This window comes from Hyalella azteca, unplaced genomic scaffold (assembly GCF_000764305.2).
Source record: "Hyalella azteca isolate HAZT.00-mixed unplaced genomic scaffold, Hazt_2.0.2 contig10071, whole genome shotgun sequence".
Taxonomy (NCBI): domain Eukaryota; kingdom Metazoa; phylum Arthropoda; class Malacostraca; order Amphipoda; family Hyalellidae; genus Hyalella; species Hyalella azteca.
Genome location: NW_025940120.1, coordinates 28,478 through 100,566, shown reverse-complemented (window position 1 = coordinate 100,566; position 72,089 = coordinate 28,478). Strand labels below are relative to the sequence as shown.

Below are 72,089 nucleotides of genomic sequence, written 5' to 3'. Positions count from 1 at the left end.
GCGATCCCTGTACGTGAATTTTTACTTACATGACGGCTCTTTAAAGAGGGCGGGTGGGGGAGTTCCTTCACTAATTAGATACAAGGTAATTAGCTGCTGAGCATTTTAAATATAGTTTCTACTTGAGTTGTGCTGCAGTTACGTGCTTAGTTTCATCTTTCCTTCTTAGCCGTTAAATGAAGCACCCGCAGTTAAATAAGGCTCCTTCATAGCCGTTAAATGAAGCACCCGCAGTTGAATAAGGCTCCTTCACAGCAGTTAAGTGAAGCGCCCGCAGTTAAATAAGGCTCCTGCTTAGCCGTTATATGAAGCACCCGCAGTTAAATAAGGCTCCTTTTTAGCCGTTAAATGAAGCACCCGCAGTTAAATAAGGCTTTTTCAGAGCCGTCAAATGCGACCCGAAGCCCTGGCGCCTTGCGTCCTGCCGATGCCAGACCGAGCTATCAGGATTATTTTGCTATCGGCAGAGCTTTTGATGACTAGCCTTTTAGAACAGAACAGTTGAATGGAAGCAAATCTTGTTTGCCTTATCTCTTTAAAGAACTGGCTGGTTTACAAACTGAATTGGTTTCAGCAGGTATTACTTTGAGCTATCAATGCCCCCATGAAGTCAACTCTGAATTTTAAAGAAGATTTTTTTTCGATTTCAAGTAGGGTTCGATTCACTCAATACAGGTTGTGTTTTTCGTACTAGGATCAAAAGACTCGAGGCTCCCAAAGCTTCTAGGCAAGAGATCTTCCAGATAATTCTTAGTCCGCCGAAGATACAAGACGCGTTTCTAGAATTTCATCCCTAAATTATTAGCCGGAGCGCCAAGCACTAGATTTTAGGAAACCTCTGAACGCTTAGGTTCAAAATTAGTTTAAATCTTTAGGACAGTACAACAAAAAATACACCAAATTAAGGGTTTTTACAACATTACAAACATATTTGAAACCTTATGATGAACTTAGCAGTATTAAAAAAGTATTAATTCTCATAAATGAACAGAAATTTATTTGCGGAGATTAAAAATATTTTAGGGGGCTGAAGTATTCCTAAAATAGGCCTAATGACGTTGCTGGTCTTCAGCAAATACACTCGCTTTTTCGATGGCACTGAAAGAGTATTTTGCAGACTGGTTTTTTGAGTCGCTCGGACAATATTTTGAGTAATTTTTCCCATATACGTAGCAATAACATTAATTCTACCCATAAGATGCTCATGCTGTGTCTTCAAGATCTTAAGTTTATTGTCTACAATATTTCATCTCACTTTCTTAATCTCACTTATTGATAAATACTTCAATTTAATCAGGAATTCATAGTAGAATTTTTAATGAATTTATCAGAACCGAACATTATGTCTTCGTGGCGGATTTAACACGTTTTATGCGGCACGACACACCAGCGCTGGCAGATGGCTTGAAAAAAAGGCCAAGTCCGCGGATCAAAAGTTCTAAAATTCAAAAATATACTACTAAATTTGTAGTTTCCGGTAAAAATTAAACTTTCCTCTTTTCCATACTTTTTGAAATTTAATGAGGTAGTACTGCCATGATAAATTTTTGTCGAAAGACGCAATAGAAAAAAAAACCTAAATCGCGGAATTTGTCCGGAAAAAAGACCCCGTAACCTAACGGTAGGTTACGGACTCAATACTGGACTCAACGTAATAAACACGATTAATAATAATAATTATAATAGCGTTTTCAGCGTCTATCAGGCCGTAGGCCTGTCGTCGATTCTTAACATCACAGAACATCCACAGCATTTTGCGGTCTCTAACTCGCAACTCACTGCTACGATTCTACTGCGCTTAACCGCCCGGCCTCCTCGCCGATTCTGACCAGAAACTGGCGCACAGAGCTGGGATCGAACCCGTGCCTCTCTGCTCCAATCTTGGTACTCTGAACTGTAACCACTTGTCCGTGTCACATGTTACCTGTAACCACTGGGCCATGCATGAACATGTAACCACGCAAGATACCGTGCAAATTTCACCGTCATGAAACAAATGAAGTAATAAGGTACGTGATCGTTCACGTCTCACAAACCCTGTACTCGAAACTCATCACATGAGATTTTAACAGATTTTTTGACTAATTTCATCAGTGAAAACTTTCTGGAATCTAAACTTTTTTTCACTTAGGCGATTCCATACAGTTCTAGGTGTAATTCGAGCCAAAACAGTCAAGTCATTAAAAATCATAGTAAATGAATGACAATTATTAATCACATCAAAAATTAGCTATAGATAAATTACAATATAAATTAAAAGTTTTGACATCAGCATAGAAGTTCTACGGAAATATCATAAGGTGCCCGGTTTCCTTATGTATTTTTTATCGCTACCGTGCAGTGCTTCGCCTGGACCTTTCAATACGGGCCTGTGCCGTACTATCAAAACTCGTTAAGTACACGTAGCAGCCTAAGTACACGTAGCAGCCTAAGTACACGTAGCAGCGTAAGTACACGTAGCAGCCTAAGTACACGTAGCAGCCTAAGTACACGTAGCAGCGTAAGTACACGTAGCGGCCTACGTACACGTAGCGGCCTAAGTACACGTAGCGTCTAATTTCTCGTCTGTGAATTAGTGGGTTTAGTTTTAAAAACCGCCATGATTTTCTGACGGATTAACGAACTCGCGAAGATTTTTAATAGCAAAGCTCGTAATACCAGCTCAGGAATTCTATTCCAAGGGCGTAATAGATATATCTATACTCAAAATTATTTCCCCTCTCTCCCAACCCTCAGCCATCAATTACTGAGTGCGAGGGCAGCATGAGATTGGGTTACCCTCTTTTTGTGGTTGCTTTGAGTGCTAGAGTGGCCAGCGCATGAGGGTGAGACCCTCATTAACCCTCGGGGCACGGCACCAATACGAGGGAATCTCCCCTCCAGCATTGATAGATCAAAGCTATGGTAGAGCATTTAACATTTATATGGACAAACTCTTACCCGTAAAAATAATATATTTCCCGATTCAAGTATATGCTGTTCAATGGGCCTGGGACAAATGTAAAAAAAACTTTAATTTCCCTTATATCATTCAAAATTTCAAACGAGTTGAATCTCAAATGGCTGGACTGCTTCATTTTTCTATCAATTGTGCAACATTTCAGTCCGAAATTTAACTAAAATTACTATCACGTTCTAATAAATGGCCAAGTAAAGCGCGAATTAAACGTTGAGCGTTTAACTCTATCTCTTTAGAGAGCAGATCTGATGCGTTTTCGTCTCTCCTCAAATAAAGTCTATAATCCCAAGCTCGTGATTGTCAGGCGAAACAAATTAGAAAAGCTCCCACAACAGCGTTGAAATGTAATCACGAATGTTTTCTTAATATGCTATGAGATTATACATTTTAAAATTGTTCTTTGTTGCAAACACCCGGTCCAGAAATACATGACAGGTTTAACGACGGGAACTAAACCCATGGAAGATATAAAGACGGGCACTAAACCCATGGCAGGTATATCGACGGGCACTAAACCCATGGCAGGTATATCGACGGGCACTAAACCCATGGCAGGTATATCGACGGGCACTAAACCCATGGTAGGTATATCGACGGGCACTAAACCCATGGCAGGTATATCGACGGGCACTAAACAAATGGCAGGTATATAGACGGGCACTAGACCCATGCAGGTATATAGACGGACAGTAAACCCATGGCAGGTATAACGACGGGCACTAAACCCATGGCAGGTATATAAACGGTCACTAAACCCATGGCAGGTATATAGACTGTCTCTTATANAAACCCATGACAGGTATATCGGCGGGCACTAAACCCATGACAGGTATAACGACGGGTACTAAACGCATGGCAGGTATAACGACTGACATTAAACCCATGGTAGGTATATCGACGGGTACTAAACCCATGACAGGTATATCGGCGGGCACTAAACCCATGGCAGGTATAACGACGGGTACTAAACCCATGACAGGTATATCGGCGGGTACTAAACCCATGGCAGGTATAACGATGGGCACTAAACCCATAGCAGGTATATCGACGGGTACTAAACCCATGACAGGTACATATATCGACGGGCACTAAACCCATGGCAGGTATTTCGACGGGCACCAAACCCATGACAGGTATATCGACGGGCAATAAGCCCATAGCAGGTATAACGACGGGCACTAAATCCAAGGCAGGTATATCGACGGGCACTAAACCCATGGCAGGTATATCGACGGGCACCAAACCCATGACAGGTATATCGACGGGAAATAAGCCCATAGCAGGTATAACGACGGGTACTAAACCCAAGGCAGGTATATCGACGGGCACTAAACCCATGGCAGGTATATCGACGGGTACTAAACCCATGGCAGGTATATCGACGGGCAATAAGCCCATAGCAGGTATAACGACGGGCACTAAACCCAAGGCAGGTATATCGACGGGTACTAAACCCATGGCAGGTATATCGACGGGCAATAATTAAGCCCATAGCAGGTATAACGACGGGTACTAAACCCATGGCAGGTATAACGATGGGCACTAAACCCATGGCAGGTCAACTTGAGTAAACGAAGAAATGAAAATTTCGCCGTTGAGTTCAACATAGATGAATAGTCAACAGAAAATTCTCACTGCATAGTAACAACGCAGACTTGCTGCCCAGACACACTCCCTGTTGTTTCAGCGCAGCGTATAAATTCTGCTGGAACTCGGAGTTAATTAAACTGATTCAGATCTTCCGCATGTTTATATAGCACCGTACACAAGTACTGAGCACTGCACACAACTAAACTGTACCACATATGTACTGAGTGAAACATATATGATACATTCATGGGACCAATTAATGTTACGTGCAAACAACTATAAGTAGATTATCTCGTATACTTCCATGATAAATTCTATTAAAAGTCAGTTTGTTCAAATTTACTAGAGCAGCGGACTTGATTTAATGAACCAAAACAATATCTCTTTAGAATTGTATTCCATTTTTTTTAATTAGCATGCTAATTCACACAATCTTTTTTTAAGACTAATTCCCTCTTGAGATCAAGTTCAGGCTGGTGGTAGATACGTTTAATGGATCAGGATCTGATGGTAGAGCATTAAAACTCACGCAAATACTTCAACTTTAACTTAATATTAGATAAAAAATTCTCGAATAATTAAAGCATTCATCATGTTTACTTCCGTTTCAGAATTATTATCTAAACTTGAACCTCATTCAGTAACTCACTGCATAGGGCAACGAAAACATGCAATAAAAGATAAAACTCAAGAATTTGCTCTGAAAATAACTTTGGCAAAGGCAAATTGCTTATCAAATTGTTAAGATTAATTATAAAATTAAGTAAATATACATTGAATTTTGAGCTGGAGGATAAGTTTACAGATGCAACAAGCAGCATCCGTCTTCTTTCAGAACCAATCTAGCAAGACGTTCTTGTTCAAACTTGTCTGCTTGCTCAGTTCCACTCAAGACTTTGCTTCCGAGAGCCAATAACAGAATTGTAAATATACTGACTCACAACGTATACTTTCATCGTATCCTAATGGAACATGTATTCTTTCATCGTATACGGACACCGCATCGTTTTCTCTCATCGTATCCTGATCCCATATCGTAATATTCCATCGTGTTTGGGGCCGACAACGTATTATTATATTGTATCCTAGTACCGCATCGTATTCTATTATCGTATTCTGGTCCAATATCGTAATCTTTTGTCGCATTCTTGCCGTACGTGTTCTTCATACACAGCGTATCATCGTACGCATCGTATTCTTTCACCGCATCTTAGTACCGCATCGTATTCCATTATCGTATTCTGGTCCAACATCGTAATCTTTTGTCATATTCTTGCCGTACGTGTTCTTCATTCACAGCGTATAATCGTACGCATAGTATTCTTTCATCGTATCCTGGCCCTAAACTCGATAAGAAAGAAATTTGTTACAGTGATCAAACGAGAGCCTATAAATAGCGACTGTCAACTTGGTCCTAACATGGCAGGTAAAGAACTTACGACATTTATAATTTAAAAGAAAAAAAAATGCATGCAAATTCTCCACATATTCACCATTTATTTGCTCTTAAAATTTCGATGAATTACAAATAAAACAGACTAGCGATATCATTATTTAGCCACAATTTCGACTTAGACAGATGCGGAAATCAATATGCGAAAAATAATAAAACGAATGCACCCATTCAAGTTTTATACATGTCATAGGTAGTAATTCAAAATTTCTGTGTTCGTCAAACTATTTAAGAGCACTGATTATGAAACATTTAAATCAAGAATTTTCTTACATAATGACTAAATGACCAAACCAGGTTAGTCTTTTTTCAGTTTTCACTGTTATTTTCACACCCATTTTCTTAGTTTTTAAATAATTATTCATCATTTAATTTATTAATTAACCGCTAATCATGAAAAATTATGAATGAGATGTTAATTTTTTCGAATTTCTTCATTCTCTCTCAATATCATGAAATATATCTCTAAATTTCCCTTGATGCTCAGTCAATCTATAACTTTTTTTCACATCTTGCATATTGTACAGTTCCATTCTTTAACAAAACAGGGAATTTCACCGCCTCAAAATACTTCAAAAGCTTTCTGGTGACCAGAAATTCCCCGTCACCCACCTTTTTCCATCATGCATCATGTTCGCTTGCAACGCTGGCCTGTTATAGTGCACCAAATTTTACGGCAAGCGCGGGACTTCGATATCAAAATGCACGATCAGTAAACGTGAAGCAGGAGAGCTAGCCTGGGTTCTACGTACAATAGCGACCATGAACCTGTGGCGTCAAAACTCACCCTGAGAGCTTCGGTACAAGAGAATATAGAACTGGTTTTGAACCCTTCAAATTCACTCGGGTTAAAATCCTTCATAATCACTCGGTCTAAAACCCTTCATATTCACTCGGGCAAAAATCCTTCATATTCACTCGGGCTAAAATCTTTCATACTCATTCGAGCTAAAATCCATCATATTTATTAGGGCTAAAACCCTTCATATTCACTCGGGCTAAAACCCTTCATATTCCCTCGGGATAAAATCCTTATATTACACCTCAGCCAAACATACACAATTAGTATTTCGGCATATCGTGAACAATGTGGCACAGGATCATCATGAAAATTGAGGTAAAGAAGAGAATAAAAAAACATCAGATAAAAAGACTACTACAATTACCAATATCAAACCACATCATTTTATTCAACATAAAACGAATTTTTCCGAAAATTCATAAATATATAGCAAAACATTACGCACGAACGTTGAAGAATCATCAGAAATATAAGAAAAATAAGTTGTAAGCGCAGCGTGAGGAAGTAATGTATTTACCTAACTTACTCCACTTAAATATTAATACGTCTTCATATATTTTCTACATGAGCTGGCAAATATTTTAGTGAAATGGAATTTTCATCTATCAACCAATATTTTATAATTTCATGAGGCGAAAATCCAGAAAAAAATTTACAGTGCTCATATAGCTCGCGATACACATTCAAACCCAATCATTAAAGATGTTTCAAGATGAAGTCAGAGTATAATGTATTTAGGATCTAATGTTCTAAGTTTCAAGCTATAAACTTTCCTGAAAATAAAAATACGAAAACTATTCAATCGAATTCTAGAATAATTGACGGATAACTAACAATGATAAGATATATAAAATGAATTCATATTATAACCGTAAATAAATCGAACCTATTCTCAATAGTATATACGAGGTACAGATAATGGTCACACATTAACAGCCTACTCATAAAACACAGGACAAGTTCCTCCGTCACGACTCCGCACCAGACAAAAACTAATTTATTGTATTCCTACTGTGCGGACGTGAACGATTAGTCCATTCAGTCTAAGCTAAAAATAACGGAATTAAAATGTATCTTATCACAACCCTAACAACAGAAATTCATCAGGCTTACACAGTCAGAATTCAGAAATTTTTTCGCTAAGATTCTCTCAGGTTAACACAACCAAAATTCAACAAATTTTTCGCTAAAATTCTTTCAGGTTAATACAACCAGAATTCAATAATTTAATCTCTGGAAACCCATCAAGCTGACACGGACGAAATCTAATTCGAAGATTGACGCAAGTTCTGGCATTCAACCGTAAACTCATCCGTGATGACGGTAGTTAAGGTGGTGGCATTCAATCATAAACTCACTCGTGATGACGGCGGTGAAAATGGAAGCATTCAGCCGTAAACTCACCCGGGATGATGGTGGTGAAGGTGGTGGCTTTCAACCATAAACTCACCCGTGATGACGGTTGCTGAGGTTGAGATGGCGGTGCCGGCGCGGTTGGACGCCCGGCACTTGTAGGAGGCGCGGGAGCCGCCGGCGTGGCTGATGGCGACTATAATGGTCACACATTAACAGCCTACTCATAAAACACAGGAAAGTTCCTCCGTCACGACTCCGCACCAGACAAAAACTAATTTATTGTATTCCTATTGTGCGGACCTGAACGATTAGTCGATTCAGTCTAAACTAAAAATAACGGAATTAAAATGCATCTTATGGCAACCCTAACAATAGAAATTCATCAGGCTTACACTGCCAGAATTCAGAATTTTTTCGCTGAAATTCTTTCAAGTTAACACAACCAAAGGTAAACAGAATTTTCACTAAAATTCTTTCAAGTTAATCCAAGCAGAATTCAATAATTTCTTCTTTGGAAATTCATCAAGCTGGCACGGACAAAATCTAATTCGAAGCTTGATGCAAGTCTTGGAGCCAGTTTACTGAGACCTCTAATTCTAAAAGCCAATATAACGCCAAATAAATTCGCTTGATTTACATCACTACTACATCCTTTTTTCTCGACCATCAATTTATTTGGCAATTCCATGTTTATAACACTTCGTCTACGGATACATTAACCATCTTAATAACTAGGTTTAACTGGGGCCGTGAGGTCCCTTCAGTATAGAAATTAAAGGTTAAAGTGTAGTTGATATAGCGATTAAAGCTAACTAAAGATAAAACTTATTCCGAGGCACCATCTGACGTTGGCAATAGCACGGCTCTATTGCATTGAATTTCAACTCAATTAATTATGCAATAAGTGAGATGACACAAGCCAAACTTCCACGCCGCTAACCCCAACTAAAACCATCACTCGCTGAGAAGTCTTATCTCTGATACACCCTTAGTCATGCAAAACTGGGCCTGAATGACCAATGTAAAGACGATAAGTACATTATAATTTGGACGAAGTCTGGTTTATTTGAGTGTGACGGGTAAACGGGGGCTGAAAGATCGCTGACAAGTGCTCAGTTCTCAATTTAGTTTTGTTACAAATATTCCACTCGAAATTCCGTGAACGAAGAAAATTTTTTCAAAAATCAAAAGGCTTTACATACGATAACTTATTATCTGAAATAATTTGAAATTAGCACTTAACGTCATGAAAGACAAAACATTCTTCAATATAGACATGGCACGTGATCGATGGCGGCACTGCACCATAAACTCACCGGTGATGTCGGTAGTAAAGGTGGCAGCATCCAACCATAAACTTACCCGTGATGACGGCGGCGAAGGTGGTGACATTCAACCGTGAACTCACCTGTCATGATGGTGGTGGCTTTTAACCGCAAAATCTCCCGTGATGATGGTGGTGAAAATGGAAGCATTCAACCATGAACTCACCCGTTATGACGGTTGCTGAGGTTGAGATGGCTGTGCCGGCGCGGTTGGACGCCCGGCACTTGTAGGAGGCGCGGGAGCCGCCGGCGTGGCTGATGGCGACTTATCAAAAATGAAATTCATGATTGAAAAAGAAAATAGAGCGTCGCTTAGGGTGCGAGAAACTTTTGGTCGAGTATAGACATTGAAAAAAGTTGTATGTGCATTTGAAATTGTCAGTATAGTTTAATTCATTAGTGAAAATTTTTCCAAATAAAGATTTTCCTGACATTCCAGAATTATTTATATTTTCATAATAAAAAAACAGGCATAAATAACGAAAAATGTTCTGTTAGATCGTTGACTGAAAAACAAAGAAAAAATTAATATGTTGACCGTCGCCCCAAGTTTTTAACTCGCAAAGTAATTTTCATATTTCGAATGGGAAAAATTTGACAATAGTTATGAAGTTCCTCAACACAAGATTTCTTAGTTATTTTTATAATCAATTTAGATTCAGACAATTTCTAAGTGATAGGTTAAAAGGCTGACACTCAAGCAACCGAGTCTTTTGGGGTCACGAGACAACACTTTTGAATTAATTCAAACTTCATGGGTTGAAACCAAAGGATTAATTCACATTATGACGTGTAACTCGCTGTTTGTTAATAAAGAGTAAAAATAATACATCTCAAAATTAGATAAAATATTATTAAGAGAGAGGACATGCGTGCAGTCAAATGAAATTCCAATTGAAAATATTCCAAACTTGAATACAAATGTTAGGGTCCCAATCATTGATAAATGTGAGTCTTGAGTGAGGTTGGCTACCTAAAAAATAAACTACTAATAAATTCCAAAACTATTCTTTTCAAACAATTCACGTGATTATTAGTTATTCAATCACACATGAATGATATGCTACCATATTTACTCCAGCATCCCCCATTACAGCCAAGAATTAATAATTAAAGACTGTTTATAGGCGGCCGACGAATGACCGGCCATTAGCTGGCGCTAGTGCTGCTTTAATTTCCAATCGTGAATTGTTCGTAATCTGCTTCTCGTAGACGAAGGCTGAGAGCCTTACATCTGACCATTAAATAAATTGATAGTACAGGTGGCTTGTCATCAGTGATAGCAATGACCTGAGTAACACTCGAGGGTAGGGTGGAACTATAGGGGTGGATAAACTGACCTGGTACAGTGCTATCAAAACTTGCTTTGGTACACGTAGCGGCCTGAGTACACGGAGCGGCCTGACTACACGTAGCGGCATTAGTACACGTAGCGGCCTAAGCACGCGTAGCGGCCTAAGTACGCGTAGCGGCCTAAGTACACGTAGCGGCCTAAGCACATGTAGTGGCCTAAATAAACGTAGCAGCCTAAGTACCCTTACCAGTCTAAGAACACGTAGCGGTGTAAGTATAAGTAATGGCCCTAGTGCACGTAGCGACCTAAAAATTAAGTAAACACAGCGGCTTAAGTACACGGAGTGGCAATAACGTTAAAACAATATTCAACAGCAGGCAAATAACGTTGAAAAACATTTAAATTGACGTAAATTTGCCGTAAAAATGTTAGGATCAACATTGATTTATCGTCAGATGCCAGGTGGACAGGAGCTTCCGGAGTGCTTTTAGCAACTCAATCGAGTTTTCACTGGCAATTTAGTGACGATGAAATCCGCGAATAAAAAGAAACAAAACGTGAATACTGTTGGCTGGTCGCTTCTGGGATTAACAGTAATCCCTTTTAACAAATTCATTCTTTTTGAAACTCTCGACTTCTCGACACTCGAGTAAGAAATACAAATTCTGTATTCAGTTTCCAAAGTTGTTTTCAACAATCATAAACGTTGGCGCAAGGCGTCAATTACATATAAATTTAATATTTCAGCAACCATTGTCGCAACGTAGAGTGGCGTGGAGGATTCAATGGAAAAGATTAAATCGTCAAGAAAAGTAAATTTAAAAAATAAATCGGGATAACCGAGCTCATGAAAAATCATAACAGCGTCCAGTTTCCTGAGTCGCAGAAAGAGGGGAATTCGTAATTGGAGCTAAGCTCACGTATATTTGAGTGTCAACGATAAGCGCAGAAAATGCCATCTGTGTGAGCAATTCAATATAAAGGCTGAGCCGGCATACATAACACAGTCATTATTACACAGGGACGCATCATGAAGAGGTTGGTGCAAGTAAGGTACACTTTCAGCTTCATATTTCGATTATTATTTCGATTTGTACAGTGCTCTTTCAATGCTGATTTATCTTTCATTATTTTTACATGGCATTTTTGAAGTAATTTAAATAAGTTGTGCGTTTTTTTGCGTGTTAAGGATGGGCGTCTCATATTTAAGCAATATGACACATATATCAGGGTTTCCACTAAAATCAACCGGTGTGACTAGACTGAAAAATTTTCCAACAAGCGTTTTAACCTGAAAAAATTAATTGACAAGTATTAATTCCACTACACTGCATAAGAGATTAATGATGAACTAGCAATATTTGCCGTTTCTGGCCAATCTTGATGATGCGAGTAGATTTTTCTGGCATTACACTAGATCATATGCAATTACTTGCTATATCATATGCAATAATTTATGCAAGGGTAAGAGAACGTCTCTCCGGAATGAGCAACCTTCTCAATCCAGGCAATTATTCGAGATGTGCTATTTCATCTAGTCCAATTATAAAATTTTCGTTTTGTAGGGGAAGAATATTTATCATGCATTGAGATAACATTGCAAAATGCATAATACCAGCAGCAATGGCCGCTCAGTAGCGCAGGCCTGTCAAATATATTAAAGCATGAAACAACTTATTAAAATCTGAATTACGTATTAAAATGTGTAAATGAATGAATAACGTACTATAGCATGAAATACGGATGGGAATTAGAATGTCAATGCCTACACTGTCAGCTTAACTGAACGAACATTAAAAAGGTAAAATCAGACAACTTGAAGACGATAAGCCGAACAAAAACTAAAAAAAAATAAAAAATGCTTAGCACATTGCAACATGACAGATTACTAAATGGTTTGTCATCCAAGGGTTCCAAAAGAAAACGGCTAAATTAACTCACAAAGAAGGCCAGAGCAAATTCGTTTTTAAATTCATTAGTAAATTTACTATTCACAGTTAAATTTTATTGTGTTTTGTTTTCGAACCTTAAAAATTACATTAGGTTTAAAGCTTTCATATTTTATCCCGCTAACTCAATTGTAAAAATGACCAAATCAAATAATTTGGCCGGAAAAGGCACATCTGACAACAGACACTGAAAAAAAGCACACACTGCTACCCAGACCAGAGAGTTTTTATCTGGTAGGCTGAAGTAGGAACGATCAAATGAGACTAATTAGCCCTTAGCCTAATGAGATTAACTGAAATTAATCAATCTGCCTACCGGGAAGGAATAACTTAAGTTATTAGTTTTAAAATATTAATAACATTGAGAACAGTTGATGTAGCCATAGATGAGGGGGTACAGTTACTGCAGCTGTGCTGTACTACCGTCACTGAGTACCGTGTTTTGTTCAGGTTCACGCGTTGCATTCGCTACTGTTATTTTAACGCTCAGCGTTCGGTATGATCACTGAAGTTCAATACTGTGATCTTATTTGGAGTTGCTAAAGTGTATCTGAGAATCAGTATTTAACTAAATTTGTTGTACGTCATGGTCAACTTATCCGTGGTTGTTCATGCATTATCGCAAAGTTATTTTTCGTTGATCTCGCTGAAGTGGCAGGTGGAGCTGGGCAGCTGATTTATTTGTCCAGGTTTTGGAGATATTGCTGGAGCCAGGATTTGACGGGGAAAATTGTCATCAATAACGAGTGACACCTACATTTCGTAGATCGCTGGCTAAGCTCCCCGAAATTGCCTGAATCTCGACTCTAATGTAATGATGCAGATCACGAGTGTGGAATTCATCTAACGATAGTCGTTATGGTTTAGGACGGAATCCTGTTTTCATTTACTGGAATTTTAGTATGAAACGCTGATATTCCATTTTGTATTCTGTTTGTAATAGGTTTTGAGTTGGCTTAGTTAGATTTGGCTGTGAAGTAATTGCCTTTATTGGTAGGGGGCTAATCTTTACGTTTTCTCGGGGTAGATTATTAGCTTTTCTGACAAAACCCAGTGGCCTTGATTTGTCAATTTTTATTGACTTTAACAAACTTTGTGAATTTCTCACTATCTCACTATCCAGTTTTGTGAATTTTTCACTTTCCATCGGGATAAACTACATATGTTGGAAGCTCTCCCACTGGAAACTAGGTTGGATCTTGGTTAACAGTAATTATACGGTGAACTACAATAATTTGGTTAACAGTAATTATACGGTGAACTATAATAATTTGGTTAACAGTAATTATACGGTGCACTATAATAATTTGGCGAGCAGTAATTACTACGGTGCACTATAATAATTTGGTCAGCAGTAATTATGCGGCGCACTATAATAATAATCTGGTTAACAGTAATTTTACGGTGCATTATTATAATTTGATTAACAGTAATTATACGGTGCACTACAATAATTTGGTTAACAGTAATTATACGGTGCACTACAATAATTATAGTAATTATACGGTGCACAGTATCTCGGCCGGTGGTATGAGATCGAGAAGTTCCCCGGCAGTCTGGAGGCGGGACTGTCATGCAGCACTGCGGACTACGGCCAACTGCGTGAGTGTTGGTGTATGAGTAGCTGCTATTCATTATTTATTCATATTTTAATCACGTTAATGTAAATTTGAACTGCATTTTTCAAGTTCTCAAGCTCATTATATAAATTTTAATTTCGATTTCTGGATTTGAATCATTCTATTTTGGTTTAAAATTAAGCTTATTTTTCAACATTGCGCAAGAAACTACCTACAACACGTGATGCATAATTCTTGGGAATTTCTCTCAGTTCACTTGGCCATTGAGGATGAAAATTTTCAGTATAAAATAAGTGAGCTTACATAATTTATTTCATTCATTTAAAATATTAAATACTGGGTCACTCTTTTTGCTTTCCTGGTACGTTTTTAGAGAAAATTTTTTATAAATTTTTTTAGAAATAAAATTAGGGCATCGATAGACTAATTGAACATTTGAAATTCATTTCTCCAAGCAAGAATATTTGAACAATGAAATAAGGGGAAGAAAATCAATAAGTTACATCGCTGAACTAATTCAACGTTCAACAAGTTGGAAGGAGAGCAACTCTCGACCAGCGCGTCCGGAAATTGTTCGTTCGTTACGATAATTCAAAATTTATTATTTTTTATGACGCATGTTTTTTAAAAACGAATGTATTATTGCTAGTGACCGCATGTAAGTGACAGTTATGGCCATGAAATCGGCCAGCGTGTGGGTATCATACGCGTATCCTACGCATCCTTGGTAAGCGTTTCGGACGCAGCAGTCCCAGGCCAGTAAGGAACACCACCTTAGTACCCCTAGGCAGGCAGGCCGTCTTCGCCGCCCTGGTCCTGGGGCCATACTTTCAAAATTCGTTAAGCGAACGTAAGTACTTATTGAGATTGAAATTTGACTCGCGATTGAAATTTGACCAAAATTGTGTTACTTAATGGGGATATCCTGCACAAACTCTCCTTGCACTCCTTGTGGCCTTATACAATCCTGTAGGCATGTCTAAATAACTGTAAGAGTGGTGTTTTACAATTTAAGAAAAATCCCTGTTAAACGGTCTCACCGGCGTTCTATGGCCGGCCGATACGTGAAAAGTAACACATTACTGCCGTTTTTATTCAAACTTAACACTAGAAACCCATAAAAACCATCAGAAAAAAACAGTTAACAGTTTATTTTCACATGTCGACCGGCCACTTGAACGCCGGTGAGACAGTTCTTTTCCGTTTTTAGTGATTTATCATTTATGGAAAAAAGGCGCTATTGTGCTCGTCATGTCCGTCCTTCCGTGACGTGAAGTCACGGACGGACGAGAAAATGCGCTCTCTGTCACTCACTGCAATGAGTACTGATCTAATTTTTTTCGAACAGTGTACGCTTCTAACTCAAACTTATGTTCACATGGCAGCTAACGGCAACATCAGCATCGTTAACAGTGGTCTGACCGCCAATGGTTCGGTGGTGTCATCGGAGTGGGAGGGAATAGAGACCGCAACTCCTGGCCACTTTGTGGTCATAGCGCCGCCGGTGGGCCTCGGCGTCTACAACGTCATAGGCATCGACTACGACGCCTACTACTGCGCATACTCTTGCGATCAGGTGACCCATTTAACAACTTTGGTGACCATATTTACAGGAGTAAACTGAAACAGACATCTGCAACTAAATCTGTTACAAATTTGCAAATAAATTCATGTGTAAAAATTTGCAAGTAAATTGGATACAAAGATCACATTGGATACAAAAATGCACACTAACGCGATAGTTTTTTTTGTTTAATTCAAATATAAAAGTGGAAGTTACACTCAGAGAAATGAGTGAGACTTGAAAGCATAGAACGATGCGCTCATGAGATTTTTTTATCAGTATTTCCAGAATCCACGGTTCGTTTGTAATATTATTCCTTTGTCAGATGACAATGGTTTTGACCTGAGGCATTAATTTCCTCATTTGAATCATCTCCTTGATTCCGGACTATTCATAACACTTCCTTGTGTTAGTCATTTCATTGTTTATCCCGGTAGCGACTCACGTTCTTAGTTACGTCAAATAGCGAACCTTTATAGGTCTCTGACATAACCAGGAAGTCAGTCAGAACCGAGAACAACAGCATATACGTTCGACTCGCTCCCCTTCGAGTCGTGAGCCTTAGTCAGAAAGTGTCAACCTCAAACTCCAATCTATATTCCCATAAACTGTAAGCTTTCTATACTCCATAGATCGACAAGTATCCCGTTAATCTTCACTTTGTGCCTCATTAATCCTGGTCATTACAACTTGCCGAGCTAACCTGAGGTCATATATTAAAATATTATGAAAGGGGGTTCGTCAGAAAGAAACACCCCCGCACATTTCTATAACAGTGGGAATCCAAATCACGGAAAAATGTTAATTTGATCTTAACTCTGAAGAATAACATTTTTAACCTCCTTATGCTTATTTCTCTAACTTCTTATCGATTGTACAATTGACTATCGAAATTTAACGACTGATTTTTTCAGCTCGGCGAGTTTCGTGATCAGTTTGCCTGGGTTTTTTCCCGCACTCCCACACTGTCTCCCGATGTCCTGGTAAGTAGAGTAACTTTTGAGCAAATATATTTATAAATTTATTTTTTCCGATGCATGTTTTGAAAGAATTAGAATAACGGTCATATTAAACTATTATATACTTTAGCAGAGTAAATTTGAAAAACGGTCAAAGTAAACATGTAACAGAGTGAAAAAAGTATCCCTTGAAGCAATAAAGGTTCCATTAGTCTAGTCAGCGATAGAAAAATTGTGCCTTAAACTATGAAAACCGTATTAAAAAAATGTGGCACAAAGAAATCAGATGAAATTTTTATCATCATTATATACACTTTAGAACATTTAGAATCGTTTTTCCACAGAAATATAACGAAGGGTAATGAATATAATGTTCAGTAATATACAAAAATTACTAGCCGCAATTGAATAAGAGGAATAAAAACTATGGTGATCAGACTTACATGAGTATAAACTGAAACAGACAACTGCAACTAAATCTGTTACAAATATACTAGTAAAATAATTGAAAATTTTTCGAAAGTAAATCGGATACAAAGAACAAGAAGGAACTGCCCTAACACTTCATTTAGCTAAGCTGGTCGGAGGTAGAGCTCTTGTCTTGACACATCGGTGAACGAGACGAGAGCGTAATTTCTCTGAACACTTTACTAGTCGCTTTTTATGCAATCAACTCCACTCATGAAATTAAATAAAAATATATTAAAAAAGTGCTACAAAATTCAATTAAATAATTTTAATTATTCCAAAAAGTCACTTCCATAAATAAATTCAAGTTCCATCAACTTGTGATGCAGCTAGAAGTAATAATAAAACAATCTTTATTACCGATTGAATAAATATGATTCGTGTATAAGTCTCTGATTAATAGCTTCAACGAATGACATAATTACGCACTGCTGATTGTCATTACTGCTAATGATCATTATTACTATTTATCATAACTGGTAATTATCATTACCTGCAATCATCGTTGCTTGCAGTAATCAATCATTACTTGCAATTGTTATTACCTGCAATCATCATTACTTGCAATTATCATTACTGGCAAATATCATCACTGGAAATTATCATTACCAGTAATCATAATTGTTTGCAATAATCAATCATTGCTTGCAATTATAATTACTGGCAATTATCAGTACCTGTAATTATCATTACCTGCAATCATAATTGTTTGCAATAATCAATCATTACTTACGATTATAATTACCGGCAATTATCAATCATTACTGGCAATTATCATCACTGACAATCATCACCACCACAGGCAGCAGCAGAGGCGGTGTTCACCACCAACAACATCGACGTCAACATATTCGAGCCAACGCACCAGGGCGACGATTGCGTCTACCCTCCACTGCCTCGTCACTGAACATTGTAGTTTAATTATGGTTCAATTATGGTCAATTACAGTTCAATTCAATCATGGTCCCAATATGTTCTAATTATGAATAAATACGGCAAAATTATGGTCCAGTTTTAGTGAAATTGTAGTCCAATTATGGTTCAACATCGGTAAAGTTGTGATTTAATCATGTCCCAATTGTGCTCCAATATTGGGCCAATCATCCTACCATAATAGAATTAATTCACCAGCAAATTCATTCCCCTATTTCTCAACTACGTCTGCCGGTTTCTGTTGCTTCAAATTCTAAACAGAATGAGAATATAGCAGGAAATAGTTTGCTCCAAATGCCTGGTTTACTGTCATTAATATTTTAAAAAATATATTATACAATGTATTAGTCAAATAGAACGTAGAGCTTTCTCTATACCTACTGCACACGGCCATTTAATTCGGGTAATTCGACTATCTATTCAAATAAAGTGGATATTTTCAAGTGAACGAGTAGGGTTATTCTGTATGTTTTTTTTCTGTTATTCTTTAGAAGAACGCTTATATTCTTTGCTGCTATCACCATCTCGGACTATATTATAAATAGCTCAGCCCATTTTTAAAAGCACTTTAGGTTCCTAAAATTGAACCAAAAGGACTTCAAGTGTGAAATGTATTCATTTAAAAATCACTGTCACAGCATCGTTTTTTTTAATCGGTCGGTCGGAACTGAAAGTAGTCGGTCTTGCTAGAGACGGAATATTTATCCAATTGGGTCGAGATTGTAGTCCAATAGTGTCGAGATTGTAGTCCAATAGTGGGTCGAGATTGTTGTCTAATAGTGGGTCGAGATTGTAGTCCAATAGTGGGTCGAGATTGTAGTCCAATAGTGGGTCGAGATTGTAGTCCAATAGTGGGTCGAGATTGTAGTCCAATAGTGGGTCAAGATTGTAGTCCAATAGAGGGTCAAGATTGTAGTCCAATAGTGGATCAAGATTGTAGTCCAATAGTGGGTCAAGATTGTAGTCCAATAGTGGTCGAGAACGTAGTCTAATAGTGTCGATATTGTAGTCCAATATAGTAGGTCGAGATTGTAGTCCAATAGTTGTCGAGATTGTAATCCAAAATAGTGGGTCGAGATTCTAGTCCAATAGTGGTCGGAACGGTAGCCAAAATAGTGGTCGAGGTCATAGCCCAATGGTGGCTAAATTGCCAAACTAAACTGCAGCGTCAGCAAACATCCGCCTCTTCATTTTGCAGGGTCACGAAATTCGGTCGCATGGACCACGGCGCACAGTGGCCGCGGAATTAGCGCTGATTCATGGTAGCTTCCTTCAAATGTGTCATAAATTACGATATATACGAGGTTTGACTGTAACATTTTACCGCAAACCTAAGTCGAATTTTTGGTAAGTAAGAATACAGAATTTTTCATTACAAATAATTCACAAGCAAACCGCTATTGAATGATTACGAATTAGACTCTAATTTGAATATGTGTAATTTCTCGTTTGACTTGATGTTATATGTAACAATATAAGCAAATATTCTATTATAATTATGTACGTCCATTCGCTTTTTTTATGTTGAAATTAGGGAAGCCATTACGATAACTAAATGCAATAACCTAATTTACATCTCCAAAACTGAGCAGCCACTTAGCCAGAGCTAGCCTGCGTCAGGCATACATACGAAAATTACTTTCTTGTCTCGTATTATAATAGCTCTTTGCGCAGAGCATCTGAGCCAAGTAGCCACGGCAATTCCAAATTTCATTTATTCAATCTGAACAAAGCATTGCGACAATAAATCGGATGAAAAGTGTCGCCTGCAATTTAAATTAACGACTAATAACAAGTAGGCCCAGGTAATGGTGGAAGTGACAACAAAATAACATAAATTAAGTAAAAAAAATACAAACGCAAGTCAATCATTACATTAGTTAACATCTACCTACCCTAGATGAAAGAAATTGAATTTCAGGCACGATCAAACTAAAATTAAAAAAAAATAATAATAAAATTTAAAAAAAAATCGTAAATAAAATTTTAAAAAGTAAAATAAAATAAATAAATAAAAATAAAACAAACTCTTTAGAAGCACTTCCTGGCTGGTGAACTAAATGCTAGGAATCTTTGAGCTTTAGAGCATCAGTTTTAACAGATCTTGTCAAGAGACCAGTTATATGACTCCTGTAAGAAGGCTAATAACAAGCAAGAATCGTCTAATAATCGAAACAGAAGTTGTCATCTTGTACTTCACCTTGCAAAACTAAGCTGAATTAAGATGAACTTAGCTAAACTAAGCTAAAGTAAGATAAACTATACAAAAGAAAAATGAACAAAACAGAACTATGCCGCCCCAGCCGGCGCGTTCAGCATCACATTCAAGCCGCCCCAGCCGACGTGTTCAGCATCACATTCAAGCCGCCGCAGCCGATGCGTTCAGCATCACATTCAAACCACTCCAGCTGACACGTTCAGCATCACATTTAAGCCGCCGCAGCCGACGCGTTCAGCATCACATTCAAGCCGCCGCAGACGACACGTTCAGCATCACATTCAAGTCACTCCAGCAAACTCAATATCGCTGGTTTAGCAGAAGCAGTTCTACTCGCCTGATGCAAATCCATCAATGGAAGGCCCTTCGCCAGCCTCAAGTTTGTAGCATGGCAAACCTTCAGGCACCAGGCCGTTACAAGAAAGCTTAATCGCTCAGGAACTAAAAATCCTTTTATGTCTACACAGGGCAAATGGCTCAATAGCCATCCGACCATTTAACTTGGTAGCCATCTGCTGATGTAGCTGAATAGCCATCTGCCAATTTAGCTCAATATACATCTGCCAATTTAGCTTAATAGCCATCTGCCACTTTAGCTCATCAGCCATATGCCAATTTAGCTCAATAGCCATCTACCATTTTAGCTCACAAGCCATCTGACCATTTAGCTCATTAGCCATATGCCAACTTAGCTCAATAGCCATCTACCATTTTAGTTCATAAGCTATCTGCCCATTCAGCTCAATAGCCATCTGCCAATTTAGCTCAATAGACATCTGCCAATTTAGCTCAATAGACATCTGCCAATTTAGCTCAATAACCATCTACCAATTCAGCTCATTAGCCATCTGCCACTTTAGCTCATTATGTAGCTATCTGCCATTTTAGGTCATTAGTAATCTTTTAATTAATCTCAACTGCTATCTGTCAATTCAGCTGAACATGAATAGCAATATGAAGAGCAACTAGACAAGTCGAAATTAAACCAATCAAAAGTATCAAACTAAAAACAGTCCCATAAAAAGAAGACATAATTCTCTGTGAATTTTTATTTTCTATACGCGTTTATAACAAACCAATCAGCGCTTGCATGGTCTTTGACGTAGTTAGCTTCAAGCATCAAAGTCAGGCTCAGCAATCAATTAATTGTCCCACCTGATCCTTTACGAAGACCTACATACAATCAAATTCTTTATAAATAATTCATAGAATGACCCGGATACGCCAGACTAGCTGAAAGGCCTTGATTTCAAGGCTCCAGATGCACATGTGGAAGACTAATTAGTGCCTGTCCTTTCACTCCATCATTATCCATATTCTCCACTGTGTCATTCCATTTCACTAGTGACTCCTCTCCTATTGCTGAACTTCTTTCAATCATTTTTATTTTTTCAGTTACAAGTTCTTATTTTACCGTCAAGTTTCAATGTGATTTGTTTATTGTAACATATTTTTTGTACATCGTTATATTTATTCAATAATTTCTTGCAATAATTTAGGGTTTTCCTCATTTGTGGGCGAGAACTATACGCACATAAAAAAATTACACAAGCCTGAAAGCCGACATCTCCCGAGCAAATTCAGCAAATCTACAGCAATATAAGTGTTAATTCACTTTCAGCTCAAAGCTTTTTTTTTAAATTCGAATAATAAGTTGAATTTTATTTTAATTTGTATATTTTCATGGCATTAGCGAACTGGCAAATGTGGTAAAAAGTGACTCATTGTTTGGGTTAGTTGGTAAGATGGTCCTAAGAATTCAATCTTTTCTTACTAGGACCTCAATTGCGCAGCGCATCGAAAATCAATCTCTAAAACAATAAAAGCAAAGCCATTCCTAGAAATTCATACATTATGTGATCATAGCTTTATAAGCTTTATTAGATTACATTTTTCAGCTGAGATTTGCGAGATTAGATATATTCATAGATGAAAATTTTATCCCCTTGACGGTGAAGAGATATGAATATTTATTTGATAAGACGTACAATTACTCACAAAAGATGTTGCCACTTCAATTATTTCCAAACTTTCGAAATTTTATGGAAAAGTTGTCTACAGAATTTATAAGCAGCTAAGCATGATCCATCAATCTAGTAAAAAACTCTGGAATAATTTGACACTTACATTTAACACTGATTTTTAAAGCCATTTCCAACGATGCGGGCAAATTTTTGAATAGGAAAATGTTTTTCAAGTTTGTTGCGATCGAGAGTCTTCCGTTGCACGAGTCTTGTGTTGCACGAGTCTTCCGTTGCAAGAGTCTTCCTTTGCACGAGTCTTCCTTTGCACGAGTCTTCCTTTGCACGAGTCTTCCTTTGCACGAGTCTTGCTTTGCACGAGTCTTCCTTTGCACGAGTCTTCCGTTGTGCGAGTCTTCCGTTGTACGAGTCTTCCGTTGTGCGAGTCTTCCGTTGTGCGAGTCTTCCGTTGTGCGAGTCTTCCGTTGTGCGAGTCTTCCGTTGTGCGAGTCTTCCATTGTGCGAGTCTTCCGTGTGCTAGTCTTCCGTTGAGCGAGTCTTCCGTTGTGCGAGTCTTCCATTGTGCTAGTCTTCAGTTGTGCGAGTCTTACGTTGTGCGAGTCTTCCATTGTGCGAGTCTTCCGTTGTGCTAGTCTTCCGTTGAGCGAGTCTTCCGTTGTGCGAGTCTTCCATTGTGCTAGTCTTCCATTGTGCTAGTCTTCCATTGTGCTAGTCTTCCGATGTTTTTTCGTTGTAAAAGTCTTCCTCAAAAAATCGACCGAGCTGTCGAAGTTTCTGAGGGTTTCTCGGTTGTACCCTCAAGTTCTGGATTTTTTATGCGTTTCCACCGAGACAAGGCCAGGAGTCAGACATGTTCATGTCAAGACACTGCTGCCCTAGTATAATTCTCGAGTGGCCTGTACCGAATGAGAGGGCCAATGTTCGGCTGGAAAACACACAGCCTACAAACTTAGAGGTTTTGCTGCCTTCTGAAGGCTATTCCTTGATATTTGTGTCATACCGCAGTTAGATAAACTGTTATACCAATTTGAATTCGTGATAGTTAATTGCTAGGGATTTTTTTCGATCTGCTGCACTGTTAGAAAAACGGTGAAAAAACGGTCCCACCGGCATCCTAGTGGCCGGTCGCTCCGTGAAAATAAACTGTTTCGCCGTTTTTATCAGATGTTTTACGGATTTCTGGTGTTAAATTGGAATAAAAACGGTGTAACGGTGTTTCTTTTCACGTGCCGACCGGCCACTGAAACGCCGGTATTACCGTTAACGGTCATTTTTCTAACAGTGTGGAAATCCTGAATTCGTGGGGGTGATGTCTTCAACTTGTGAAGTTGTCTTGGAAATAAGAATTTCAACGTTTTCGCAGGCTACGGAATGACATGATTGTATTCTTCGACAAAATTACGCATTCAAACACTTGAATACACAAAAATGCAAACACATTTTCCAGGACTTTGCTCCGATTTTCCGTCTGTGGCCATGCATAAGTGAACCTTTCATCGTTTTGAGTGAGAAAATCGAATTTATTTTTCACAAGTCCTTTCGACAACTTCAAACAACTATAAATCATTCAATAAATCTACGATGACTACACCCAACATTCTAATATCTCTTGATAACCGAATCTTTTTTCACTAATCAACCTTTAACTAAAAAAAGTTACCAGGAGTGGAAGTTACCAGGAACGAACTGTCTCAAGAAAATTTTCAGGGTAATTAGTAGAATCGTTATAACCAGAGTAGAATTTTCGATCAAACTTAGAAAACAAATTCAAATTTGAAGTGAACAAAGCTAAATAAAAGCTAATTTTTCGACTAAAATAAAAGGTGCTAAGTTAATTCCTAAAATAATTTATATATTTGGGATCATCCTTAATGAGCAATTGATCATGCCATCATATACGTCGTCATATAAGATAGTTTACGGCCCAATCTTGTATGTAAGTAATGTTATCTAGCCAAGTTAACTTTTCAATCAATTATATTGTATGAATAATTAGTAATCATATTAATAATTGTTAATTATATTGACAACGCTGATGAAATAAAAACAGCTGTTCTATACTACAAGTCAAAATTAAAGCAAGATCTAACCCTTAACTATTAATTTCTGTCCGATTATAAATTAAAGTTGCTGCCAGCTAACTAATGCATTAGGCTTGCCAGAAAATAATTCATAACTTTTGAGTTGAATGATTCCCCCTGAAGACATCAGAACCTGGGGCCATACTTTCAAAACTGGCTAAGTGAACGTAAGTACTTACGCTCTATTTTCTTGTCTATGATTGGTTGATTTTGCTTGAAAGGCCGTCAATGATTGGCTGATAAACTTACTATCTCATAACTTTTTTTGAAGCTATCGGCCATGGGCGACAATTACGCTGAAAACGACGCGTAAAATGCGTACACTCACACTGAGCGAAAAGCCACTAACTACAGTGCGATTTTCTGGTTTGCTTAGCACATGGAAATGAGGCGACAATGATCTCAATGGTTTTTAAACCATTGTGTGGATTGTTTTTTAAATGCGTTTGAAATAAAAATATTGAACTCGGTTCAAGGCGCCGTATTTTATATCAATTTTACATAGGTTCTAAGGTACGCGTAAAAAGCCACAACAAAGTTTACTTTAATTCGAAAGGAGCAGGTGCTGCTGAAAACATTCAATCAATTCTCAATCTGGCTTTGAAAGGTAATTAGTGCATAAAAAACTACTAGCATCGGAAATACACAGCAGGGTCGGCCAAATCTCATGTACAAACTAAAATAAAGGTGTAATCAACGCTAAACAAGTCCATCAAGTCCACTAACACAATTTAAATGGATTAATTAGTGCATAAAAAACTACTCGCATCGGAAATACACACCAGTTTCGGTCAAATCACAAGTACAAACTAGAACAAAGTTCTCATCAACGCTAAACAAGTCCATCAAGTCCACTAACACAACTTAAATTGATTGAGCTCAGATTGGACTCGGTCTGGGAAAAAATCGTCTCAATTATGGGACCGAATGAATGGCACTTAATCAGTGGTGGAATTGAAGGCGGTGAATCGGGGTAATCTCGAGGGAAGCCATTGGGGTGTTGCGAAAATAAATGAGAAAAATATTTATGGGTAATTCGTTATACGATTACGATTGTAATGAGGACACATGCCCAAATAATGTCTTTGAAAGGATTTTATAATCGAGCAACTTTTTTAATTTATGCTATGATGTGAAAAAGTTTAGAAATAGAACAGAGCTATTTGACATTTATGTTTAATTTTCGAGAATTAGCGCAGATTGTTGAGTTGATTCTCTAGAGAAAATGTAAATTTTAATCATAACTTTCATGCTTTCAAGAAATGTTCCAGCTGTTCAGACAAGATGGCATCATCATTTGAAGAAGCTCCTTTCAACCACAAACAATCATTAATGAAATTTAATTATAAAGGATACCTAAACCAAGGGAGAAAGTTCAATGCACTTATTTGTACACATCATGATCAGAATCAATGTTTCTGATATCAAAGTCTCATTTGAAAGAAAAAGCGGCAAAGGACTTTGGAAAGGAAAAGGAGCGGCAGAAAAAAGAAGCCGCTCCTTCTCTTTAACTTTCGAATTATCTTTCAATTTAATTGTTCGCTTGAAGTGAAAGACAATTGAGTTTAGTTGATTAGAAGGATTAAAAGTTGCAACGACTCTAGCGACTGTATTCACCGCAAGCCGGTATAGTGTACGACCAAATTTCCTAAGGCGACTGTGAAGGATTTCAAGTAATTTCAAGTCGCGTGAAGGATTTCAAATAATTTCAAATCGCGTGAAGGATTTCAAGTAATATCAAGTCGCGTGAAGGATTTCAAGTAATATCAAGTCGCGTGAAGGATTTCAAAATTATTTAAGTCGCATGGAGGATTTCAAATAATTTAAAATCGCGTGAAGGATTTCAAATAATTTCATCGGGATTGCAAATCTTTCACATGATCGCTAATGTGCGTCCAAACAAATCCTGCCAAACACAAGTCTAACAGAGGGGAAAAATTGTGTGAAGTTATACTTTTTGAAAACCTGTAATGTTAAAGATAACTTTCAAGGATAAACCCAAGAACCTACATAGTGACAGTCTCATTGTTCTCTTATCAATGTCATACGACTGATAAGCTCCATCACGTACAATAAAATACTGCTGTGAAGCCGATAGAATGCTCTGGTTTAAGGTCATCACAGCGGATGATTACAAATGATTAACATTCAACTGATGACAAAACGAGGCATAAATTAATCTTATTTTGTATGAGAAAAATGTCCGGGCAGACATAAAAAGGCGTCTCTTGTTTCTTAAGTAACGACATTTAAATAAATGTGGATAACATTCATGCTACATAGAAAAAGAAACATTGAGAAATTTCCGCTAGCAAGGAATTATTATACAAGAAGAATTCATGCGTAATTTTCACCTTTTTCCAGCAAGGAAGACTTAGTGAAATGGTTTCCTATGCGGTAGAGAATAAAAAACATAATGCGTTGAAAATTCAAGTAGACAACTCGTACAGTAAATTTCAAAGCATAGGTTAGTGGGTTACTCAATATTATGATCGATAATGTCAACACCGACGGTTCAAAAATATTTTTTTCGAAACGGAAGAGACACCTGGAAAAATCAATATTTTCCCGTACTAAACGTAACACTCGGAGAGTTCACCATTATGTTGCAGTATGAAATGGGAGACTAAGCTTGGTTATCCGGTCTTGAAGCAACAGCAAGAATATTAATTGAAAATTCATAGACAGAAACGAATCAAAGAAAAATATAATTAAGTGGTAACTCCGTCAAATTTTCAACTAAGATATGACACGAAAAGAAATAAATCAGACGTATATACATCATATTATTTGCTTGTAAAATGTGGATGAATTGGTCAGCTTTTATCAAATGATTCATTGTTAAAGACTTATAATAAGTAGCTTGCTGAAATCGCAAAATAAAGATGCGATTGAAAAAGAAAATGCCGGGGAAATTAATGGCGAGTCAAAATTATAGAAGTAAACATTTTTTTAACCTAAAAATTATCCAATTTTTGTAGCCTCCCTAGTCACCGTAGTATGTACAGTAGTAAACCATGTAAAACGCATCCCTAGCTGCAGTAATTTATCCATCGAGGCAAAATTAGTCAAGATATAAGGCGTGAATTGAGGAAGTTTTAAAGAAGAGTTGGTTTGCATATACCTCATTCTAATTTTTTACTTACGATTATTAACAAACCATTTGTTCCTATTTGAACATCGGAGAAAAATAACAAATTTCAAATACAAAATTCAATAATCAAAATAAATTAAATTTAATGAATTTAATTAATTTTCCTGTTCGAACATCGAAGAAGAAATAATAAATTTCACATATGAAATTCCATATTTATGCAATATAATGCAATATAATTCATTATATATATGCAATATAATGAATTTAATTAATTAAGCTAAATTTCACCTTATTTAGCTGAAATTCTGAGAGATGGTATACGTGCTACAGGGCGCCAAGGAACGGCAGTGAAGATAACGCCTACTTACGTAACATAGAAACACCTTCTTACGTAACATCAAATTGCCAGCTTCAGACTATAAAATTTTCTAGAGTTTCGTAAATTTTGAGGGGATGATAACCTGGGTTTCTGTGTATACGTCGAGTATGAATAGTTATATAGTTTAATTCTGCGCTAAGACTAACCGTAATGTAAAGATGGCTTAACTATGATGACGTAAGTATGTTCGAGAATCTGTCAAAAAAATAAGAATTTCGTAAAAAATGACGGTAATTTGCTGTATTAGAACTGAAGTTGGATGTTAAGCAAAATTAATCAGGACTTTGAGGAACACGATTAGAAAAAGCATAGTTTACAATTGTTGAATAATCTGTTAATTATTATATGACTCTTATCCCACTATTAAAAGCGGACATGAGGATGCCTTAACACTACTAAATGTGTTAAAAGATAAATAAATACTATTCATCGAACAAGCTACATATTTTTTTTCGAATTAGTGGCATTGCAATTCAGGCAATCATGCTCTCAATATCCGTCAAAACGCTTTTCTTCACAAGTTATGATTCATAAACGAAATTTTTTTAATTAAAAATTAACTACTTAAATATATACCCATGTTAATTTTAATGTAATGAATAGCTGTATACTGACATTTATACTAATACAATACTACGTTGCATAGTTTTTATTAATAGTTCATTGCATAAGCTCGAGTGTTTTTATATCTGCAGACGTCATACACAAATACTTCCTACATCAAAATAACGCCACAGAAGCATGACTTTTCCATGTTTCAGCATGCATAATTTTTGCTATAAACGAACGAAGAACGAACGGTGCTATACCACCGATCACTTAGAATATTTAAATTCGAGTATTTAACCTTGAGTATCTACACATTCCTTGATTATTCAATTAATGCATGACTGACATGATACTCATTTCGAGTACAATTTTTCATTCTTGGAAACTCTAATCAAGATATCCTTGATCGGATTTTCAATCAATTAATCAGACCGATCAATGCTATAAAAAATTTCAGTTTTTTTATTAAATTTTGTTCTCGTTTTCTATTTTTAGTGAAGTCCGTGAATATCCCGGAAAAATTCACAAAGAATATAAATAGATTAGTAAAGCAAATGTGGAAAAACGTTATTAGTAAATTCATATAAATTAAAATAAAACACAGACCCTTGATTGGAGCGTGAGAACACAACACTTGACACTGCCACCAACACTAAAAGTATTGCAACGTGAAGGACAAATCGCAGTTATCGTCCACCTACGACGGACTCCATCACAAACATGAACGGGTGAGAGTTATTATAGATATATTATACGATGAATATCAAAATGAGTCGTGCAGGAACCTTGCGACAAGTGAAAACTTGCAACATAACATAACATAACATAACATAAGTTAACATAACATAACATAACATAACATAACATAACATAACATAACATAACATAACATAACATAACATAACATAACATAACATAACATATATTCAATATCAAAGTCTCCGTTTTCTGAACTACTTGCGACAGAGTTCATCTCACAATACTCAAGTCCTATAGAAACATCAAGCAATGGACGATGTACTGAATATTTTGTGCCGAATATTGAATAAATCCAGCCTATAAACTTGAAATTGAATACCAAATAGGAGAGTTCGATAAATGAAATAGGAGAGTTCGATAAATGAGTTCGATAAAATCACCGAGGTGGATGGAGAATAAAATAGTAGATCATATATAATTTTAGAACACATGTTTTCTTCATTGCGGAGACATAATTGATCAATCACATTACACAATAATTAATGAGTGGTCAGAGTCAGCTTTGGCCGAATAACAATACGGGTTGACGTATTGACGGTAATTTACGGTAAAATGACGGTGGCAAAAAATTTTTGCTGGGTTGAAAAGGACGCATAATGAGAACCGCTTTTTTTGGAGCTGGAAAGTGACCTATGAGCAACAGCGAAGTTCGCCAACTACAATTATTTGGGAATCCAGCTATTATGGATTGCGCAATGCAATCCATAATAGCTTCAATTCATAAATCAGAGATTATTTCTCTTGCAGTCCCGAAAAAAGAAGATCAATTCACGCTCGCTGCTTGCCGGATTTTATATAAGCATAATAAATGAAAAACACACTAACAGTCGTCGATACTGTCTAATTGCTGTCATTGGATAAAACTTTAGTTCATGCCAAGAGGCGACCGTGAACATTCCATCGTATTTTTAAGCACAACTTCAAGTCCAAGTTGCCTGCCATCGGCCGCGTAGCCTTACAGACCTCAAACGACCCGCATAAAGATTCCATATAATCCCTCATAGACAACCTTGAAAAAACCGTCACAGAGATCCATCCTTACAGAGACACCTACAGAGATCCAAAGATGCCTCCACACCCACATAGAGATCCTCACCGAAGCCCTCATTTTGATCCCGATACAAACCCCATAAATATCAATCTACAAAAACTAACACAAAATCCCCAAAGAAAATCTAATCAAGACCTCTAATGAAGCCCTCAGAAAATACCCAATAGACTCCTATTGAAACCCTTATAAAGGACCTCATAGATAATTTACACCTACTGACAGCAATCACTCACTTAATTTGCTCAAGAATTATCGGGAAGTCCGTATAGACAAACAAGTTATCGAATAATGTTTTGCCAAATATATTCCACATCGCATTCAAAACAAAGTAGACCATAATAATCAACGGAGATATTCCATGTTATCATATGATGGCGACGTGTAAAACATTTTACGTGTGGCCAAAACGAGAACATTTTTCTTGTGCCTCGCGCAGGTTCTCCGCTGTACTCCTGCTGGCCGTGGCCGGTCTGACGAACGCTTACCTCGACCAGGGAGTTTGTCCAGACTTCCAGAACATCGCTGAGTTCGAAATTCCTCCGGTGAGCATTTTAAAGGCACAACTCAAAACTAATCCTCGAAGCATTCTAGTGTTCCGTTCCGTCATTCTTGTTTTGCAAACCTCTCTTTTCAAGACCAAAAAGTCAACCAATGGCATTTCAAATAAAAAAAGGCAAGGTCATTTAACACTTAACTTTCATGCTGCACATTTGATCTGCTAAGAATTAATTTCGAATACATGGTGTTCACTTCTACGTTTAAATTTGAGTCTTATATTCTCCAATGTAAAACTTGAATTCAAAATTAAATTAAATATGGTCTTAATTCTACCTGGTCCAGCTTTCAATGCAGTTGATGAAATTCTATTAGCATTCAAGTGTGCATAATTTGTCAATAATATCAGTCACATTCCAACAAACATATGTATATGTTAAACGATTAATGAATCGTAATTTTAACTCAAATTTCAGTAATTTCCCGATTTTACTCAACTCTTAATGAGCTTAGATGTTAGCCTTCATCTGGAACAAGTATTTCTTCTACTCATCAATAATTTGAATTAGACGACCAGATTAGTTTCATGGTTGCCGAATTAATTCCATGATTTCGCAAATTCCCTAAATCTTAGTCCGCACTAAACACAAGAAAAATTTCGCATCACGGAAAACGTTTTCGTTCCTGGATATCATTGGTAACGAAGTAGCAGTTCGAAGCAACGCTGGAGAGCCCCCTGAAGTTCAGTGGTTCCTTATTGAACTAACGTGTCAACCGGTTTATAAATGCTACATTACATTTGCACTGCCCCATCATCTAATCACTTAATAAAAATGCAAACGTACAAGGATACGAAAACCTTCGGAGAATTCAAGGAATGTAATTTTCAAATCTATAAGAATGAAGCGACGCAATGTATAAGAATGAGCAATGTAATATATAAGAATGACATTTAATGAAACGTAGAAGCACAAATAATGCCATGAAAGTTCGGTTCATTTAATCGGCTCCAACGCTAATGTTGAGTATTCATTGTTTGAACAATATTCTCAAATCTTGATAAGCAATAACTACAAGTGGTATTTCAATTTACAGTACCTGGGCCGTTGGTTTGAAACCCACAGATACCCGAACGGTTTCGAGACTGGCAGCAAGTGCGAGACGGCAGACTACGGCGCTATCAGTGAGTAAACGTCATCTGTCACAATGAAATGGTCACATGAATCCGAATTGGTCACATGATCCGAAAGCGACATTTTTCGCACGAGATACGGAGACTCCATGTATTTTGTAGAGCCAAACTGAGTCAGGCTGACTAACACATTTTCAAAAATTTCATTGCTATTTGGGCTAAATCTTTCCATTTCTCTAAGTGATGATATGTTCAGCCCTTAAACTTGGTGGTAAGATCAAAATCACAATAATGTATTTTGATAGATTTCGCTACTGGATTACTTTAAAGCAAACCTCTACTGAGCTATCACTTAATTAGTATAATTGCAGCAATTATTTCTTTTGTAATAGCTATCAGTTTGAACATTTTTCGTTAGTAAAGTTCAGATTTTTATTTTAATATTGGAAAAAATTGCAGACGACACGACAGTCTCTGTCGTGAACACCGCCAACCTCGCCGACGGGTCCCTGTACGTCATCAGCGGCACGGGCACCGCCACGGACGTCCCCGGTCAGCTCATCGTCCAGTTCCCTGGGGAGTCTGTCGGCTTCTACAACGTCCTGGCCACTGACTACGAGACCTACAGCTGCGTCTACACCTGCGCCCAGGTCAGTTTAGCGTCTGCAGCTGCGTCTACAACTGCGAACAAATTAAGTCATTGTAGCGTCAGTAGCTGCTTCTACAGCTGAGCGTAGGTCAGTGTAGCGTCAGCAGCTGCGTCTACACCTGCGCTCAGGTCAGTTTAGCGTCAGCAGCTGCAGCTACAACTGCGAACAAATTAAGTTCGTGTAGCGTCAGCAGCTGCTTCTACAGCTGCGAACAGGTCCGTGTATTCGTAGTATTCATAAAGGTACAGAAGTTGATAGATCAACGATCCGTACATGGACATCGCGATAAATTGAATTAACCTTTTTAAGACCACATTTTTTAAATCACATGAAATTTTTTTGTTATTTTTAGTGATTACGGTCACCAAGTAGTGTATAGATGAGTATGGAAAATTGTATATTGAAAAAAATGTACGGCGACATTTCAGTCCACTTGGTCTTACGAGACTCCAACATTAAACGGGACCATATGATCCATTTATTCTTTTGAGCACAAAATATAGATGATATTATGCAGCTGGCATAGTTAATTATCATTTTATAAATTCCTTTTGCTAGCAACAATAAGAAGTCCGAGAAACTGGCAAGAAATAATAATTCCTGTTTTTTCAACATCCTTGATGTTGGAAAAACATCAAGGATGTTGGGCCAAAAACGCCAGGGCCAAGGTTGTAAGGCCAATGTCCAGGCGGAGGGTTCAGAGTCCAGGTTAAGAGGCCAAGGTTAAGGCTGAGAGGCCCGAGTCCAGGTATAGAGATGAGGGTCCAGGCTGACAGGCGAGGTCCATTTTGAGGGGCTAGGGTGGAGGCTGAGAGACCAATGTTCAGGTCGGGAAGCAAGGGCCTAGGTTGAGGGGCCAGGGTTCAAACTGAGAGACCATGGGTCCAGGTTAAGAGGCCAGGGTGGAGGCTGAGAGACCAAAGTCCAGGTTGAGAAGCCAGGGTGGAGATTGAGAGGCCAGGGTCCAGGTTGAGAGGCCAGGGTCCAGGTTGAGAGGCCAGAATCCGGGTTGAGAGGCCAGGTTCTCAACTTCCATGCTGTTAATTTCAATCATGATTGATTCATTTTCTTCTTCAAATTTGCCAACAGAACTGGTTTCAGGTTTTTTGGTGAAACCAATATCGCATACAATATGTCCTCTTCATACACAGAGTCTTCTTTAGATTCACTTGAGAATAAAGTAGCAAGATGCTGTTCACATAAACTGGGACGTTTTCTTGGAGAATAAAAAATTTTATGCTATATTGTAGAAAGGCGCTAAATTATAGAATAGTAATGAAAACCATTATTTTATATCGTAATTCTCTACTTGCTTGGTCGTAAGACCAACGTGACTCAACGGTCGCGTTTCAAACAATGCAGTGTAATTCCGACTGTACTGAACGATCGCCTTTAGAAATACAGTGTGAAATATGCTTTTAATTTTATTTTATGTTCAAATTTTGCATGTGCACTCACCATTGTACTAGAAACAATGAAGAACCATTTCAATGCTGTAACTTATCTGACTTTCCCACCATAGTCCAATAAAGATTGAAAAAGTTCAACAAGTGAATGTCACCACGGATTCCCAACAAGATCAGCGCTGTACTGTGTAGTTGGCGGCAAAGAGTAGAGTTGCACCACCGAAACAAAGCAGGGACGCTTACCAAATACTTTCAAAGCAACTAGCGCCAATTCCTATCATCACAATAATATTACAGAGCATGTTTGAAAGACGACCATACGGTACACCTGGTCGTTAAAAGTTTAAGCGGACATAGCCATATATTGAATTAAACGGACATCGCGATAAATTGCCATTAACGAACATCGCGATTAAGTGATAAAAGTTGTCTCTTTATAATCAACGATATTATTCCACCGGATGATGTAATGGATGAAGTAGCATCTACAAAACTCATCGTCGAAACGAGTGTCAGTGGCTTGACAGGATCCATCTGAGTTGTTGTTGTTGTTGATGTTCCCCGAGCCCCGGTTCCCCGTCTGAGTTGTTACTTTTGAAAAAAATATAAACCTACAAGCTACGAATGACATCATGCCTGATTAAACTGGGTCAGTATGACCCACTTGAGGGCAGAAAAATAGGCTGTTAATGCAACTTCCGCGTGTCTAGCTTATATGCTCTCAAGCTTGCTCGATCGATGTTATATTGAAAACACAAAAAAAAATATTTACACAACGAAGATTTTCAGTAATTGGAGCTTGCAAGCCTGGTCTGTAAGCAGCATGGGCATCATATAAGATTATAACGTTTTCACTGTCCGAATTGAGCAATTAAGGACAAGTAATTGACCGTTACATTTTGCTTCTCGTGGTGATTGCAGGGATTGCACAAATTTATCCTAACGAGTGCAACTTTATCACAAGGAGAAAAAAATTAACATTCCCATTGTGACTTATCATGTTTGATTCACGGTATATTCCAGTCTAGGATACCAAATAGATTCCTACCTAATGATTGCGTTAACCTGAACCGGTAAATTCCTGGATTAAATTGATTATACATTCGATGGCACAACATACGAGATAAAAAATACTACATCATGGCGATCGCAGTTAAAAACTTGTTTTCCTGATAAATCACTGATTTTTGGGAGCGAGAACTCAATAGTGTGAGATTTATTGTCCTGATGTTGATTTATTCCAATGCAGATTGGGGACTTACGTGACCAGTACGCGTGGGTGATATCCCGCACCTGGGAACTGGATGACGCCACACTCGTGAGTGAAAACATACAGAGTCGTTACGAAATAAATCTTCTGAATATATGCTTAATTTAGTGTGATTGAAGTCTGGTACCGCAATAGGAGTTTTTGGAGCGCGTATCAAGGATACTTATCGTGTCGGGGTATTGTATATAGGGGCTGTTGTGGGGCACGTATTCAGGATACTTATCGTGTCGGGATATTGTATATAGGGGCTGTTGGGGCGCGTATCCAGGATACTTATCGTGTCGGGATATTGTATATAGGGGCTGTTGGGGCGCGTATCCAGGATACTTATCGTGTCGGGGTATTGTTATAGGGGCTGTTGGGGCGCGTATCCAGTAATAAAGTTGAGGGACTCATTGAAGCAACCAAAAATGACTACTTGTTTGATAACATCCAAAAAAACATGACTATTGTGATAAGGGCATCCAAGGTTATTTTGATTTACTGCTATTATAATTTTCAGTATATTCATTTCTCTATCGTTGGATGCCAAGTTCAAAATAATCATTAATACGGCAAAATTTTCAATCGTTGAAATGGGTTTCCAACCCGATCGATCTGAACTCAAATTCACCTTTATTTGAAAAAAACGCTGCTTGCCGTGTTGAAATTCGTTAAACAATTTATAATGCTGTTCAAACTTCACATAAATCTCGGGAATACATAATCGTATACTTCATCGCTCATGTTAAGTTAATACGTGCTTGACAACATACTCTTTATTTAAATTAATCAGTCTCCGGGAGATTGACGCCAGATTTATCCTATGCAATTCACATTCACGGAAATTTCAAGTAAAAAAATTATTTATGTTTTGAATGAGATTCTTCATGAACCCAGGTAGTAAATGATGGACACAAACATCCTGGGAACCATACTTTCAAAACTCGCTAAGTCAATGCTCTATTTTCTTGTCTATGATTGGTGGATTTTGCTTGAAAGGCCGCCAATGATTGATTTTTTTGAAAGTATGGATTGAATGATTGAATTTTGATTGATTGAACTTTTTTTGAAAGTATGACCCCAGAAAGTTCTAAATTTCGGGAATTTCAACGTGGATTTTCACGCAGGCGGTGGTGCTTGACGTGTTCGAGTCGAACGGCATCGACACGGCCGTGTTGCAGCCTACGCCGCAAGGGGGAGACTGCATCTACACTCCTGCCCCTTAATGCAGCAAAAATCGGGAACATTGTCACGGAAATTCAGGATTCGAAATGAATGCAATTTACTTAGGAAAGTCTACCTGCATTTTTTTGTTAGGCTGAATGTATGGCTGTCGTACATGGTTAAAATAGTGCCAGTAGCATTCATCAAATTCTCAGGAGAAATGTTTCAGGTAAAAATACTAACTGTTGGTCAATGAGGCATCATTTAATTAATCATCGCGATTTTTCCGAAAACTGGAAAATGTAATAATCAGTGATAGAAAATTGTCTTCATTTGTGTCGAACTGATCGATACCTTGAATATTTTAATTTTTAATACAAGTGTTTCTGTCGCATTTTTAATCAATAAATTTTCAAACGTTTTTTATATAATTGCCTGCCTTAAACTAAATATCACAATGCCTCTAATCACTGGCATTCCATGTTAACTGAAGGTTTCATCACATAATCAGGTTGCACCAATGTAATATAATAGTTACCTGACAATTAAATACTAATTTCTAGACCCTGCATGGAAAATCGAATGTGCATCGATTGAAGCCACTGATAGTTGACATCTTACAAGATTTCTATTCCAAGGATTAAAATTATTTCATGGCGCATGTTCATCAACCAGAATCGTAATCTTCACCTCCCCAGGAAGTATTTCTGTCTTCATATAACCATTAGCCATTTTTCCATGCCCAAAAATGGCATCTGAATATTAAATAAAACAAAATAAGAAATAATGAAAATCTTACGTATATACACTATTATATGACTATTTGGTCCTTGGAGTAGGCAACCAATCACCACATGAACTCAACAAATTGGGAAAGATAAATCTCATTGCATCCCATCGTATAATGTAATGGTCCGCCGGCACACACATCGACACCAGATATTGAACGTTAAATGTTTATAGGATGCTCGAAATAGAAGAAATATGGATAAGATGGAAATGCCTCCCTTCCCCGGCCAGCATCAGAGCAAAAATATCCGCATATCCGAGGTTGAGAAACCTGTGCCTGTACCTTCAAAAAAGGTTAAGTGGTCGTAGATTCATCAGCAATCATTGACGGCCTTTCAAGCAAAATCCACTAATTATAGTTAAGAAAATAGAGCGTAAGTACTTAGGTTCACTTAGCCAGTTTTGAAAGTGGCCCCTGATCAGCTGCTCATTTGCTCACTATGCATGTTCAGTCCGGCGAACTTATGAGTATCGAAAAAGGTTGCAAAGTATCTTGCAAATTCACATCTGACTCACTTCCTGTTGCTGAGTGTGGTGAGCCTATTCTATCCCTAAACGGCACCAAAATTAAAATTGGAAAAACAAAACAAAGGTCACCTTTCCGTTTAGTAAAAATAAATAAACTAAAAGGATGAAAGGAGAGATAGGATTGATCAAAAGATAGTAGTAACTTGATCACATGACAGTAAGAAGCCTGCTGCGAATAATTCAATTATTGCAATATTCATTCACAGCAAACAATATTCATTCATGGTCAGCAATATTCACTTTCGTCGGCAATAGTCTTGCCTGAGGACACTATACACGCCATTGAGAAGAGGCAATTTCTCTCTCTACGAATCACGCGATCAAATGCCATTCGGACTCTTAAGAGGCATTCGGAAAAGCAAATTTTCGGACTTGAAGGTGCAGTCAATTTTTTCCGTTATGATTAGTATGTTTTATAAAAGCAGCATCGAGAGTCCGTCATGATGGGTGCTTAGATATTGACGCAAAAAAAACCATTATTAACCAACTATTAGCACCTACTGTATGACTTGAGGTCAAATTTAAAGGAGGGCGCAGCAGATGCCTGTGTAACGAGGGAGAGGGCTTCCCTCAGAGGTCACGTACGTGGGCTACATTCGTAGTCTTCTATCATGGGCTACATTCAAGGGACAAATTTTAGTGCTGAATTCGCAGACCACATTCCACATCATACAAGTGCCGGCAACCCATCACACCGGCAAACCCAGTGCCCAAAAAATCGGCATCGGCATACACGGCACCGACGAAATGGTACCTGCAAAATTAGCACTAGCAAATTTGAACGCGGATAACCCGGCACCGGCATACCTGACAACGGCAAACCCGGTACCGACAAACATTCAACCTTCAAACCACCGGCTTCGTCAGAACTTTGAGATTGTTTTCCGAGTAGTTTTTTGCGCTTGTAAAATCTTCCTGTAGTATCACATTAACGAAATTTTAGCATTATTCGAATGGTATCCAATTTACTTGATTTCGTTCATATGTCAACCCAAATTTTGTTACTCTATGCGTCTTTAACTTGACAATGAATGTTGTACATTCGAAACGTCATTCAATATTAAAAATGTCTATCGGTAATTTAATTTTCAATCTTCCAACACCTACGAAGAATTTAGTACGACATATTGAAAAAACTAACAAGAAGCTAATAAATAAAACTAATTCTCTGGTCTTTAACAAAGCTTACCCGCAAAAATGTAGGTAAGAGTAAATGCAGGAACACACTTGCCCAGTAATTCAACAATGATATGTTTGACAATAATGATGATGAATGGATTGGATTACCCTATCCCTTGGGCGATTATTATGGTGCAAATTTCAATTTTTATTTGCTGTAAGGAGTGCAATGAAACCGCAGTAGAAGGCACTATTGAAAGATCAAATAAGATTTGGCTTTTTTCTCCAACTCTCTTGCGTAAAATATAACAAAGAACACTTATGTGGACGAATCGAATCAAAACTCTAAACTATTATAACTGATCAAATTAGTTTCAAAATTTCCTACTCGAATCACATGCGCTGGACCGGAAAATTATCGCTTTATCGCTCCATGAACAGGTCAGCATGAATAAATTGATAACAAATCTTTTTTAAATTCACCCCAATTTAGCGCGCGAGTGGACTTGAGTGAGATGAGAAAGCTCATAATTGGTTTATTCATCAATAAATTTGCTATGTCAGAAAAATTCTTTTACAAGAAAAATTTCGTCACAATTGTGGACCCTAAGGAAACCTAATTTGAGCTCTCCAGTGATTAAACACTAGATTTCGGTGAAACGGCAGTGATTTTGTCCGAGTTGCCAGTAACAGCGACGAATTAAAGCGCCAACGCTGCCACATACAGCCATCGGCGAAAGCTTTATAGTACTGCCGGCCACAGCGGTGAAGGGAAGTATCCGTTAACGACATGGCTTTGACTATTCCACAAAATTTCAATATTTTATTACCCTTTCCCATTGACAAGAGTTTTAAAAGGAGTTTTATTACAGACTACGAACGATGAAATGTTTATAAAAAACTTCATGAAGTTAAATTTTAAACCAAGATTAAAAATACATTAGCTAGATGAATTTATAAACTTGGTTGAAATGTTTCTTATATAGCTGAAAATCACTGTTGAGGTTCACTATTCACTGTATTTTTAATTTTTCTGAATCGTTTATCTAGAATCCTTTATACTTCTGCTAATTCGTTCATATTCGAGGCTATATTTCCTTAAACAACATCAATATATACTTTTAATTCAACCTGAATTCCCTCTATTGATGATACTTTTCTGTCGAAGGATATCAAATTATTCTTTTGTTTTTGCAATTTCGATTTTACTTCAGTCACTTCCTGAGTTTATTTTTGTGGTAAGATTTTCTAATTCTTTCAGTTACTGAGTTACTTCTCCATCAATAGTTTCCACTATTGATTTTACTGCAGGCAATTCTTTCTCGAGAAGATTGATATGCTTCATGATGCCCTCTCTAATATATCTTTTTTTTAATGGTGTTGAATTCCATTCCAATCTCTTCCACAAAAACTGATCGACACCTTTTATAATGTCGGTTTATAAAATGAAAGCTTATGCACCATATAAAATAATTGATACACAAAATATTTACAATTAACTCTACTTAGTGCATTTACGGTTTGGTTTAGAAAACTAATTTCATCTAGTCAAGTTTGAAGATCCCTTAAAAAATATTCGAAAATACAGATTTATGACGGAAGTATATTAATTAAAGTTGATAGAGGGTTGTTCATTTACACGCCATTGTCATGCGAGGCAGCCTGTGAGCAGAAAAAAAACTTGATGAAAGTCCCTAAAAAAATAGAAGAGGCAATAACAGATGTCCAAAGAGAGGTGATGTTCAATTAAGGAAATATTAATCAGTTGCAGATTGTTGTTGATAATATCTGCGATGATTTACACCATCTCTCCACCAAAATAAATAAGGTTATAATTCAAGCGAACATATTAGATCAATCATTGAAAAAGATTTTAGAAATACGACTTTGAAAAATGCTCTAGAAGCGGAAATACGATAATAAAAACAAACTGAAGAATCAGTTTGTATTTCCTTCTCAAAGTTTGAGGTGTCTCATAATTAAGAAATCGAACCGCGGAAAAACTTCACTACTACGGAAGTTGCTTACAGAGAATTTTATTGATTTCAACAATCTTCTCCTGCATAGTAAGTCAACTCATCAGCCTGAATAGAAGTTGTTTAAAAATGCTTTCGATAAGGGATTTCCTAAATCTGAAATCATTGATTTATTTTCGAACGGCAATGAAAATATTGACGAATATCTTGAAAATTCCCCTATAAGACGTCAATAAAAATGTGCAATCGAATACTCAGAGAATACTGCTTCGGTACCTGATCGAAGTGGCATAGATCACGAAAAGAAAAATTTGTACATTTTTGATGATATTGCTACCGATTCAATTTATTTATCCAAAACTATCACATATTACCAATACAATCCATCAGAACGAAATCAAGTCTATTAATTCTATTCGAGTTACATTTCATTGATATGAAGAATATTCACAGTGACTACATTTCTTGCATATGCCCTTTGCAGAGTTTCGAAAACTGTGTAGTAAAATGTATAAAGAACCTAATAGATTTGTGCTGATTAATAAAGATGAGCACATGGGTTCTGGAAAGTACTTCAAAAAGTTAATGCTGCTGCCGTGACGTCAGACGGACTTTGCCTTCATTCCCGCGGCCTGGAACTGACGTCATTTGGCCGGCGGTGCACCACGTGGCCGACGGTGCAAACGATATAAGGAGTGCGCGGTCACGTCTAAATCGCAGTTATCGTCCAACATCGTCTGACTTCATCGCAAGCATGAACGGGTGAGCAAGGCATTGAATATTTATACACATTTCGCGATCATCACAAAAAGTAGAATTAGTTTTAATAAAACAAAAAATTATTTACCGTAATACAATATTGAGATAATTCCAAGACATTTTTCTTTCTAACTTTTCTAGCATGAACTGCTTATGCAAACTAAAAAGATATAACACCTATGAAAGGCATCAATCGAGCAATCGAGTTAGGTTAATATACATTTACAACTTTATTACGACAATTTTCCACGTCTTCACATTTTATTATGAGTTTTAGTGGACGCCACGAATATTCGTAGAAGAAAGTGCTTCATGTTACTGTTAATATCAATAATCAGAGCTGGGCAGCGCTACTTTGAAATGGAGCGGCCGCTACCGCTACATGCTCTAAATGTAGCGGGCGCTACCGCTACCGCTACACCCACTAGATTGTAGCGAGCGCTACCGCTACCGCTACAGTAAAATGTAGCGCCGCTACATTAGCCGCTACAATGGCCCAAATTATTGGAAATCTCTAAATATTTATTGTTCTGCTTTTGGGATTTACTCATAAACATTGAATGATAATAAAACATTTTCTAAACATATCTATGCCACTTTATTGCAATTAACCTAACAGAACTAGTACGGGTTAGATACAGTAAATAAAAGTTAAATTTATTTTCATGTTTTACCTTCCCTACATGGATGTCTACTCTAATCTATCAATCTCAAAAATAATGTGGCGCGCTGCTGCCCACCTCTATAAATAATTACGACGTAACTCCAAGAAATAAATTTGATGCTAATTAGCACCAGCTACAAATTAATCGCATCGGCGAACTAAGTGTTGCTTTTCTCAACAACCCTGATGACGTGATGACTAATTTATTGTACACTTAATTTTGTTGCTATAATGCTGAGCATTTTCATATTTTATACAAAATTATGTTGGAATTACGATGTGATATTTTTTCAATGTCAATTTGTTTGCTCTAATGATGTGATACCCATGATATTTTATACACAATTTTATTATCTTTGACGCAGGTTCTCCGCTGTACTCCTGCTGGCCGTGGCTGGTCTGACGAACGCTTACCTCGACCAGGGCAATTGTCCTTCAATCAAAAACGTCGACGAGTTCGACCTTCCTTCTGTGAGTCTATTGATGATATAAACGAAAATTACACAGCAGAGCATTTATAGTTTGAAATCCAGCTTATCAATCCAATATTACGAAAGTCCATCTAGAACAAAACTTATCAGAAATATCATTTCAACTAATTCCGAAAAAGCACCAAACGTGCAAAAAGATGATCGCATGCATGAATGTCACAAGCAAGAAATCCAAAAAGTAAAAACTTTTCTAATTTTTTAAGTTATTTTTGCAAATATCTTCCTACTGCCAACTCGTGGACAAGTATCCAAGTTGCATTGAAATGCCTGCAGGTCTTCTGAAAAATTTTGTTGAGAGGTGACAACAGACTAGCTGCTGAATGGAAATCTGGTTAGAATAATCAAGCTCCGTGTCAAATTTCATGGTCATCATTATCTCGTTACATGTAATGTTATTGAAAAGTATGGTTTTTTTAACAAAGCGTTTTTCGTCGAAGCGTAATTGTTTTCCGACAATTGTACATTTATACTCAATATGCCAGTTTCGTGATACCCTAGTCATGTTTTCTGAAGTAAGGTCTAACTGGATTTGTTATTTGGAGGGCCTCAACTCACTTTCGTCGCATATATTTTTTCTGCAGCATTTTTGGAATATTAATCCCATTCCTCATCTTTAAAAGCTTCAATTATGGACCGGCTTTGAGGTAGACAACAAGAAACTGAAACTTTCAAGATTTCTTTATCATATCGACGTTTGATCGAAAATGTATCCCAATTCACATGAAAGTTTAACTAAATTTGAATCTTTTTCAATTCAGTAAATCTCAGTTTTTAAATATAAAACACGCAAATTTCAGTACATGGGTCGATGGTTCGAGACTCACCGATACCCTGATGGAGTCGAAATGGGAAGAACCTGCGTTACGGCAGATTACGCACTTGTCAGTGAGTCTACCATTTATTTTGTACAATGAGGGTGGCGGCATAAAATATTCAATAAGCCATCTGATTCTGATTCATATTCAACGAACGTTGTTCCAGGTAAGGCAAATTTTCCATGACTATTACTCAACTTGTACCAATCAATTGCATCATCGACCTATGCAAGCCACATATGGCTTATACGCACGGGCTGTATTGTAGCGTTCAAAGCTATGTAAGACACATCTGAACTAACGGAAAGAGTTTGGAAATCACGTAAGAATAATAATATTTCTTCGCATCAATATTCTTTCAAGCAATATTTAGGGTATAAAGCAGTATCATTATAATAAGGCAGTTTTATCAAAGTTATTAAGGAAATCTCTCTAAATTTAATCTCTATGAAAAACTGTACTGCAGGGAAAAAAGAATCACGTTGTGGTTAAAATCAAGTGCACTTGGGAGCAACCAATGGAATCTCTGAAGAAGAATTCGGTTAATCTGAATGGATAATTTAATATTAAGTGAAAAATATAAATGCAAACATGTAAAATCGAAAAAATACATGTGTGTCTCAAAGTTCAATCTCCGTTTGTGAAAACATTATTTACAGAAATATTCACATATTGTCTCTACATTTAAAATTTTTTGACCGCTATTAGCAGCAGATTTATCAAAGTTAAGTAATGAATTAAAGCGATTGATAAATTCGTCGTTCTTATTATTTTACATACATCCGTTATGCCTTTCATTATTACGTGTTATTTATTTTCAAAAATATTAAACAGATTATGGCTCGGCATATGCAATTAATGTCATTAATGATCTACTTCGCACTTCATACTCGCTTCCAGGATAATAGCTTCATTTTTCTTTCGATAAATCACTTGAACATCATATTATTAAAAATCTGCATGCGATACGATGATCATGATTGCAACGTACCTCAAACGATTCATCAGTAATAGTAACTTATTTCTGATGATTTTTTCATATATATAGATACTTGACCTTGTTCATACACTATATACAAGAAAAATGAAATTTTCAGACGACACGAGATTCACCATCACGAACACTGCTAACCTCCAAGACGGATCAATCCAACGGCAGCACGGGAACGCCCTGACCGCTGACGAACCATTGTAGGGTTCCCAGGCGAGCCTACCATCGTCTACAACGTCCTGGCCACCGACTACACTACCTACAGCTCCGTCTACAGCTGTGGGGAGGTCAGTGTAGTCTCAACAGCAGCATTTTAAGCTGTGGGGAGGCCAGTGTAGTCTACACAGCAGCATTTTAAGCTGTGCGGAGGTCAGTGTAGTCTCAACAGCAGCATTTTAAGCTGTGGGGAGGTCAGTGTAGTCTACACAGCAGCATTTCGAGTTTTGCGGAGGTCAGTGTAGTCAACACAGCAGCATTCAAACAGGCGTGGAGGCCAGTGTAGTCTCTACAGCAATTAATTAATGTCTATTCCCGCCCAATTGATGAGTCACTATGTAAACCAGTAATGGTATCGTGATTAAAACCCTTTTGACGACTTTTTACAAATTACACATTTCTAACAATTTGGAAAATATATTTCAAAAGAAGCAATGGCGGCGATTCGGGCACCTCTACAAAGAGTGTGTAATTTTTACCCTGCTCTGAGATAGTTCAGTGCATACAAACATGGGCACTCTAAATAACCCATTTATGATCATGAATAAATAATCAAATTGACCGTTAGTTGGCTGTAAAAAATTTATTAATCGAAAGCGAAGGAGGAGCGGCCATAAAACAAATGACTTGGAGGATAGACGACGCGTTTTGGGCTGGCTTGAAAAAGAGTTAAAACTTTATAGGGGAATGACGAATCCCAATATCGCGCCACAGCCTGCGGAATAAAAGTTGGACATTTATAACCAGTCTTAAGTATCAGACCTGTAGAACAATGTTTGGAGGTAGATCAGTTTATACCCATTCATGTTATATAGTAAAAATTGTTTATAAACTAAACGAAATTTCATTTTGACTATTAAATATTCCTCGGATGACAACTATAGCAGGGGACTACAAAAACATATTCATCGCATTAGTAGTTCTTTCATCATTAGTACTCATGATTATCAAACTACTTGACTTCATTTAGATTTTAGATGAAATATTCTTCTTCGGAAATACATTATAGACTGAATTACGCTCAGCACATTCTTGTGATTTCATGATACATTGCATCCCAAAATGAGCAAATCTGGCGCAGGGAGAAGACTACCGCGAGCAGTTCGCGTGGGTGCTGTCCCGCACTGAGGAGCTCGACCCCGACGCACTCGTGAGTACAAAGTTATAATGGGTAACTAAATAAATCTGAGGTATCAGTAGAATTATTTTTATAAATGAACAAATATTTCACAGTAGTTAGATTGAATATGTCAGCATTTGAACAATTATTACATTTTTATTTTACCGTATATCATGCCACTAATTGCAAAAGTTCTTGAATTCAGCACCTAATCTAATGCGATTAAGGTATTTTAGTTGCAAAGTTGAAAATGGCTCTTTACATAACATATTAACTAAATTCTGTTCATAAAAAAGTTATGACCTATAAACTTCTCATCAAGAATGTCGTTGATTGTCATATTTGAATGTCATATTTCAATTAACAACCATCAAAACTTTGTTTAAAACAGAGACTTAAGGCGTGTAAGCAATCAATGACCGCAACAACTTTGTTGAAAATAGAAACTTCAGAAGTTGTTGCGGTCAACAAACACTGAAACTTTGTTGAAAATGGAAACTTCAGAAGCTGCAACGTTCAATAACCGCCACAACTTCGTTGACATAAATCCCTCCTACAGGCTGCGGCGCTGGACGCCTTCGACTCTAACAACATCGACACGTCCGTCCTGCAGGTCACGCCGCAAGGCGGCAACTGCGTCTACACGAATCCTCCTCCGCCTCCTCCCAAGGTTTAAAGGCTGAAAAACCGGTGTGACCTTCGAATTTGAGGATTTTAAATTATTACGCTGTGTTTGGAAAGGAAATGGAAAGATATAATCATAGTACATGAAAGTGTCTGGGATAAGTAAAGGGAAAGCATTTACCTTCATTTAACTTTCCTCTTATCGATATTTTGTTTGATTTAAAAATAGCAGGATATTTAAATTCGATTACATTCACGAGAAGAGATTTGGATTACAGCCGTCTGATAATTTAAGTCATCTTCTGAAGATAAATTACGAAGTTATAGTATCAATTGCAATCTTCGAAGATGTACGTAATATGTCGAGGTGACAGGCCTAATTAGAATAAATTAAATAGTATATTCATCTGAAAAAAGCTGCATAATGCCTCATGAGTTGCTTAATGTTTATCAAAATAATAACAATATTTTGCAATAGCTTACACATTTGAAGAGGTAAATAGAAACGCATTATAAATGCTACCATTTAGAAAATGAGGAATATGCATGCTACTCCTAGTGTTTATTTGTGGAAAGTGGAATTGATTATTATACCTTTATGCGTCAAGAAACCAAGGCGAGCTAACAACAGAATTCCCATATGTGTCCAATATCAAAATTTCAATTTCGATTGGTGAACGTTGAAAATCGTCAGTAAGAAACTAAAATCTTTTGATGCAAACTTTCGCTGGAAATTAAACGTCTGCGCGTTGAATGAAAGCAACCAACAATATTTTTTTGCCACCATTCTCACGCTCATTCTATTTTAATATCACAAGTAGATCTGAATTTCCTGCACTTTACCCTTTTAGGGAAGAAAATCAGCATGCAATTCATTGTAATGATATATTAAATGAGTTGGATAACTTAAAAGTTCATGAGTTCGAAAAGTATTTCCGAGTTTCAATATCTACGGAGATTGAACTCAAAGAATTTGACGAGTTTATATATTACACTGAGAAGCATTCATATATCAGTAGCTAGCAATAAATACCATGCTCTCAGTGACAGCCAAAAAAAATATAAAAATATAAGTTACTTAAAATAACCGAGATTGGTTACTTAAAATAACAACGAATTAAATGGTTCTCTTCTTTTTGAATGAAACTACAAATCCAAGCGAAATAAAACATTTATTGACCGTAAGATTTGCACCGACGGTAACAATAGGTGCATCAACGTCTCTTCCATCTGAGCAACAATTATAACGTAGCATTCAAACCCGTACAAATGCGATAAATATTTTGATATATCAGCATGACGAAGGGTAGGAGGGCTGCCAGTGCAAGGAGGCGTTGCCCTTAAAAATTTTTTTGTCGGGCGATTTTAGAACGCGTGACGATATGAAGACGTTTAATTCTGGTGATGCCGTTTTTAGGTTAGGTGGTGAGAATTGTGTTTTTTTTTTCATTTTACGAAAATTTTCAAACAAAATATAGCAGCTGCGCTGGGAAAGGGAAATTAAATAGCACATTCTGTGCCAAACTGTATGAGTCAAGGATGTTGCTTATCCATTTTCAATTAGCAAGTAAATCAGTTAAAATAGTTTCAACTATAAACTAACGCACGTTTGCTGAAATTTAATGTTTGATACGAGACTTACTACGCGCGAATCCTGTTCTCTTCATTAAAGTATGACTTGCTTGCCAGAGTTGAAATAGTTTCACTTCTGATAGCGTAGGCTCTCGCATTCCGCATACCAACCAGTGAGGCTTTTCAAATTGATGCTACCCAGTCGATACTAGCGACAACCGGAGCATCAGCATGCTTTGAACGTCTACAAACCATGTAATATCGATGACACCGTTAAAACCATACCAGCAGATCAAACATGCATTCATGTCTGAATTGCCGCAGTTCCTCTGAATACTGAACACGCCGGAAATCGCAGTCTGTCCGCGCTGACGCGAGTACTGTACGTGGATATACCACTAGTGACTTCGCTGTCCCGGCTTAAAAACGAAGGTTCGCGAGTCTGCCGTGTAATTTTACGCAGGCCATAAATGACCGAGTTCAAGGGCTGAGGACAAAAATTTCATAGCCTCTGATGCATTAATACAATTTTATCCTTCACGCAATAGATTTTTTTGCCAGGTCAATTCGAAATGCTTTGGACAAGAAAGTTCGCAACGCTTTTGGCAGTGGCGGCTACAATCAGAAGGGGTGATGATGTACACCATAAGACATAACCACCTACATTTGAAGGTATTTATTTATTGTTTTATTTCACTCACCACCTTCTTCACCACCATATACCTTATTCCTTATTTTTTAATTTACTCACCACTTTATTCACCGAATTTTCGACGAAGGAAAAATGCAGCTTCAATCTTGACTGTTTCTGGCACGTGGTTTGGCTGCCAAGTGAGAATCTTGGTAGCAGCCCAAAGTAGCACGCAATGAAGTTGCAGTCCGTTTCATTAATTCGACGTCTTGCAAGCTAATAGGTAGCTTTTCAAAGTGGGTGGTAGCCTTTGTACCAAGATATTTGATTTACATCCTGGGAACATGTAATCCGATTCAATCATGGTGGCGATCTTTGGCACTTGGAGCCTGGGTGTTGTCGGAGACCGCTCCAGGGCTACATTCCAGAGCTAAGCTCGCGGGCTACATTCCAGGGCTACGCTCGTGAGTTACATTCCAGGGCTACGCTCATAGGCTATATTCCCCATCCCACCATGAGTAATATCTAGTGGCAGACCCGGTTCTTGCGGAAATGGCAATGACAAACTTGACATTACAAACCTGTACCAGCGAACTTGGTGATGGCAATCCGGTTACGGCAAACCAGGAATCGACAAACCTGGTACCGGAAATCGAGTTACGGCAACCCGGTAACGGCAAACCAGTTATCTACAATGTAGAGGGCTTGTACTGTTGGAATATAAGGCTTCTATTAAATATATAGGTATTGTAAATGTGATTAATTAGAAATAGTATTGTAATGATGTTTTAGAGAAAGTTAGAATCGAGAATAGAGATTGCGGATTAGGAACGGGTAGTATGAAAGTGGACTTCAGTACGGCAACAAGGGTCTAGTGAGACGTCATGCTGAAACTAGATTTGTCGATTTACAGATATCTCGATATGTCCACGGTAGTGAGTTGTTCCTTGTGCAATGTTTTACTGTAATTTGTGCAATAAAGTGTTTTTATAACGGTGGTTCATAAAATACCGAACCTGTGGGCTGCCACTATAACCACGACATATTAGTGCCGTGACCAGGATTCTCACAAACGATACCTTTCACAAATTCTCTCTGCTATGTATCTGTTCAACTCTGCTATGTATCTGTTCCCCCTCTCAACAGCCCCGTTACTTTGAGCTCTGTAACGCGTCGAGAACACATGGACAATGCTAAGGTTTGAAAGCGTACGTTCAAATTCATCTGACCTAAATTCCGGACCATTATCACTAAGCATTCTTGTAGGTAGTCGGATCATCGTTGGGAATATAACATTATTTAAAACTTTACACACAGAAGAAGCTTTCTCATCTCTGAGAGGCATAGCATATAAAAATTGAGAAAAATGATCTTAACAAACTAAAACCGTTACACAACCAGAAGATGATATTGGAAATTGCATGATATCTACAGAAACCAAATCAAATGGATAATTGGCAACAATTTAAATAATGCGGTCTTTCTCAGTGTTCTTGGTTTGTTAAAAATGCTTGTAAATACGTGTAAGCTAGCTTACTGTTAAGATTTCTTATTTAGGGTTATAACCTAATTTGAAATTTAATAAATGTGTACAGATTGTTAAATTTACTAAATGCAAGTTTTTTAAGTGAAATGGATTTCACTTGGTGGGGGGTGATATGTAGAGGGCTTGTTGTAAATTGTATTTTACTGTTGGAATATAAGGCTTCTATTAAATATATAGGTATTGCAAATTCGTAATTAATTAGAATTAGTATTGTAAGATTGTTTTAGAGAAAGTTAGAATCGAGAATAGAGAGTGCGGATTAGGAACGCGTAGTATGAAAGTGGACTTCAGTACTGCAACAAGGGTCTAGTGAGACGTCATGCTGAAACTAGATTTGTCGGTTTACAGATATTTCGATATGTCCACGAGAGTCAGTTGTTCCTTGTGCAATGTTTTACCGTAATTTATGTAATAAAGTGTTTTAATATAACGGTGTTGTGGCGCATACGCTACCGCAATTTTCTGCGCTGCTACCACACCACAAAGCCAATGTAATCGATAGTTTAGGTAGTACGCGAAGGATAATGAATACACTGATATTTTCCGAGGAGCATAAACTTAAGAACTTTCACACGTGACAGCCTGTCTCTTACTAACTCCTACCCAGAACCCTACTTCCAACTGTTACAACAAGAACCATCTGTTCAGTTCACTCTGAACCAATTATTCAATATAGCTATGGTAAATATATCTACAGAATGAAACGCAAAGTAAGTAATGAAAACAGAAAAGCGATTTCATCATGTTGTGGCGGTCACAATGTAGCGGGATAACTACGCTCCATACACAAAGTTAATGGGTCTCTGCAAGCGGGCCCTAACTTACGAGGATGAATAACCACTGGTTCAGCAAATTTACAATAGCCATCAGATTTACTTATATTTCATGGAAAACCCGCTTCCAAGACATAGGGCCATAATTAAATGCATTTAGGAGGAGATAGGTTTGCCGTGACAATAAGTGTGAATGTTCAGTACAGCCCGACAAAGTCCCGCGCGCATTGCAATAGGCACTCAATGTAGCAAGGATATGAAACTAAACGTTATTGGAGCTTGATTCCACTCAAGGATGGTGACATCCTTGGAGGAGGTGCAGGCACACCTCCTCGTGCGAAGCCAGGCGGATTACTGAGCTGCTCCTCAAGCAGGCACTGCATTTAAAGTGCCATGAACCGAATTAACTCCTATCTAATTTGTTGAAGAACTCAACACCCTCCCCCCTTTCTTGATCTGTCCTGAACGCATAAATCAATGTACAGAGATGATTTTTGTACCGTTGGATAGAGCAGAATGTCAGCTTTAAGATGAGACTAAAAACCAGAAAAGCACATATTCAAAAATTTTGGCCAGACGCTCCCCTTAAAAATGTAGGTATGATTGATGCCTATTCTTAGTTCACATCTACTTTATTCTAGCACTGTTTATTCAAATTTCGGCCTCTTCCCGTTCGAAAAATTTTGTATTCGTGTGTTAATATGATAGAGAAATTTTGACAATTGCAAAGCTTTTGTCAGACAATATGCAAAATTTAATGGAATCGTATCATTCATGCCTTGTGCTTCAAGTTTCCAATTTGAGAACATCTACACTAAAAATTGTATCCACCGGATGACCACCGAATCGGAAGCAGCTTTAGGTCAGAATCTTCTATCCGGCTTAATACTGTTCTAGGAGTATCACAAGATCTGGCCGAAGCCACGTCATGTCGAGCTTACAAGCCGCATAGAGGGTGCACTTAAAGCCGGCTGCAGCTGACAATTAAAGAGCGGCTGATTTACGTGCTCCCCGAGTCCTAGGCGGCACCTGCTGAAGAGTAAAGCCTGCACACAAATTCCGTTTGAGAGGTTTGTAATCTGAGCTTCCTATCCCTTAACTTGCCATGGTTATTTCACAACTCAGCTTATTATTACCCTTTATTTTTGCCTATTGATTGGATGAATTCAAGTCACATTAATTTTGTCAAATGGGTTTGCCGGGCTCATGAAACAACATTTTAGTGATAAGCAGCCAATTTTCTTAACCTCGATACATTTTATTCTCATTTAAATATGAGATAGGTATTTTTCATGCAAAATCATTCAAAGCATATACGACTGCATGCTTAAATGCATAAAATGATGCTGAACACATACAAAAATCATGAAAAAACAGCTCCAACCGTTTTGACAAGATCACCAACAACGACACTCGAGTTTCATACTTTAATGCCCATGCTCTCAACATCGCTTGCGCAACAGCTATAGATGGATTGCATGCTTTGTGTCTATGCATTGCCTAATCTGTCTCAGGTGGTTATGAGCCCCAATTTTAATAGAGAATATAATAAGTGGGCAGTAATTAGAACAAACATGTCATGATTGGAGTTCCCAAGTGTGCGAGTGGATGGCAGGTGTCGGTGTAAGTTGAGGAAGCTCAACCTTGGGAATGAGAGGTGATGACGCAGGTACCAACAAATTCAAGATACTGATCAAGTGTTTGGTACAAGCTCCCCGCTCCCCGTCAAGTGCAAAGGTCGAAAGATGGGAAAAGAGAGGTCAGAAGAGTCCATTTGCGGGGTGAGGAAACAAAGGGGCGTGTACTAGTATTCAGATGAAAATTAACGACATTTCTTTCTTATATTTCATGCTAAAATTACAGATTCTAGCACTAGCATTTTTGGCAGGGCGGGAATCGCCATGTGACACATGACCAATCGCAAGAAAACTTATCGTGCCTCGTCCTCCATTTCTTGGAATTCTGTGACTTTCAGGTGCAATCAAAACAGGCCAGGTATCTAAGCTGCCAATTATCAGCAAAAGATGCAACAATGAAAAACGAATGAAATGTTTTTTTCCTATTTCTCATTGGTACCTACAAATGCTGTTGATTATCAAACCATTTTTAATTTATGAATATCGCCCGAATGTAATTAATTAGTTCTGTACCGTAAAAGTATTCCAGAGTACATCTTATTTCATTCTTTTTTAAAAATACACATGTTTTTCATCCGTCAAGATGTCAGTGAAGTTTAGATCTAAATACTTTTTCGAGTATCGAACATTTATGAATGAGATTATTAATTTAACTAAATAAAAAACTTCATTTCAGTAATTTCCTTTGTGATTTTGCCCGTGTGTGTGACACATTTGCTTGCAGTACTGACGTCAAGATCGAAGATACCGAGACCTGCACGTCTCACCTGCAGTGGAACCAGACGTCATTCGTCAGCCGTCGCTGAGTACAGAGAGAGAACGTTACAAGATGTTAAATTTATAAATACATCGACGAAATAATTTCCTTCATTTTACAACAAGAATATCTACATCATATATCAATTAGGCTGGCGCTTGATTATAAGAAACGTGAACTAACAAAAAAATAAACTGTTCGTGATATGTGAAGTAAACGTATAACTTATTCGGGATATGCGAATTAGAAATTTTCGTTTTCACGATTCTTGAGGTAGGAAATAACGTTTTCATATAAAGTTAGAAAATAACGTTTTCATATAAAGTTAGAAAATAACGTTTTCATAAAAAGTTAGAAAATAACGTTTTCATAAAAAGTTAGAAAATAACGTTTTCATAAAAAGTTAGGAAATAACGTTTTCATATAAAGTTAGAAAATAACGTTTTCGTAAAAAGTTAGAAAATAACGTTTGCATAAAAAGTTAGGAAATAACGTTTTCACATGATTTGGCCTAACAAATAACGTTTTCACGATTTGTGATCTAGGTAATAACGTTCTCATTATGAGTAGACCTAGAAATAACGTTTTCACAAAAAGTAAACTAGGCAATAACGTTTTCACAAATTAGGGACTCAAATACCGTTTTCCCTCTGTGTGATCTTGGTGAAAACGTTTTCACTATGAGCGGACTTGGAAATAACGTTTTCCCGTAAACCAGGGAAAACGTTCTCACAAAGAATGAACTAGAGAATAGCGTTTTTACGACATGTGAACTACAGAAAATAACGTTTTTAGGATACGTGAGCTATGAAATAGCATTTTCATAAAATTTGGACTTGAAATATAGTTTTCACAATAAGTAGGCTAGGAAATAACGTTTTCTCGAAATTTATACGAAGAAACAACATTGTCTTAACATGATGATTTAACCATTACGTTTCACAAACATTCAAAACTAAAGAAATAATATCCAGATATGCAATACTATTTTTCAAATAGTGTAAGTGTACGGGCATTTCAAGCAGCATGATTGACTGGCATACAATTATACAAACCGCGGATTGTATCGAGCTTGTATATCCTCTGCATAAAACGTGGATTGTATCGGGCATAAAACGTATTCATCGATACTTCATGAATGAAAATTATTCACTGAATAGAAGAAATAAACAGTAATTGGTCTAAGTAAAACATCAATCACAGTCTGCCTGCGCTGACGAGAGTACTGTAGGCAGGGAGCTCTGCGAGTGACTTCGCTGTCGCGGCGCTAATACGAAGGTTCGCGAGTCTGCCGAGAAATTTTCCGCAAGCCTCAAATGACCGAGTTCAATTGCCGAGGAAAAAAATTTCATGGCCTCTGATACATTTATACAATTTCATTCTTCACGCAATCGATCTTTTGCTGTCAGTTATCAACGCTTTTGACAGTGTCAGCTACAATCAGATGGGGTGATGCCACAAGAAGTGGTAACCACCTACATTGGAAGGGATCATCACAGTTATTAGGACCTTTTTCACCGAATCTTCGACGAAGGAACGATGCAGCCTCAATCTTGACTGGTTCTGCAGCTGTCGCATAGGAATCTTGGTAGCAGCCCAAAGCAGCACGCAATGAAGTTGCAGTTCGTTTAATTAATTTGACGTCTTGCAAACTAGTATGTAGCTCATCAAAGTTGGTGGTAGCCTTTATAATGGAAAACAAACAAAAAACTTGATAACTTCCTCCACGTTAAATAATATTAATGCCAACAGGAATTCAAAGGTTGCACGAAACGGATCGCTTCGCAGGGTACCAAATTTTATTCGAAAATACGTTCAGTCAATAAAGAAACGAAGTTCAACAATTATTCGGCACCTACATTCCAATGATTAAATGTGAAGAAATTTCTAATAGATTTGGATGGATGTAACCCCCGAACAAAGTGTCCAAAAAGAATATCAAAGATTGAGGTATTATTGACGCCTATTCTTAGAGCACATCTACCTTATTCTAGCTCTATTTATTCGGATTGCGGCTTCTTCCCGTTCGAAAATTTTGTTTTCGCAAGTTTCGAAAGTTTTGTTTCGCATCATTTAAATGATAGGGAAAGGCTGACAAACTCAAACGTTTGGCTAGACAAAATTTATAGTTTAATATTGACTCGTATCATTTATGGCCTTTGCTTCAGGCTTTCCAATTTAGAAAAATCTGCACAAAAATTATATCCACTTATCGAAATGGCTACATTCATGGCTACATAGCCACCGGATCGAAAACTGCTTTAGTTCAGAATCTTCACCAACAACGACAATCTGGAGTTTCACACCTTAAGGCCTATACTCTCAACATCGGCTTGCGCAACAGCTATAGCGTGGATTGCATGCTTTGTGTCTATGCATTGTTTAATCTGTCTTTATAAGTGGTTATGAGCCGCAATTCTAGGAGAGAATATAATGAGTGGGCAGTAATTAGAACAAACGCTTCGTGATTGGAATTCACAAGTGTGCGAGCGGATGGCAGGTGTCGGTGTAAGTTGAGGAAACTTAACCTTGGGAATGAGAGGTGATGACGCAGGTACCAACCAATTCAAGATACAGAACAAGTGTCAAGTACAAAGCTCCCCGCTCCCCGCCAAGTGCAGAGGCCGAATGATGAATTCAAATCATATTTGTCATATGGGTTTGCTGGGCTCATGCAACAACATTTTAGTGATAAGCAGCCAATTTTCTTAACCTCGATACATTTTATCCCCATTTAAATATGAGAGTGGTATTTTTCATACAAAATCATTCAAAACAAATACGACTGCATGCGTAAATGCTTAAAATGATGCTGAACACATACAAAAATCATGAAATTCAACATCTCCAACCGTCTTGACAAGATCACCAACAACGACACTCTAGTTTCATACTTTAAGGCCTTTGCTCTCAACATCGGCTTGCACAACAGCTATAGCGTGGCTTGCATGCTTGGTACGTTAAGGTCTAGGCTAACCTCTCAACATCGATCGGCTTGCACAACAGTTATAGGGTGGACTGCATGCTTTGTGTCTATGCATTGCCTAATCTGTCTTTATCAGGTGGTTATGAGCCGCAATTTTAAGGGGGTGGTATACCCTACTGAAAAACTTTTTTGTTTATGGACGGATCTTTCTGAAACTTCACACATATAGGTAAAACCGCAAAAGAATCACATTTTGTTCATGTGATTTTTTCGGAAAAATTGATAGAAAACGTAAAATTCATAGAAAACGAACAAAAAAAGGGGTACTGTTAAAATCTATCTCCTCCTATGGTTTTCAAGCTACAACATAGAGACGCATATCATTCGATGCGTAAAGACCATACCAATCGAGTAACGAAGCCTGATTTTTGACTTAGTTTTTTTACACGCATTTTTCCATTTTTTTCATCAGATTTCCCCCCCTTCCCCCCATTTTGAATCCAAACTATGCACAAATCTAAAAAAAGGGCTTCGTTACTCGATAGGTATGGTCTTTACAAATCGAATGGTATATGTCTCATCGCTGTAGCTTCAAAACTCTAGGAGGAGATAAGTTTTCCATGACAAAATGTGTGAATGTTCAGGAGAGCCCGACAAAGTCCCGCGCGCATCGCAATAGGCACTCAATGTAGCAAGGATACCAAAGTACAGGCTTCTGTAGCTTAATTTCCACTCAAGGATGGTGGCAGCGACTTGCAGTGCACCTCTCCGTACGAAGCGAGGCGGGTGACTAAGGTTTGGTGCCAGACAACACCATATATATAGTGCTGGCCGGCTATTTTTGCCCATCTAATTACTGAAGGAACCCCCCCACCCCCCTTTAAAGAGCAGTCGTGTACGTTAATGTTGACGTACACATACGGCAGTGGTACCGTTGGATAGCTCAGAATGTCAGCTTTAAGATGAGACTAAGCACGTAACTGCAGCACAACGCAAGTACACACTATATTTAAAGATCTCAACAGCTAATTAGTTCCTATCTAATTACTCAAAGAACTCTCCCACCCGCCCCCTTTTAAAGAGCCGTCATGAACGTATAAATTCACGTACAGAGATTGCAGTGGTACCGTTGGATAGGGCAGAATGTCAGCTTTAAGATGATACTAAATACCAAATAAGTCAAATCCGAACCATTTAGGGTATACCTCCCCCACTTAAGAGAGAATATAACGAGTTAGCAGTAATTAGAACAAACATGTCATGATTGGAATTCCCAAGTGTGCGAGTGGATGGCAGGTGTCGGTGTAAGTTAAGGAAGCTTAACCTTGGGAATGACCCAGTAAAAGTTTACAGACGTGGCAGCTTCTGATTTGGATTACCAGAAGCTGGGGCGACTCTAAATTTTGTTAGGGGAGAGGTGATGACGCAGGTACCAAACAATTCAAGATACTGAACAAGTGTCAAGTATAAAGCTCCCTGCTCCCCGTCAAAGGCCAAGGTCGAAAGATGGGAAAGGAGAGGTCATGAGAGTCTTTGCAGGGTGTGGAGTCAAAGGCGTGTACAAGTATACAGATGAAAATTTACGACATTTTTTTCTTATATTTCATATCAAAATTACAGATCCTAGCACTAGCCATTTTAGCAGGGCGGGAGTCGCCATGTGACACATGACCGACCGCGAGAAAACTTATCGTGCCTCGTCCTCAATTTCTTGGAATTCTGTGACTTTCAGGTGGATTCAAAAGAGGCCAGGTATCTAAGCTGCAACTTATCAACTAAGAATGCAACAATAAAAAACGAATGAAGCGTTTTTTTCCTATTTCACATTGGTACATGCAAATGCTGTTGATTATCAAACCAATTTTAATTTATGAATATCGCCCGAATGTAATTAATTAGTTCTGTACCGTAAAAGTATCCCAGGGTATATCATATTTTCATATTATTTGTAGAATACATGTGTTCATCATACGTCTAGATATCAGTGAAGTTCAGATCTAATACTCTTTTTGATGATTGAACATTAAAGATTATTAAATCAACAACATAAAAAACTTAATTTCGGTAGATTCCTTCGCGACTTTGCCCGAGTGTGAGACATAACACTTGCTTGCAATATTGACGTCAAGATCGAAGATACCGAGACCTGCACGTCGCACCTGCAGTGGAACCAGACTTCATTCGGCAGCCGTCGCTGAGTACAGAGAGAGAACGTACCCAGATGTTAAATTTATAAATACATCGACGAAATAATTTCCTATATTTTACAATAAGAATACGTACATTATATCCTAATTGAGCCGCCGCTTGATTATTATCAACGATTTTTTCGAGAATCGAGCTGGAAGGAAAAATTCAAAGTTAAATGTTTGGAAAGTAATTTCATCAGTAAGAAATATCGTTTTCTCAATATGTGAACTAGAGAATAATATTCTCATGCTATGTACAATGGGAAATAACTTATCCAAAATATGTGGGCTTAGAATAACGTTTACACGATGTGTGAACTAACAAGGAAAAACGTGTTCAGGATACGTGAACCAAACAAATAATGTTTTCACAATACGCTGACTGGAAAGTTGCCTTTTCACGGTTCTTGAAATAGGAAATAATGTTTTCATAAAAATTGAACTAGGACATAACGTGTGATATTGGTAATAACGTTCTCACTATGAGTGAACTTGTAAAAAACGTTCTCCCAATATGTGAACCAGAAAATAACATTTACACGATATGTGAACTAGGAAATAACGTGTCCCCGGTGTGTAAACTGGGGAATAACGTTCTCACAAATAATGGACTAGAAAATAACGTTTTCATAATATGTGAATTGGAAAATAACGTTTTATAATATGTGAGCTATTAAATAGCGTTTTCACGATATGTGAACTGGAATATAGCGTTTTCAAGATATGCGAGCTAAAAAAAAATCACAAAAATTGGACTTGGAAATAACGTTTCCACAATAAGTGGGGTGGGAAATAACGTTTTCTTTATATTCAGACAAAGAAATAACACTGTTTTAACCTGAGGACTTAAAGTACAAAGTTTTTAGGCATTCAACACTAAATAATATCCAGATATGCAATACTACTTATCAATTAGTGAGAGTGACGGGCAATTCAAGTAGCAGGATTGACTGCCATATAATTATACAAACCGCAGATTGTATCGAGCTTGTATATCCTCTGCATAAAACGCGAATTGTATCGGCATAAAACGTAATCATCGATACATAAAAAATATAAATTATTCAATGAACAGCAGAAATAAACAGTAATTGGTTTAGGTAAAGCACTCAATACGCGAAAATTTTTTCATTCATTATGCATTTCCGCGAACTAAAAATTGAATCATAATTGCGGTAGATGGGTTAAAAGAACTTGATGGGATTTTGAAGCTAGAATATCGCATATTCATATCAAATTCAATTATTAAGAGTATAATTGTTACACGAGTTTGCATTTATTACTGTACCATTGTCGAGATGTGGGTTATTTCGAAGCATCAGAATCAATAAATTATGATACTCATTCTCAATTAATTCAGTTTCTTTAAAATTATTACTGAATTCATTGAAAGAAATTATAAATAATGAAACATCACATTTGCAAGGTGGCGTTAGTATCCCAAACAAGTCATGTGACCTGGTAACCAAACTGCAGCTGCTGCCGTGACGTCAGACGGACTTTGCCTTCATTCCCGCGGCCTGGAACTGACGTCATTTGGCCGGCGGTGCACCACGTGGCCGACGGTGCAGACGATATAAGGAGTGCGCGGTCACGTCTAAATCGCAGTTATCGTCCGACATCGTCTGACTTCATCGCAAACATGAAGGGGTGAGCGAGGCATTGAGTATTTATACACATTTCGCGATCATCACAAAAAGTAGAATTAGTTTTAATCAAACGAAAAATCATTTACCGTAATATTATATTGAGATAATTCCCAGACATTTTTCTTTCTAACTTTTCTAGCATGAACTGCATATGTAAAAAAAAGATATTACATTTATGAAAGGCATCAATCGAGCAATCGAGTTACTTTAATATATGTGTACAATTTTATTAGGACAATTTTTCAAGTCTTCACATTTTATTATGAGATGAAGTTTTAGTAGACGCCACGAATATTCGTGGAAAGTTCTTTATGTTACTGTTAATATCAATAATTACAACGCAACTTCAAGAATTAAATTCGATGCTAATTAGCAACAGCTACAACTTTATCTCTTCGGCAAATGATGGGTTGCTTTTCTCAACCACCCTGATGACGTGATGACTAATTTATTTTTCACTCAATTTTGTTGCTATAATGCTGAAATAATTTTCATATTTTATATGAAATTAGGTTGAAATTACGATGTGATATTTTTACCAATTTTATAATCAATTTTATTACTTTAATGATGTGATAACATGACATTTTTTCAATTTTATTGTCAATTTGTTTGCTCTAATGATGTGATAACCATGATTTTTTATTTTATTGTCAATTTGTTGACCCTAATGGTGTGATAACCATGATATTTTATACACAATTTTATAATCTATGACGCAGGTTCTCCGCTGTACTCCTGCTGGCCGTGGCTGGCCTGACGAACGCTTTTCTCGACCAGGGCAATTGTCCTTCAATCAAAAACGTCGACGAGTTCGACCTTCCTTCTGTGAGTAAATTGATATAAATCGAAACTATACATCAGGGTCCCCGCTCCCCGTCAAGTACAAAGGTCGGAAGATGGGAAATGAGAGGTCATGAGAGTCTTTGCAGGGTGAGGAGTCGAAAGCGTGTACAAGTATACAGATGAAAATTGACAAATTTTTTTCTTATATTTCATGTCAAAATTACTGATCCTGGCACCAGCCATTTTGGCAGGGCGGGAGAGTTGCCATGTGACACATGACCAACCGCAAGAAAACTTATCGTGCCTCGTCTTACGTTTCTTGGAATTCTGTGCGACTTTCAGGTGCAGTCATAGCAGGCCAGGTATCTAAGCTGTCACTTATCAGCTGATGTTGCAACAATGAAAAACGAATGAAATGTTTTTTTTCTTATTTCACATTGGTACATGCAAATGCTGTTGATTATCAAACAATTTTTAACTTATGAATATCGCCCGAATGTAATTAATTAGTTCTGTACCGTAAAAGTATCCCAGGGGATATCATATTTTCATATTATTTAGAGAATACATGTATTCTCCATACGTCTAGATATCAGTGAAGTTTAAATCTAATACTCTTTTTGGTGATTGAACATTAATGAATGAGATTATTAAATCAACAACATAAAAAACTTAATTTCGGTAGATTCCTTCGCGACTTTGCCCGTGTGTGAGACACAACATTTGCTTTCAATTGACGTCAAGATCGAAGATATCGAGACCTGCACGTCTCACCTGCAGTGGAACCAGACGTCATTCGGCAGTCGTCGCTGAGTACAGAGAGAGAATGTACCCAGAAGTTAAATTAATTTATAGATACATCCACGAAAAAATTTTCTTCATTTTATAATATGAATATGTACATTAAATCTTAATTGAGCCGCTGCTTGATTATTATCAACAATTTTACGAGAATCGAACTGTAAGGAAAAATTCATAGCTAAATATTTGGAAAGTTTTAATAAGTAAGAAATATAGTTTTCTCAATATGTAATTTAGAGAATAATATTCTCATGCTATGTGGGATAGGAAATAACTTTTCCACAATATGAGGACTTTGAATAACGTTTATACGATGTGTGAACTAACAAGAAAAATCGTGTTCATGATACATGAACTAAACAAATAATATTTTCACGATATGCGGACTAGAAAGTTGTCTTTTCACGGTTCTTGAAGTAGGAAATAACGTTTTCATAAAAATTTAACTGGGATATAACGTTTTCACTATGTTTGATCGTGGTAATAACGTTCTCACTTGGAAATAACATTTTCCCAATATGTGAACCAGAAAATAACGTTCTCACAAATAACGGACTAGAAAATAACCTTTTCACAATAAGTGAATTATAAAATAGCGTTTACACCATAATTAAACAGGAAAACAACGTTTTCATGATGTGTGAGCTATGAAATAGCGTTCTCACGATATGTGAGCTGAAAAATAGCGTTTTCACAAAATTTGGACTTGAAATAAATTTCCCCAATAAATGGGGTAGGAAATAACGTTTTCCCAATATGTGAACCAGAAAATAACGTTTTCACGATATGTAAACTAGAAAATAACGCGTCCACGATGTATAAACTAGGGAATGACGTTATCACAAATAATGGACTAGAAAATAAAGTTTTTTCAATATGTGAGCTATTAAATAGCGTTTTCACGATATGTGAACTGGAAAATAACGTTTTCACGATATGCGAGCTAAAAAAATCACAAAATTTGGACTTGAAAATAACGTTTTCACAATAAGTGGGGTCGGAAAGAACGTTTTCTATATATTTATACTAAAAAATAATAATGAGCAATCCTACTTTTCAATTAGTGAAAGTGACGGGTAATTCAAGCCAGAATGATTGACTGCCATACAATAATACAAACCACGGATTGTATGGAGCTTGTATATCCTCTGCATAAAACGTGGATTGTATCGGGCATAAAACGTACTCATCGATACATAATGAATAAAAATTATTCACTGAACAGAAGAAATAAACAGTAATTGGTCTAAGTAAAGCACGCAATACGCGGAAATTTGTTCATTTATGATGCAATTCTGTAGAGCATAAAATTGAATCGGAAGCAAATAATTGCTAAAGATGAAGTAAAAGAATATTATGAGATATTGGAGCTTGAATACTACATATTTAAATCAAATTTAATTGTCAAGAGTATTATAATCATTACACGTGTTTGCATAATTCAATCTATCGTTGTCGAGAGGCAGGTTATTTTGAAGCATCAGAATTATTGAATTATGATGCAAAGTATGATAATTTAATTTTGATTTCTTGACATGATAATTATGATGAGATATTATTTATTTTTTTAATTATTACTGAATTAATTAAAAGGAAAAATTGAAAGTGATGAAACATACATTTGCAAGGTGTCATCCGTACCCCGAACATATGACTTGATAACCAAACTGCAGCTGCTGCCGTGACGTCAGACGGACATTGCCTTCATTCCTGCGGCCTGGAACTGACGTCATTTGGCCGGCGGTGCACCACGTGGCAGACGGTGCAGACGATATAAGGAGTGCGCGGTCACGTCTAAATCGCAGTTATCGTCCGACATCGTCTGACTTCATCGCAAACATGAACGGGTGAGCGAGGCATTGAGTATTTATACACATTTCGCGATCATCACAAAAAGTAAAATTAGTTTTAATAAAACGAAAAATCATATACCGTAATACTATATTGAGGTAAATCCCAGACATTTTTCTTTCTAACTTTTCTAGCACGAACTGCTTATGTAAATAAAAAGATATAACATTTATGAAAGGCATCAATCGAGCAATCGAGTTAGGTTAATATATATTTACAATTTTATTAGGACAATTTTTCAAGTCTTCACATTTTATTATGAGATGAAGTTTTAATAGACGCCACGAATATTCGTGGAAAGTGCTTTATGTTACTGATAATATCAATAATTACAACGTAACTTCAAGAAATAAATTCTATGCTAATTAGCAACAGCTACAACTTTATCTCTTCGGCAAATATCTCTTCGGGTTGCTTTTCTCAACCGTGACGTGATGACTAATTTATTTTCATTCAATTTTGTTGCTATAATGCTGAGATAATTTTTATATTTTATACGAAATTAGGTTGAAATTACGATGTGATATTTTTTCCAATTTTATAATCAATTTCATTACTTTAATGATGTGATAACCGTGAGATTTTTTCAATTTTATTGTCAACTTGTTTGCTTAAATGATGTGATAACCATGATTTTTTTATTTTATTGTCAATTTCTTTACTATAATGGTGTGATAACCATGATATTTTATACACAATTTTATTCCCTTTGACGCAGGTTCTCCGCTGTACTCCTGCTGGCCGTGGCTGGCCTGACGAACGCTTACCTCGACCAGGGCAATTGTCCTTCAATCAAAAACGTCGACGAGTTCGACCTTCCTTCTGTGAGTAAATTGATATAAATCGAAACTATACATCAGGGCATTTATAGTTTATTCTCCAGCTTAGAAATCCATTAATACGAAAGTCCACCTAGAATAAAACTTATCAGAAATATCATTTCAACTAATTACAAAAAAGCACCAAACGTGCAAAAAAATTATTGCATGCATGAACATCACAAGCCAGAAATCCGAAAAATAATAAATTTTCTATTTTTTCAAGTAGTTTTTGCAAATATCTTCCTACTGCCAACTCGTGGACGCGTATTCAAGTTGCATTGAAATGCCTGCGGTTCTTGTGAAAAATTATGTAGAGAGGTGACAACAGACTAGCTGCTGAATGGAAATCTGATTAGAATAATCAAGCTCCGTGTCAAATTTAATTGTCATCATTATCTCGTTCCGTGTAATTTTATTGAAAATATGTTTTTTAAGTGTTTTTCTTCGAAGCGCAATTGTTTTTCGACAATTGTTTATTTATACTCAATATGCTAGTTTCGTGATGCTCAAGTCATGTTTTCTGAAGTAAGGTTAAATTAGATTTGTTCTATAGAAGGCATTAACTCACTTTCGTTCCATAGATTTTTTCTGAAACATTTCAAGAATATTAACCCCATTCCTCATCCTTTACGATTTCAATTATGGACCGGCTTTGAGATAGACAAAAAGAAACAAACTTTCCAGATTTCATCATCATATCAACGTTTGATAAAAAACGTTTCCCAATTCACATGAAAGTCAAACTAAATTTTAATATTTTCCAGTTCAAGAAATCTCGGTTTTTAATCAAGTCTAAAACACACAAATTTCAGTACATGGGTCGATGGTTCGAGACTCACCGATACCCTGATGGAGTCGAAATGGGAAGAACCTGCGTCACGGCAGATTACGCACTTGTCAGTGAGTCTACCATTTACCTCGTACAATGAGGGTTGAGGCATATTCTATTCAACAAGCTATCAGATTCTGATTCATATTCAACGAACGTTGTTCCAGGTAAGGCAAATTTTCCGTGACTTTTTCTCAACTTGTACCAATCAATTGCATTACCAACCTATGCTTACATGGGCTGTATTGTATCGTTCATAGCTATGTAAGCCAGATCTGATCTAATCCGTTGGTAAAAAAACATTATTTACAGAAATATTTGCATCCTGTCTTTACATTGAAAAGTTTTTCACTGTCATTAGCGGTAAATATATCAAAGTTAAGAAATGAATTAAACCGCATGATAAATTCGTCGCTCTCATTATTTACATACATCCGTTACGCCTTTCATTATTACGTGCTATTTATTTTCAAAAATATTAAACAGATTATGACTCGGCATATGCAATTCATGACATTAATGATCGACTTCGCACTTCATGCTCGCTTCAAGGATAATAGCTTCATTTTTCATTCGATAAATCACTTGGATATCATATTATTAAAAATCTGCATGCGATACGATGATCGTGATTGCAACGTACCTCAAACGACTCATCAGTAATAGTACTTATTTCTGATGAATTTTTCATATATATACTTGACCTTGTTCATATATATACAAGAAAATTTAAATTTTCAGACGACACGAGATTCACCATCACGAACACTGCCAATCTTCAAGACGGATCAATCCAACGGCAGCACGGGAACGCCCTGACCGCTGACGAACCCGGCCGGTTTATTGTAGGTTCCCCAGGCGAGCCTACCATCGTCTACAACGTCCTGGCCACCGACTACGCTACCTACAGCTCCGTCTACAGCTGTGGGGAGGTCAGTGTATTCTCTACAGCAGCATTCCAAGCTGTGGGGAGGTCAGTACGTGTAGTCTACACAGCAGCGTTTAAACAGGCGTGGAGGTCAGTGTGGTCTCTACAGCAAATAATTATTGTTTATTCCAGCCAAATTTATGTGTCACTAAGTAAACCAGTACTGGTATCGTGATTAAAACCCTTTTGACGACTTTTTACAAATTACACATTTATAACAATTTGAAAAATATATTTCAAAAGAAGCAATGGCGGCGAATCGGGCAGTTCCACGAAGAGTGTGTAATTTTTACCCTGCTCTGAGATAGTTCAGTGCATGCAAACATGGGCACTCCAAATAACCCATTTATGATCATGAATAAATAACAAAATTGACCATAAGTTGGCTGTAAAAAATGTATTAATCAAAAGCGAAAGAGAAGCGGCCATAAAACAAATGACTTGGAGGATAGACGACGCGTTTTGGACTGGCTTGAAAAAGAGTTAAAACTTTATAGGGGAATGAAGAATCCCAATATCGCGCCACAGCCTACGGAATAAAAGTTTTACATTTATAACCAGACCAGACCTGTAGGACAATGTTTGGAGGTAGATCAGTTTATACCCATTCATGATATATAGTAAAAAATTGTTTATAAACTAAACGAAATTTCATTTTGACTATTAAATATTCCTCGGAAGACAACTAAAGCAGGGGACTACAAAAACAGTTTAATCGCATTAGTAGTTATTTACTGGGATAATTAAAGGGAAAGCATTTACCTTCTTTTAACTTTCCTCTTATCGATATTTTGTTTGATATAAAAATAGCAGGATATTTAAATTCGATTACAATCACGAGAAGAGATTTGGATTACAGCCGTCTGATAATTTAAGTCATCTTCTGAAGATCAATTACGAAAAAAGCTGCATAATGCCTCATGAGTTACTTAATGTTTATCAAAATAATAACAATATTTTGCAATAGCTTACACATTTGAAGAGGTAAATAGACACGCATTGTAAATGCTCCCATTTAGAAAATGAACTTGCTACTCCTTAAAGGGGTGTTCATTTGTGGAAATTGGAATTTATTATTATACATTTATTCGTCAAGAAACCAAGGCGAGCTAACAGAATTCCCATACATAGCCAATATCAAAATTTCAATTGGTGATCGTTGAAAATCATCAATAAGAAACTAAAATCTTTTGATGCAAACTTTCGCTGGAAATTAAATGTCTGCGCGTTGAAAGGAAGCAACCAACAATATTCTTTTGCCACCATTCTCACGCTCATTCAATTTTTATATCACAAGTAGATTTGAATTTCCAGCACTTTATCCTTTTTGAGGGAAGAAAATCAGCATGTTATTCATTGTACTGATATATTGAATGAGTTGGATAACTTAAAAGTTCATGAGTTCGAAAAGTATTTCCGAGTTTCAATATCTACGGAGATTGAACTCAAAGAATATGACGAGTTTATATATTACACTGAGAAGCATTCATATTTCAGGAGCTAGCATTAAATACCATGCTCTCAGTGACAGCAAAAAAAAAAATTGAAAATATAAGTTACTTAAAATAACCGAGATTCGGAACAACGAATTAAATGGTTCTCTTCTTTTTGTATGGAACTACAAATCCAAGCTAAATAAAACATTTATTGACCGTAAGATTTGCACTGACGGTAACAATGGGTGCATCAACGTCTCTTCCACCTGAGCAACAATTATAACGTAGCATTCGAACCCGTTGCAATGCGATAAATATGTTGATATATCAGCATGACAAAGGGTAGGAGTGCTGCCAGTGAAAGGAGGCGTTGCGCTTAAAATTTTTATTTGTCGGGCGATTTTAGAACGCGTGGCGATATGAAGACTTAGGAGTATACAATTTAGTTCTGGTGATGCTGTTTTTAGGTAAGGTGGTGAGAATTGTGTTTTTTCATTTTACGAAAATTTTCAAACAAAATATAGCAGCTGCGCTGGGAAAGGGAAATTAATTAGCATATTCTGTGCCAAACTGAATGAGTCAAGGATGTTGCTTTTCCATTTTCAATTAGTAAGGAAATCTGTTAAAATAGTTTCAACTGTAAACTAACGTACGTTTGCTGAAATTTATTGTTTGATACGAGACTTACTACTCGCGAATCATGTTCTCTTTATGAAAGTATGACTTAGTTGCCCAAAGTTGAAATAGTTTCCGTTCAGGCTATCGCGTTCCACGCACTAACCAGTAAGGCTTTTCAAATTGACGCTATCCAGTCGATACAAGCCACAACCGGAGCATCAGCATGCGTTGAATGTCTGCAAACCATGTAACAACTATGATACCGTCAAATTAAGACACACCAGCAGATCAAACATGCATTCATGTCTGAATTGCCGCAGTTCCTCTGCATACTGAACACGCCGGCAATCACAGTCTGCCTGCGCTGACGAGAGTACTGTAGGCAGGGAGCTCTGCGAGTGACTTCGCTGTCGCGGCGCTAATACGAAGGTTCGCGAGTCGGCCGTGAAATTTTCTACAGGCCTCAAATGACCGAGTTCAATTGCTGAGGATAAAAACTTCATGGCTTCTGATACATTTATACAATTTCGTCCTATGCGCAATAGATCTTTTGCCAGGTCAGTTCGCAACGCTATATGGCAGTGTCGGCAACAATCACATGGGGTGATGATGCAAACAATAATGTAAAACCACCGAATCTTCTACGAAGAAAAATGCAGCTTTAATCATGACTGGTTCTGGCACGTGGTTTGGCTGTCAAGTAAGAATGAATCTTGGTAGCAGCCTAATGCAACACGCAATGAAGTTGCAGTTCGTAGAATTAATTCGACGTCTTGCAAGCTGATAGGTAGCTCTTCATAGTGGGCGGTAGCCTTTGCAACAAAATATTTGGTTTACATCCTCGGCCCCGATTCAATCATGGTGGGCGATCTCTGGCAAATGGAGCCCGGGTGTTGTCGGAGACAGCTCCAGGGCTACATTCCAGTGCTACGCTCGTCGGCTACATTCCAGGGCTATGCTCTTAAGCTACATTTAACAGCTCAAGACGAGCAATTTCCACTGGCAGACCTGCATGTACTTGCAGAAATGGCCCCGACAAACTTGACATCACACACCCTGTACCGGCAAATCCGGCGATGGCAACCCGGTTACGACAACCATTCATCGACAAACCCGGTGCCTGAAATCCAGTAACGGTAACCCGGTAACAGCAAACCAGTTATCTGCAAATCCGGTACCGAAATTCTATTGACGTCAACCCGGTAACGGCAAATCATGTAACGGCAAACTCGGTATCGTCAAATACTATTCCAGAAAAATTATGGTACCTTTAGCCTGTGAATCGGTAATTTCGTGTTCAAAGTACGAGAATCAAAGGTGCCTGTCAGCGTATAAGAATTATTCGGGTTCTTCAACGACGAAAATTTATTGATAAGTTATTAGTAATAAATTATACTCAGTAAGCAAGAAAAAAAATAAGATTAAATTCTCCAAGTTAAATAATATTAATACCATTTGGAATTACAAGGTTGCCCGAAATGGATCACTTCGTAGTGCATGAAATTTTGTTCGGAAATACAGTCACTCAATTAAGAAACAAAATTATACAATTATTCGGCACCAACGTTCCAATGATTAAAGGTGAAGAAATTTCTAATAGATTTGGATGGATGTAACTTCCGAACAATGTGACCAAAACGAATATCAAAGATTGGGGAATTATTGACGCCTATTGTTAGTGCACATCTACTTTATTCTAACTCTATCTATTCGAATTTCGTGCTATTCCTGTTCGAAAAATTTTGTTTTCGCGTGTTAATTCATCATGGAAATGAAAGGGAAAGGCTGACAAACGCAAACGTTTGGCTATACAAAATTAGAATTTGAATATTGATTCGTATAATTTATGGCCTTTGCTTCAGGCTTTCCAAGTTAGAAAAATCTACACAAAAATTATATCCACTTTATCGAAATGGCTATTTTCATGGCTACATAGCCACCGGATCGAAAACTGCTTTAGTTCAGAATCTTTTTCCCGACTTCATACTGTTCTAAAAGTATCACAAGATCTGGCCGAAGCCACGTCATGCCGAGCTTATACAAGCCGCACAGAGGGTGCAATTAAAGCCGGCTGCAGTTGACAAAGAGCGGCTGATTTACGTGCTCCCCGAGTCCTAGGCGGCACCTACTGAAGAGTAATTAATGCCTGCACACAAACTCCGTTTGAGAGGTTTGTAATCAGAGCTTCCTATCCCATAACTTGCCAAGGTTATTTCACAACGCAGCTTAACATGGGGTGTCATTTAAGGACCCTTTTATTTTTGCCTATTCATTTGGATGAATTCAAGTCACATTTGTCATATGGGTTTGCTGGGCTCATGAAACAACAATTTAGTGATAAGCAGCCAATTTTCTTAGCCTCAAACATTTTATTCTCATTTAAATATGAGTGGTATTTTTCATACAAAATCATTCAAAAAAATACGACTACATACTTAAATGCTGAAAATGATGCGGAACACATAAAAAAAAAACAAGAAAAAAACAGCTCCAACCGTTTGACGGGATCACCAACAACGACAATCTGGAATTTCATACTTTAAGGCCTATGCTCTCAACATCGGCTTGCACAACAACTATAGCGTGGATTGCATGCTTTGTGTCTATGCATTGCCTAATCTGTCTTTATTATGTGGTTATTAGCCGCAATTTTAAGAGAGAATATAATGAGTGGGCGGTAATAAGAACAAAGTTCAACAAACATGTCATGATTGGAATTCCCAAGTGTGCGAGTGGATGGCAGGTGTTAGTGTAAGATGAGGAAGCTCAACCTTGGGAATGAGAGGTGATGGCGGAGGTACCAACCAATTCAAGATACTCAGCAGCTAGTGTCAGTGCAGGTGAATGCAGCGAAATAGATTTTATAACAATTTGAAAAACAATAAACTACTCATATCTCTCTTATGGTATGAACTGGGCCTATTAATGATGTATTATTCAAAGTGACACATGATGGGAAGAGAACAGCTCCAGGTCAAATACAAAGGTCGAAAGATGGGAAAGAAGAGGCCATGATCGAGAGTCTATGCGAGGCAAAGAGTCGAAGGCGTATACAAGTATTCAGATGCAAATTGACGGATATTTTCCTTATATATGATGCTAAAATCACAGCTCTTAGCAACAGCAATTCGGGTAGGGCGCGGGAGTTGCCATGTGACACATGACCAACCGCGAGAAAAATTCTCGTGCCTTGTCTTACGTTTCTAGGAATTATGTGACTTTCACTTGCAGTCATAATACGAAAAGTATCTAAGCTGTCACTTATCGGCTGAGAATGCGACAATGAAAAATATTTGTAATGTAATTTTTCAAATTTCCACCTTGGTACATGCTAATGTTCATGATAATCAAACCATTTTCATTTTGTTAATATCGACCGAATGTAATTAATTAGTTTTGTACCATAAAAGTGTCCAAGGATACATTCTACATACGAGTATTTTCATATTATTCGTAAAATGCATATATTCTTCATACGTTTAAATTTCAGTGAAGATTTGATCTAAGTACTTTCTTAGTGGTCGAATATTTATGAATGAGCTTATTAGTTTCCCAAAATAAATAAACTTCATTTCAATAATTTTCTTCGTGACTTTGCCCGTGTGTGTGACACAACATTTGCTTTCAATTAACGTCAAGATCGGAGATATCGAAACCTGCACGTCTCACCTGCAGTGGAACCAGACGTCATTCGTCCGCCTTCGCTAAGTACAGAGAGAGAACGTAACCAGATGTTAAATCTATAAATACATGACAAAATCATTACCTTTATTTTACTATAAGCAAACGTGCATTAACTC

General features: G+C 37.4%; 2 protein-coding genes and 2 long non-coding RNA genes across 4 annotated transcripts; all 4 read left to right on the top strand.

Moving 5' to 3' along the window:
- Positions 1-14,247: 14,247 nt before the first annotated feature.
- On the top strand, positions 14,248-18,938 carry LOC108669876. Its single transcript, XR_001930687.1, has 4 exons — positions 14,248-14,330; positions 15,694-15,884; positions 16,787-16,855; positions 18,102-18,938. It is a non-coding gene; the product is annotated as an uncharacterized LOC108669876 (long non-coding RNA).
- Positions 18,939-29,218: 10,280 nt separating this feature from the next.
- LOC108669875 (apolipoprotein D) lies at positions 29,219-37,103 on the top strand. Its single transcript, XM_018157305.1, has 6 exons — positions 29,219-29,266; positions 30,785-30,890; positions 31,939-32,026; positions 32,435-32,625; positions 35,281-35,349; positions 36,411-37,103. The coding sequence occupies exons 1-6, from the start codon at positions 29,259-29,261 to the stop codon at positions 36,507-36,509; spliced, it is 561 nt and encodes a 186-aa protein (XP_018012794.1). The 5' UTR covers positions 29,219-29,258; the 3' UTR covers positions 36,510-37,103.
- A 4,486-nt stretch (positions 37,104-41,589) lies between these two features.
- On the top strand, positions 41,590-44,783 carry LOC108669874 (apolipoprotein D-like). Its single transcript, XM_018157304.1, has 4 exons — positions 41,590-41,621; positions 42,648-42,753; positions 43,571-43,658; positions 44,686-44,783. Exons 1-4 carry the CDS (start codon positions 41,614-41,616, stop codon positions 44,781-44,783), a joined length of 300 nt encoding a protein of 99 aa, XP_018012793.1. The 5' UTR covers positions 41,590-41,613.
- Positions 44,782-46,717, top strand: LOC108669877. Its single transcript, XR_001930688.2, has 3 exons — positions 44,782-44,866; positions 45,877-45,945; positions 46,475-46,717. It is a non-coding gene; the product is annotated as an uncharacterized LOC108669877 (long non-coding RNA).
- The last annotated feature ends 25,372 nt before the right edge of the window (positions 46,718-72,089 follow it).

Coding starts and splice junctions, on each gene's coding strand:
- LOC108669875 (XM_018157305.1), top strand. Junction 32,027..32,434: donor GGCAGACTACGGCGCTATCA/GTGAGTAAACGT, acceptor AAAAAATTGCAG/ACGACACGACAGTCTCTGTC. Junction 32,626..35,280: donor GCGTCTACACCTGCGCCCAG/GTCAGTTTAGCG, acceptor ATTCCAATGCAG/ATTGGGGACTTACGTGACCA.
- LOC108669874 (XM_018157304.1), top strand. Junction 42,754..43,570: donor ACGAGTTCGACCTTCCTTCT/GTGAGTCTATTG, acceptor CGCAAATTTCAG/TACATGGGTCGATGGTTCGA. Junction 43,659..44,685: donor GGCAGATTACGCACTTGTCA/GTGAGTCTACCA, acceptor TGAAATTTTCAG/ACGACACGAGATTCACCATC.